General features: G+C 45.3%; 4 protein-coding genes and 1 pseudogene across 5 annotated transcripts in view; 2 read left to right on the top strand and 3 right to left on the bottom strand.

The window, feature by feature from the left end:
• LOC121434738 (prestin) overlaps positions 1 to 3,950 on the top strand; it is a 55,631-nt gene extending 51,681 nt beyond the window's left edge. Inside the window, exons 16-19 of the mRNA XM_041633672.1 lie at positions 575 to 682; positions 1,733 to 1,933; positions 2,494 to 2,548; positions 3,600 to 3,950. Of these exons, the coding sequence (XP_041489606.1) occupies positions 575 to 682; positions 1,733 to 1,933; positions 2,494 to 2,548; positions 3,600 to 3,793 (558 nt within the window). The 3' untranslated portion in view covers positions 3,794 to 3,950. The remainder of the gene's footprint in view (positions 1 to 574; positions 683 to 1,732; positions 1,934 to 2,493; positions 2,549 to 3,599) is intronic.
• Positions 3,951 to 4,300: 350 nt separating this feature from the next.
• LOC121434712 lies at positions 4,301 to 4,833 on the bottom strand (annotated as a pseudogene).
• A 5,036-nt stretch (positions 4,834 to 9,869) lies between these two features.
• Positions 9,870 to 25,107, bottom strand: LOC121434726 (26S proteasome regulatory subunit 7). Its single transcript, XM_041633647.1, has 12 exons — positions 24,957 to 25,107; positions 21,590 to 21,627; positions 20,931 to 21,012; positions 20,168 to 20,267; positions 17,491 to 17,622; positions 17,010 to 17,082; positions 16,241 to 16,336; positions 15,655 to 15,819; positions 14,097 to 14,184; positions 10,381 to 10,583; positions 10,189 to 10,285; positions 9,870 to 10,106 (listed from the first exon to the last, which is right to left on the bottom strand). The coding sequence occupies exons 1-12, from the start codon at positions 25,024 to 25,026 to the stop codon at positions 9,949 to 9,951; spliced, it is 1,302 nt and encodes a 433-aa protein (XP_041489581.1). The 5' UTR covers positions 25,027 to 25,107; the 3' UTR covers positions 9,870 to 9,948.
• A 1,399-nt stretch (positions 25,108 to 26,506) lies between these two features.
• Positions 26,507 to 47,363, top strand: LOC121434720 (dnaJ homolog subfamily C member 2). 2 transcript variants are annotated; one of them, XM_041633632.1, is made up of 16 exons: positions 26,507 to 26,671; positions 28,372 to 28,562; positions 30,331 to 30,406; positions 32,870 to 32,968; positions 34,435 to 34,576; positions 35,956 to 36,036; positions 37,277 to 37,342; positions 38,804 to 39,017; positions 39,669 to 39,818; positions 42,254 to 42,342; positions 42,518 to 42,587; positions 44,206 to 44,390; positions 45,177 to 45,277; positions 45,403 to 45,510; positions 46,697 to 46,851; positions 47,184 to 47,363. In XM_041633632.1, exons 1-16 carry the CDS (start codon positions 26,542 to 26,544, stop codon positions 47,256 to 47,258), a joined length of 1,932 nt encoding a protein of 643 aa, XP_041489566.1. In that variant the 5' UTR covers positions 26,507 to 26,541; the 3' UTR covers positions 47,259 to 47,363. The 2 variants fall into 2 exon arrangements, with proteins under 2 accessions (XP_041489566.1, XP_041489567.1); XM_041633633.1 differs by having other exon boundaries at positions 26,542 to 26,671; positions 28,461 to 28,562; positions 47,184 to 47,362.
• Positions 47,364 to 47,443: 80 nt separating this feature from the next.
• LOC121434721 (mitochondrial-processing peptidase subunit beta) lies at positions 47,444 to 61,872 on the bottom strand. The gene is made up of 13 exons (XM_041633634.1): positions 61,734 to 61,872; positions 59,428 to 59,568; positions 57,773 to 57,859; positions 57,317 to 57,446; positions 55,681 to 55,879; positions 54,772 to 54,851; positions 52,092 to 52,204; positions 50,430 to 50,573; positions 49,085 to 49,245; positions 48,217 to 48,302; positions 48,043 to 48,131; positions 47,694 to 47,769; positions 47,444 to 47,614 (listed from the first exon to the last, which is right to left on the bottom strand). Exons 1-13 carry the CDS (start codon positions 61,830 to 61,832, stop codon positions 47,550 to 47,552), a joined length of 1,470 nt encoding a protein of 489 aa, XP_041489568.1. The 5' UTR covers positions 61,833 to 61,872; the 3' UTR covers positions 47,444 to 47,549.
• Positions 61,873 to 69,985: the final 8,113 nt, after the last annotated feature.

Here is a 69,985-nt window from a genome sequence, read left to right as displayed (position 1 = left end):
TCAGCTCATTCCTTTGTCATGTGTATTCTTTAAACAAATGGGAAGGCAGTCTCACTCTGAGGTCCCTGTGGGCTGTGGTCCCAGCTCAGCGTTCATTACCCACAAGGACTAGCGCACGAATCTCACAAGTCCACATTTAGTAAATACCACTTGTTTTTCCAAGTTCTTTAGTGTCTGCTAGTCTTGACTAAAGAGTCAGACCAAGGGGCTGGAGAGATGGCTCAGTGGTTAAGAGCATTGCCTGCTCTTCCAAAGGTCCTGAGTTCAATTCCCAGCAACCACATCGTGGCTCACAACCATCTGTAAAGAGGTCTGGCGCCCTCTTCTGGCCTTCAGGCATACAGACAGAATATTGTATACATAATAAATAAATAAATATTTAAAAAAAAAAAGAGTCAGACCAAGAAAATAACTAAGGGCTGTCACTCAGTTGAGGGCATCTGAGGGAAAGGTTGGGAAGATAACGTGGCCCAGCATGCAGTTGGCCAGGGTGAAAGAACTGGGGATTTAGTGGTGTTCGCGTGGGTTCTTGGGACTAATGAAGTGTAACTCTGCCTACCTTGTCTTCGCAAAGACTGGCGTGAACCCGGCACTCATAATGGGAGCGAGAAGAAAGGCCATGAGGAAGTACGCAAAGGAAGTTGGGAATGCCAACCTGGCCAATGCGACCGTTGTCAAAGTGGTAAAAGATCTTGTAATTTCTCTTTTTCTCTTGATCTGCATGTCTTCCCTCTTTAACCATGTTAAAATCTAAACATGGCATGAACTTGCAAACATGGGGAAGGCTCTAGGCTTCCTCTATATAAATACATCGCAAGGCTGGGTGAGCTGGTGCCCATCAGGGGGCAGAGGCCAGCCTGGGATGTATGAGGTCCTGTCTCAAAAGCAAAATAAACAAGACCGTGATACAGTCAGTTATGAGGATGCTGATGAAATAAGCCATGAGAGCATTGTTTGAAAAGTTAAAATAACACAGGACCTTAATAAATTTGACACTATACTTTGTTCAGCTGATGATTCAAAACCCAAAGACTAGGGTTTTTTGTTTGTTTGTTTGTTTGTTTGTTTATTATGTATACAATGTTCTGTCTGCATGTATGCCTGCGGGCCAGAAGGGGGCACCAGACCTCATTCCAGATGGTTGTGAACCACCATGTGGTTGCGGGGAATTGAACTCAGGACCTTTGGAAGAGCAGGCAATGCTCTTAACTGCTGAGCCATCTCTCCAGCCCCAAAGACTAGTTTTTTGCAGTTAGACTTCTGGTAATGTGGCCCATCAGGCTGACATCAATAGGGACTATTTTCTAAGTTGGAGGGAAAGTGGGAACAATGACTGAGAAGAATAGTGTGTACAGACTAGAATCTGAGGAAACTTAGCTAAATCTGAATAAATACACATACTGAGTTTTGAGAACACGTGAATTTATTTTCCATTATAAAATTTTCTTATAGAAAAAAAAAGTCATAGATTAGAAAATCCATGACTTACGGTGCTGGGGAGGTGGCTCAGCAGTTAAGAGCGTTAGCTGCTCCTCCAGAGATTTTGGGTTCGACTCAGCACCCACATGATGGCTTGCAACTCCAGTCCCAGGGGTATGATGGCCCCTTCTGGCCCTTGTGGGTACTGCACGCACATGGTGCACAGACATACACGCAGACATGTCACTCATATGCATAAATAGTTAACTTTAAAACATAAAGGAGAAGATGTATGGCCTCAATTTTGACACAGGATGCAGAGGTGGATGGAGAAGATGCCACGAAGCCCGAAGAAGAGGATGATGCAGTAAAATACCCCCCAATAGTCATCAAAACAACATTTCCTGAAGAGATGCAGCGATTTATGCCCCAGGGGGAAACTGTTCACACTATCATCCTTGACTTTACCCAAGTCAATTTTATCGATTCCGTCGGAGTGAAAACTCTGGCCGGGGTAAGTACCACCTGGAACAAGTCATCCAGTGTCTGTCCACCCAGCTTTCCGCCCGTCACCTCAGGGGCAGGGACCAGAGCCCCTTGTCTGTCAGTTCTTACTTTGTGGATGCTTTTGAAACTTCTGGTTATGGACATTTTTTAATGTAGAGTAAAATCTAATGATCTTCATGTACGGCCCTCACTCAGCTGCAGCAATTAACAGTTTATGGCCAGTCTGCCTTCATGAATTCCCAACACTACATCCTAAATGTCCCATTATCTGTTCATAACTTAGTATCTATCTCCATAATATTTATTTAAAAACCATTATCATACTACCTTTATTACACCAAAATAAACTTTAATAATGCTTTGATACTCTTAGTTGCTGTTGGCATGGAAACCAAATAGGTACAAAATTACTTTAGCTTATTAGCCTAAAGGTGCGTAATTGCTGAAGCTAAGAAGCCTGAGTAAATGAACCTGAGCATCTCGTATCTTTAACCCATATCAGTGGAAAATGACTTGCACGTGAAGCAGGGCCAAGAAAAGTTAAACTTGGTTTCGATATCGTTACAGATCGTGAAGGAATACGGAGATGTCGGGATTTATGTGTACTTAGCCGGATGCAGCCGTGAGTACACCTTAGGATGGGAAAGCCTTTTTATTTTAGATTTATTTTATGTGTATTGGTGCTTTGCCTGCATGTATGGACATGTACCATGGCCGCAGGGGTCAGAGGAGGGATCAGAACCTCCAGAACTGTAGTTATGAATTGTTGTGAATCATTGTACTGATGCTGGGATCCGAACCTGGGTCCTCTGCAAAGGCAGTGCCTGTGGCTCATGAGCCATTTCTCCAGCCACCAGATGGAGAAAGTTTTAATATTCTCATTTTTGGTGGTTGGGTGGCTGGTTGGTTTTTGTTTTATTTTGTTTTGTTTTTAGAATTAACTACACTTGTCATTTTTCCCTATAATTTAAACTTTTCTATAGACTGAAACAAAAAACACTCCTCTGAAAAATCACCATAAAGTCAGTTTTGAAATCAGTTAGCTGCAGGTGTTGAGACGGCCTTCTGGCCTAGAGCTACTACACACAAGTCATGATTCTGTCGGTCTTTCTGCTGGTTAGGACTTCCATCCAGTGGAATAGCTTTCCTGCTGCTTTTGTTTTATATTGTATCTTGGTTGAGAAGGTGCTTAAAATCCACACAAAGACATCGTCATTATTATTAATCTGTGAAGTCGGCAAGAACACGAACCCAAGTAGCACATGTCAAAGGCGCCTGGCAGAGAACAGATTCTCACAGAGGAAGCAGTGACGTTTAAAATGGAGCAGCCCCCATCGAGGGCAAACAGACAACAGCTTATGAGTTACAAATTCAGCCGATGCGCATCTTCCTGTAGACACCCAAATGGCACATGCCATTTGTCCATTACCTCATCATCTATATAAACAAAAGTCTAGAAAAATCTTCAGTGTCAAAAGGAACCCAGTGGGGGCAAGTGTGAAGGGTCTTTAACACCAGCCTTCAGGAGGCAGAGGCAGAGAACTCTGAGTTTGAGGCCAGCCTGGTCTACAAGAGCTACTACACACACACACACACACACACACACACACACACACACACCAAAGACAAAAACAAACCGTGGAATGTGAAATATGTTTCTTTTCTTTGTATAGCACAAGTGGTGAATGACCTCACTCGCAACCGGTTTTTTGAAAATCCCGCCTTAAAAGAGCTTCTGTTCCACAGTATCCATGATGCAGTCTTAGGCAGCCAAGTCCGAGAGGCAATGGCCGAGCGAGAAACCTCAGCTCCCACTCCCCAGGACGACATGGAGCCCAATGCCACACCCACCACACCCGAGGCATAAAGGACCTGCATAGGGTTTGCGCCTCTCCTGAACTCTGGACCTACACACTTTCTCCTCTCCACCTCAGGAAACTGTAGTAGTTAAGGCTTGATTTGGAGGGTGAATGATAAGATGTATCTAATACTTGTGTTGTTTTAATCGAATGTTTCACAGATTAACTGGCCTTTTACACGTACGCAGTGACACTTCTATTATACCTTAGTGTTATCTTTGTTCTGTTTTTTATTTTTATTCTCACTTTTGATTTATTATCTATTAACCTTTAGAAAGGTTACAGATCACGTGAAACGACAAAATTAGCATGCCTTAAAATCTGTATATAAAATATAAATTACTTCTAATTTCAAACTCATATTTTTGTACTACTCAATCTAAAAGAAGGAAATAAAGGAAGGGTGGAAGGGAAGGAGGGAGGGAGGAAAAGAAGGAAGGGAGAGAGGGAGAGAAAGAGAGAGGGGGAAGAGAGAAAGAAAAAGAGAGAGAAAAAGGAATGGCTCACACCATTCTTTACACACCCATCTCAAAACACTTGTCTTGGTCATGTAGAGTTCTAAGATGAGATTTTATATCCTGCCCCCACCCCACACAGCTTCTGGGTATGGGAAAAGCCATACTTTCCTCTATGAAAGGCGTTGGGTCCAGCTGATGTTGGTGGCTCCCTCCAGTACTCTTCGTCTGCATCTCTGCTTCTGGAGGCACTTCTTCTGGTTCATGATCTTCACCTTCACTGAAAGCTGCTGCCACTCAAAGGGTTTTTGGAGCAAGACTTGGGACCATTTTCTTAGGCTTATTTGATCCAAGTTGGATGGAGATGACCACTTGTGGCCAATGCGAACTTGGAGATCTTTGTGGGCTTTGTTGGGGGGAATCGGCACCAGCAGCTTCTTCAGCTCTTACTTTTCAGAGCTGCTGAAACTGGAACTCTCCTCTCCATTACTGGAAGAAACTGTTTTCAAAGGTTTTTCCAACTCTTCAGGTCATCCAGTGGTTCTGGCTGGCTGGGGCTTGTCAGGCTTCTCTCCCGCCTTCCTGTCCAGCATCTTCCCCATTCCCTCCCTTAGTGTTATCTTTGTAAGCTGAGCACTTGAACACTTTTACATATTTCTTAGAACATGCTATCACCAGATGGTTAGTGGTTCCTTAGTTTTGTGCTTGTTTGGGAACAGACTGTCTACAATCAGTTTCCTAAGAGAAGAAGAAAGCTAAAATGTTCTAGAAGTACTGGTTTTATATGATTTATTATTACAGAATTGATCTAAGTGCATTGTAGGTAAGTTGAGAAATAGACAAGGGAGAATAAGAAAACAAAACATATCCTCCCTGCTCAGAGATGACCACTATTAGTATTTAGTGAGAATCCCTACTGATCTTTTCCAGTGTATATATATTTTCCAGCAAAAATAAGGCTCGTCTGCAGTGTTTTATGGTCCATCCTTTTAGCTGGCATTCTCCAGTCTTATTCCAGAGCATCTCCTCACACAGTATTCAGGCTTCCTATTGCCCTCCAATTTGCAGTTGGTTTATCTACAGTTTTAATTCTACCACTTTACATTGTAATTGGTCGTGTATCTTATTTCAATGTATACAGTTTTTTTTTTGTCTTTTGGCAAAAAAAATGACAGTTCATTAAGAATCCCATTTTGTGACTGTCTAGTTGCTTCTCCCAGCGCTGTTGGGCTTGCTCTGCTATTCCCCACATGACCTGCCACCAGGAAGTCATCTGTGAAGACACATGGATAGGAAGGAGTTAAGGATTTTACACCAGTACAGACCCTACATCAAATAATGCTTCATTTGTACCACTCAGAAAACCCGGAATGTCTGTCCAGCCTGCCTACCATTTACAGTGTGCAGATAAGGTCTATCCGAACGGCAGTCTGATCCTTTAAACTGGTTTTCTGCTTTGTATATTATCCATGTCATTTCTCATTAGACACTGAACCAGAAAATTGTTAACACTGGGTGACAGTCCTTGCCGAAATGAGTGGTTTCACTAAAGCTTGTCCACTCCGTCTAGCTCACTCAATTCTCCTGCATTTATTAGCTGGTCGATCTATGGACATTATGGTTTTCCCTCCTTAAACAGATCTTACTGACAAGGCAGTAGTGTTCCATGTCCACTTGTCAACTTCAAAGCAGACTTGATAATTTTTATAATTTTAATGTGCTTCATAACATTGGTTTCTTTTTGATGCTCAAAGTGTCACAGCTGTGGCCAGAGAGCTGCACTATGAATTTTGCTTTTATTGATAGTGAGGTAGCCTAAAAAACCTTTAAGGTCTTTGAAAGCCAATCTCCTAGGTGCAGTTGGCTGTCTTCCTCAGGAGCCTGTATGTTAACGATTCATCAAACAGCCCGAATACAAAACTTCTCTCACATTTATAGTTGATGTTTGCAGGTTGAGAGGACTTTTAAGCTGATTCCATTTTGGTTGTTGTTAGAACCTCAAGCTCACTGTATAGCCAAGGTTGGTTTTAAACTCCTAACCTCCTTCTTCAGGTCCATGAGCGCTGGGGCTCTAGGTGTTTGCCATCATTCCTGGCTTTTCTTATACTTCTAACATTATTTTATTCTCAGTAAATCAAAGCACAGGCCAACCTTATCTGAAGTTCTTTCTGCTTAAGAGTTGTTGGGATTTTGTTTGTTGTGTACATGTGTGTGCGTGTTGTTTGTAGATGGGTCTCTAGAATTCACTGAGTAGCTGAGGATGACCTTGTACTCTGCTAGATTTAGGCGCCTGGGCCACCACACCCAGCTAACAGTTGCTGTTAAGAAATTGTCATTTTGACTTTGTTGTTTGCCACGCCTTCTTATTGTCGCTTTATGTTGGTTTTCATTAAGCTACTGCCAGAAAGTGGTCAGGTCCCAGTAGAAGTGTATTAACATAGTAAGTTCGGTTTTTCACTAACAATTCCCTATAGACCACTTCCTTCTAGTCCTTTACGCTGGCCTGCACGGCAGATTTACAGCCAGGTACTTCTGTGTAGGCATCACACACAAGGTCTGATCCCTCTGCGTCCCGCCAGTCTGCCTTCTGAAAGAGCCCACAGTTACAGGACTTAAGCTTACAGTAGGGATTTCTGTAAAAGGGCCTACATTTTGACCATATAAGTAGACTCTGAAGCTTTAAACATTACCAAACAGCTGTGAATTCCTTAGCACCAGGCTGAAGTCCTAGTGGCCGATAAAAGTAATGTTCAAAGAACATTTTATCTACATTTCACCTTCTGTTTTCTTCCAGTTTTCCCATTTGTAACCTTTTAAAAGAATCCTATCATGTACACATAGAACTTTTTCTCAGGGTTGGAAAATAGTTTATTATGCATTTGAAACCGTGAAATGTTTAACATCCCGTCTATATGTAAATACATCTAAGTATTTTACTCAGAATTGTTTCACACGGAAATTTTGACTTTGTTCTTTTTTAGCCTTAATTCTTCTGTCTATTGCAGGAAGTCCATGCATCAGCTTGCATGTTCTCTGTGGAACTTAGTAACCAGTACTGAATATCTTTCTATGCTTTTCCGCCGACTCAAATCATCCACATTATAAACCTGGCAGTGACTCAGCAGGTAAAGGTATAAGCCAAACCTGATAACCAAAGTTCAATCCCCAGGACCAACTTCCCCCATGAGGTCCTCTGGCCCCCATGTGTTGTGGCACGCATGCGCACCTGCGCGCGCACGCGCGCACACACACACACACACACAGAATTTTCTAAATAGTAAACATTGGCGCTGGAGCAATGGTTCAGTGGCTAAGAGCATTGGCTGCTCTTCTAGGGGAACTGGCTCAATTCCTAGGACCCACATGACAGCTCCCAGGTGTCTGCAGCCCCAGTTCCAGGACACCTGCCGTCCTCACACAGACATACTTGCAGGCAATACACCAACACACATAAAATTTTTTTAACTGTAAAAATAAGTGGGCATTAGAGGCAATGACAGATATAGAACTTAAAGACTTAAAGCAGCCTTGTTTTGTGGCGGTACAGAAGGCTGTTTTCAGGAGGGTGTCTGTCAGAGAAACTGTTGCACTCAAATCCTGTATAGTACACTTCACGAATGGATGGAATGTATTTTTAGAACCAAAGATGAGGGCCAGGACTCCAATAGATGGCCATACACACTGACTCGGAGTAGGCTGTAGCAGCTCAGGATAAGATCACAACTGCCCATGTCATCTGTTGCAGACCAGGAAGAGTTGGTGGGATTGGTGGGTATGGATCCTCTCAAGGTCTGGGACACGCCCATTTTGTAGTTTCCAGTGTGTAAAATGTATATTCCATGTGATCCCATTGTGTATGCTTACCTGTTGAGTAGAGAAAGGAGGCACTCGCCTCCAAGTGAGTACTTTGAGAAAGAAGTGAGTCTGACCTCTTGTGTACGTGAAGAGCAGCAGCAAACCCAGAGAGTCTTCCCTGGAATGACAGAGGTGTGCTTTCTGTGTGACGGTGGTGGGGAGCCCAGAGGGAGGGTCTCTGGTAGGGGGAGAAGTCCTTTACTATTGCCTACCTCTTTAAAGACAGTATATCAATTTAAACTCTCAAACGAAACTACTTCCTGAGCCTGTAAGCTTCCAAGAGTACAAAATGCTGCCGTCTTTTTTAGTGTTTCGGGAATACTTTTCTAGGATTCAGTATATTGAGATTCTTGACAATGTTTTGAATGCTGCTAAAAATTTGAGAAATGCTAATGTATTATCTAATTCTCCAAATATATAACTACAAGAAACACCTCAAACCCCGCCAGGAAAACTGTCAAACTAGCACTGCACCATGGCTGCGCACTGCCTCGGCCTGACACACACCTCTCTAACCACCAACCTCAGTTACCTTTCCTGTGGTTTGCTCTCGTCAGAATCAAGGAGGACAGAGCACACAGCAGTACCTTATGACCGAGAGGCTTTCTACTTGAAAACTTCCATACGCTTCACACTTGAGTGTGACACAGCTTCTGTGCTCAACTTCTTCTGACTTAAAACGCACACAGCTCTGCTGGTTTGCAGCTTACTTGTGAATATTATTACTCTCCAATAAAAATACTGTGTATTGTGCTTCTGCTTCAGTATTTTGGAGTAAGATTTGGGGGTTGGGGAAATAGCTCATTCTATAAAGAATTTGTTGTGTAAGCATGAGGACCCCAATATGATCCATAGACTCCATTTAGAACTATGTCCTGCTGACAAAGTCAAAGAAACAGGGCATACTCCGGGGGCCGACTTCTGGCCTCCGCACACCTAAAAATGACTTGCTGGTACTATACAAGAAATCACTTTGAAGAGGCCTGTTGAGGATTCAAACATACCTTTGTTTAAAAAAAATAACTGAGAGTTGGGCCTGACCTTTAATCTCAGCTGTCAGGAGGCAGACAGTGAGGGAGGCAGAGCTCAGTTCAGGACCAGCCTCATCTACACAGTGAGTTCCAAGACAGCCAGAGTTCATAGTTACCCTGTCTCAAAATAAATAAATAAACCACATAAATGAATAGAAATAACTCACCACAGAGTTAATTTTAATCAGAGTTTTACCAACTCTCAACCACTGAAAAGGTATTTTCTCTATAAACTGACCCCAGTTGTACTCCTAATCCTCAGCCTTTACCTTCTTCATTGCGACCATCTCACTGCTCACTAAACCACCGTCTCCTCACTGACTGCAAACTGGTCAGATGTAGTGAAAACCCATTAAATGCTTCTTTCATTTTAAAAAGCGTTTGGTGCTAGCTGGGGGTATGTAGGTCATTGGTAGAGTGTTTGCCTGGCATTCAAAACCCAGCACTCAGTACCCACCAACAGAACAAAACAAAATCAGTTTGGCCAAAACCTTACTACACAAAACCCCCCTAAGGGTGAAATGCTCATTTCAATGACGGCTGAAGAGTTGAAGAGCTCGCCACACCGGACTTCCTGTGCTGATGAAGCCTACGATGACAGAGACAATGGAGCGATCCACGCACAGCACTGGCCAGCACGAGCCTGGCGGGCTAGGGGGCGCTGGCGCGTCAGCCCTTCAGATGACAGGGACCAACTGTCACAGGGCCCTGAAACACTGCTCTAATACAGCATGACAGGGAACTTAGGAATTTTGAAATATTTTATTTTTGTGAGGTGGCAACACGTTACCCAAGCCCAGGAAGCTCTCAAGCCTGTGAGGCTCAGTTGTATGTCATGTAGCGGGGAGTGGCGCTGAACTTGGCGTAGGACTTGATGACCTTATTTACAGCTTCCAAGAAGTCCTTCTCTGTGGCAATTTTTCTCCGTGCTCGGATTGCAAACATACCAGCTTCTGTACACACGCTCCTAATCTCTGCTCCTGTACAACACAGAGAAAACAAAGAGGTTTAATGACAGTGGTCCAAAAGACTGGCTGGCTAACGGACTAGACCAGCACTTACCAGTGCTGTTCGGGCACAGTCGGGCCAGCAGCTCAAACCTAATGTCTCGTTCAACACTCATTGAGCGAGCGTGAATCTTAAAGATGTGAGTCCGACCCTAAAAATGAAGGAATTCACATATATTAAAGTGAAAATAGGTATCAAAAAGACAAAATTTCAAGAACATTTTTTCTAAAATGATTTTTTTTTTACCTCTAAATCAGGTAAGCTAAACTCAATTTTTCTGTCCAATCTCCCCGGCCTCATCAGCGCTGGATCCAAAGTATCAGGCCTGTTGGTAGCCATCAGGACTTTGATGTTGCCTCGAGGATCAAAACCATCCAGCTGGTTGATCAGCTCCAACATTGTTCTCTGCACCTCATTGTCTCCCCCAGCGCCATCATCAAACCGAGCCCCTGGGAAGACAGCAGCTCCACTTAGGACTAAAGACACAGGCCTTGTCGCACAGCCTCCCCTGCAGCTAATGCACACCTACTCTCAAGTCATAAAACTAAAGAGCAAAATATACCAAAACAACACAAAATGAAACAAAAACCACACAAAAAACACCGAGTCAGTTTTGTGCTGGCCAACTACTTAAGGCCGGGCCTGCCCTGCAGTGTGGTCGGTATCCAGAAATAATCTACTGGAGAATACTCATCTTTCCTTCCCAGCAGACAGCTGCAAACAGCTTCTTGGTTAGGGGTGAGATCTTGCACCCATTTCCCCTTCTCAGTGCTGGATTTTGCCTGGACTGAACCTAGGCAAATCTCTGTTTTAGAAAGAATTTACCACAGCTTTACTTAACAGCTTTCTTTAGAGATCTTTGAAGTTACTCCTTAAGGACATTTTGTTTTCAAATTAATCAAGGACTCTTGTGTAGGGAGCAAAGGGACTGCCCTGGCAGGCCTGGCCCTTCCATCCCTTCAGCCTTGCTAAGAACCCCTAGATTACATCCCTAGAGTTAGCCATCAAGGTCTACTGCCCCATTTGGCCACCTCCTTCTCCCAAGGCTGACCACCAAGTTTCCAAATACTGAAGTCCGGCAGTCAGAAGCCCCGCACACCTCATCCTAACGCAGGGTTTCCTCTGTTACCTTGATACACCGCTGTTTGCCTATGGGCCTCATTCTTCTCCTCTATCCAGAGGTGGTCCTTTGTCCCTGCTTTCCCTGTCTCTTTCTTCTCGATCTCCTCCACCACTGCATCCCAGTCCATGCTAACACAGACCTCCCCTTCTGCTCTCAAAATTGCACCTGCAAGGTCATTTGCTGCTGCTTTTCTGTGTGAGTCAGAAAGCAGCTACTTTTGTTTTCCCTGCTGTGAAAAATGGTGCTTGGGTATGGTTTGTGCCTAATCCAGGGTCCAGAAAGAAGCTCCCACTGGGCGGGGGTCCCCTTCAGGAAGACTTTCAAGATGTCAGCTGTTATTACCTCGGCTGGACTCTCCAGGTAATAATAATTTGGGGATGGTTGGAGATCAGTTATTCAAAGAGTACTAGGAGAATGTAGAGATGGCTCAGCAGTTAAGAAAGAACACTTGCTGTTCTTACAGAGGACCCCAGATCCAGTCCCCAAATCTTACAGACTGCTCACAACTGCCTCAACTCCAGCTCCAAAGCATGTGACAAACTTTTCTGACCTCTGCAGGCATTCTCTCTCTCTCTCTCTCTCTCTCTCTCTCTCTCTCTGACACACACACGCATGGAACACATTTTCTGAATAAATGAAAGTGGCTAGAAAGATGACTCGGGGTTAAGAGCACACCCTTCTCTTGCAGAAGCCCTCTGAGTCAGCTTCCTGGCACCCATGTCTCAGTCACGACGGCCTGTAGCCTGCTCCCGGGCAGTGTGATGCCCTCCTCTGGTACTGCACTCATGCACACACCCACACACTGTCAGACATTCTAAGTGAGCAGAAAAGGCCAAACCCAGGGCAGCTTCTTCTGCACTGGGTGTTCGGCACAGACAACTGACAAAACAAGACACCACTTGGAAAAGACTTCTGCTATGCTGGTGGCTTGGCAGCTCAGCAACCCTATGAGTTTCCCTTGTGAGAAACTCAGCAAGTGTTGACCATATGCTGGCACCTGGCCAAAGAAATACTGCTAGCCTGTCGACAGTAACCTTTGAGTCAGATCTGTGTCTGAACACCTACATACGGGGGAATGTACACAGTCTAGGCAGCACCCGGAGCACTGGGGATGGCACAGGATGGCGCTGGCATTTGTACTGAGGATCCCTGAAGGAATGCACAGATGTTCTGGGCATCTGAGACTCCATCTGCTGAAGCACTACCTAAAGACTGGAACAGCATCTGTAACCTAATATCTAAAAAGAGAAGCCTAGAACGGCCATCACAGAGGAGCTCCCACGGTTACGGCAGGCACAGAGACACAGACCTGAACGGTGAGCACGACTGTGTCTGCAGTCTCCAGCTCCTCTATGTCCTCTCCATGCGTTCCTCCCTTGTCGGTCCCCAATGTCAACTAAGTCGGCTTGACTCTTTTCTCGCCTATATATTTCTTACCCAGTCACTCTCTTCTTTTGCATTTTTTTCATCTTCTATCGCCAATACATAGCTTGCCCTGGTCTGAAGAGTCTCTGGGGCAGAGAGCAGCCATTTCTGCTTATCTGTTAAAACAGCTTGACCTCAATAACAACTGAAAGGCACTCCTGATGATGATCAGAAACTACAAGGGAACCTTCCATGATGAAAGCAGTCTTAAAGATTATGACCACTTAGTTCCACGGAAGATACTGAAAGCTTCTGAAGTAAAAAGAACAAGTACATCTAAGAAGCTACAGGAAAAACCCCTACACTGAGTGAGATCTACCTTATCCCAGGCACAATGAATTCATTAGGAAAACAAACAACGGGCCAGCAAGAGGCTCAGTGGGTAAAGGTGACCTGTGTGATACCCAGAACCCACACAGAAAAAGAGCAAACAGATCCTGGAGAGCTGCACTCGGACCTCCACGTGTGCTATGGCATACACACAGTCACAGGCACACACTCCTGGGTATTACGCAGAGGACGGCAGACATCACAGACACAGCTGCACATCAGTGCTCATTGCAGCATTAGTCACAACGGCTATACTGAGGGCCCAACTTAGCTATCCAACACCAGAGACGTTACTGCAGACAGTGGCAGACGAACCTGCAGCTACTAAGGGTTAGTATTCTGTCACAGCCAACACCTCAGGACAGCTCACGGTTTTCATAGTCATTCTGTTGCTTAAACCTGTGACCTGGAGTTAAAGTCTTGTAGAATAACATCAGAACTCTACTATGTATCACTTGAAGCTTTTACGGAACTCAATCCTACACCAATTCTTTAAAATATCAACCGGGGACGGTCAGACGGCTGGGGGGGGGGGGGGCTGGGACCCACACGGTAGGAGGAGGGAACCGGCCCCCATAGGACGTCCTTTAACCACACGCGTACTGTATGTGGTGGCTGAAAGAGAATGACCCCATAGGCTCATAGGAATGCCACTATGGGGAATTATGGCCCTGCTGGAGTGAGTGTGGCGTTGTTGGAGGAAGCATGCCACTAGGAACAGGCTTTGAAATCTTGGATGCTCAAGCCTGGCCAGTGTCTCTCTCTTTCTGCTGCCTGTCAATCCAGATGTAGAACTCTCAGCTCCTCCTCCAGCACGGTGTCTACCTGTGTGATGCCATGCTTCCCACCATGACAATAATGGACGAAAGCTCTGAACTGTAAGCCAGCCCCAATGAAGAGTTCTCTTTATAAGACTTGCTGTGGTCATGGAGTCTGCACAGCAACAGAAACCGACTAAGACATGACAGCCCTGCACATGTGTGTGTGTGCGTGCACACGCACGCACGCGCACACACACGCGCACGCGCGCGCACACACACACACACACAGTAAAGACAACTAAATCTATAAAAGTCATCCATACCTCCAATGGCATCAATTTCATCAAAGAAAATAAGGCAGGCTTTTTTCGTTCTGGCCATTTCAAAAAGCTCACGAACCATCCGGGCCCCCTAGTGAGAAAATTTGATTCATTACTAGAGTTGACTTTAAAATCTTTTCAAGTACAATAAATAAACTATACTGCACAGTTTTAAACACTTTTTCTAACAGCATTCTCAACCATTATCACCTAAGCTTTTTTTTTTAAAGATTGATGCTTGAGCCACGCGGTGGTGGCGCACGCCTTTAATCCCAGCACCTGGGAGTCAGAGGCAGGCAGATTTCTGAGTTTGAGGCCAGCCTAGTCTACAGAATTCCAGGATGCCAGGGGTACACAAAGAAACTCTATCTCAAAAATAAATAAATAAATAAAATAAAACAAGAAGACTAAAGCCTGCTAGCTACACTATCAAACAAACCTTGCTGGCCTCAACACAGTGTCTCACAGTCTTCCTGACCCTCCAGCTATTCAACAGCACTAAGGTTACGATGACACGTGAGCACATCTCATCATTAATGCTTTTTTTTATTTTGCATGTTAGCATTCTTAAGTGAAGTACGATAAGCAAAACTTGAGGAAATCAAAGTACTGGTATTATTGATCACTGAATCTGATTAAGCTTTGATCTAAACATTAAAATTAAAATACTAAGTCATGTAGTCCTTTTGGCAATTCTTAAGTATACTAAACAGAATGTTTTAGATATCATATATGCAACCCTAGCCTTTAACCTAAATGTATGTTCTTAGCTAACACTTTTGTGCTTGTGTGTGTGTAGACACCCATGCCCCCACACACAGACAATCCATGTTCTCTATTGTGTGCAGACACCCATGCCCACAGACAATCCATGTTCTCTATTGTGTGTGTGTAGACACCCATGCCCCCACACACAGACAATCCATGTTCTCTATTATGTGCAGACACCCATGCCCACAGACAATCCATGTTCTCTATTGTGTGTGTGTAGACACCCATGCCCCCACACACAGACAATCCATGTTCTCTATTGTGTGCAGACACCCATGCCCACACACACAGACAATCCATGTTCTCTATTGTGTGCAGACACCCATGCCCACACACACAGACAATCCATGTTCTCTATTGTGTGTGTGTAGATACCCATGCCCACACACAGACAATCCATGTTCTCTATTGTGTGTGTGTAGACACCCATGCCCACACAGACAATCCATGTTCTCTATTGTGTGTGTGTAGACACCCATGCCCACACACAGACAATCCATGTTCTCTATTGTGTGTGTGCAGACACCCATGCCCACACACAGAAAATCCATGTTTTCTATTTCTCACTAAACCTTTTGCTACTGTCCCTGAGAGAACATTTCATTTCCCCAGCACCCCTGGGGATTTTACCTCACACACCCAAACCGCACTAAATGCTGTTCTTCTGGGAGGAAACATGTTGATCAGAATTTCAAATGACAGCTTATTTGGAATTATTTTTTAATCTTATGCATATGTCACAAATCTTCCACAGAACAATGAATGCTTTAATTTTGACAAGTTCACTTACCTCCCCGACATATTTCTGCACGAGCTCAGACCCGATAACTCGAATGAAGCAGGCGTCGGTCCTGTTGGCGACGGCCCTAGCACAGAGCGTCTTGCCCGTGCCCGGGGGACCAAACAGCAGCACACCTTTTGGAGGCTCAATCCCAAGGTTAACAAATCTCTCTGGCTGTGACAGAGACACAAATTTTACACTTACCTCTTCTCATAATAAAAATATAAAATGACACAAAAATAGTATTTTCACTTTAAAAAATTACAGTGCTTCAAAATTCCATTATCTGATACTGTGTGTTCCATTATCCTCCAAGATCTACATGTTTCTTCTACAATAACAGTAATTATCTATAACATAACAGGCTACCCCCTAATTTCCTTTATCAATCTAAATAGCAGATCTGTCTTTTAAATACGCTGGCCACTCAATTCCTGTTTGCTCTCTCCTGAAATTTAACTATTTTCCACACCTCGACCCTATCAAAAGTTTCATTAATGAAACACTCGAAAAGCTATTACTACACAAGCAACGTTGGTGCTCACTGCCCAGCAGCTCACTATGTCTTCGCACGCAGGAGTTTACGTGAACTTACGTGGAGCAGAGGGGTTTCAACCACTTCTCGCAGCTTCTCAATCTGCTCCTTACAGCCACCAACATCACTGTATGTGACGTCAGGCTTCTCCTCCACCTGAAGAAGAGGACACAGCCCATCAGAGCAGACCCGGTCCTCCACAGGAGACCTCATACCACAGGAACCAGGTGTAACAAGCATGCGCACAGAAAGGCAGTTAGAGCTGTTCTAGGCTAGGACAGTGACTGATCCCAGTGTCCCAGAACTGTCTGTTTTTTTTTTTTAATATTTATTTATTTATTATGGATACAATATTCTGTTTGCATATATGCCTGCAGGTTAGAAGAGGGCACCAGATCTCATTACAGATGGTTGTGAGCCACTATGTAGTTGCTGGGAATTGAACTCGGGTCCTTTGGAAGAGCACGCAATGCTCTTAACCACTAAGCCATCTCTCCAGCCCCCCCAGAACTGTCTGTTGAGACATAGCAAATGACAAATACTGTAAAGATTTCCAAATATTTTTTAATCTCTGGTAACTTTTTGGCGCATTAGTTGCTTAAAAGCTGCAAACTATTTTGGAACAGATGCAGTTGCTGTTGTTTTGTTTGGGGTTTTGTTTATTTTATGAGATAAGCTTCTGCCTTATAGCCCCGGCTAGCTTCAAAGGCTTTAATTCACGGCAATCCTTCTGTCTAAGCGTCCCAAATGACGGGTTACGAATATGAGTCACTATGCCTGGCTCGCAATTATATTAAAGAATGTGAGTCACTTTCCCCAAGTTTCTTACCTGCATCATGGTAACTGTTGGGTCAATCTTAGGAGGTAGTGGAATGTGAATTTGGTATTTATTTCTGTCCACACTAAGGAAATAAAAATAAAAACAAAAACAAAACAGATGCTCTTTAAGTTTTCAGAGGACTTGTTCTGGCTAGTACTTATCTTGAAAACCACATGACAGGTAAGCAAAAGAGATATAATCCCAGAAGTTAAGAAGAGAAAACAGTTATGAAGACTAAGTTATTATGTGTTCTAGTTGATCCTCATTTACTGTTCTGAAGCATGCACTACTGCCTCTACCTTAGCTACAGGTTTTCAATTAGAACACATAAAGTCATGCATAAGAAGCAACGTGGAAACAGGAAGGCTACGCTGGTGTGAAGTCAGGGAGCTCGCAGAGAAGAGAGGATCATGAGGTGTGCTAATCAATCCCCCTTCACACTCCACAGCATTCTGCACTCACTCACAACAAAGCCACAGTGAGAACTTACCCAACTCTCATCCCTTCTTCAATGTCAGTAGGCGCCACCTGATCACTGAGATCCACCACAAACTTGGCAAACTGCTTCACATTGATAATGTATTTGGGGTCCTCTGAATCAGCATTGATTATCTTCGTACACCTAACACAGCAAAAGGCTTCATGAGAGGAAGAAATCCAAACCACTAACAGTGAGCCCAGGGCACGCGGTGTAGCGCACAGCAAGTGTAGACCACAGCTGCAGAAACTGCACCACTGCTCAAGATCCTTCTGGGCTCAGCCCTAACGGGACACTCAACCTTAGCTGAGCCATAGAACTTCAGATGATACCCTTCCCCAGGAAGACTAAACCCAAAAGTTTCCTTAGTGGGTTCCAAGCTTGACTTTGCTTTTCACGTCCCTTTATTATCAGGAACACTTTTCATCTTGGGTGACTATCTTCTTTATTAAGAATATGGCCATGTGTCTTATATCAAATTCAGTAATTTATGTTTTCATTTTTTCTTGGGCTCACATTTTAAATCCATTTTTGTTATTTTTAATTTGAAAGGATTCACGCTCTGAGAGCTCTGGTAAAAGTTAATATATAATACCATGTGTGTCAAAGTATCTAATAAGACAGAAACAGAATATATAATTCATACTAAGTAGCTATCGCATAAGCCGCAGCAACAAACACAGAGAATACAGAAGAGCCCCCGAGTGTGCATAGGGCTGTGGGTGGGAGCATTTGTGTGTGCAGCGTATGTAACAGGGCCGTTTTCTGTTGCCAGCACAGGTCTTCTAAGGGAGAAGCTGACAACATGCTGCTCCAGACAGGGGTAGATGTTGGTATTTGGTCTAACATGCAGCGGAGGGGGACAGCAAACGTGCAGTCCACCCTGACGTGGCCTCCTGGTGCCAGGACTATAGGTGTGGGTCACCATGTGCTACCACCACGTCTGGCTACGTCACGATTTAAAAAGTAGGCTGAAGGGGGCTGGAGAGATGGCTCAGAGGTTAAGAGCATTGCCTGCTCTTCCAAAGGTCCTGAGTTCAATTCCCAGCAACCACATGGTGGCTCACAACCATCTGTAATGAGATCTGGTGCCCTCTTCTGGCCTGCAGACATACACACAGACAGAATATTGTAAACATAATAAATAAATAAAATATTAAAAAAAAAAAAGTAGACTGAAGCCGGGCGGTGGTGGCACACGCCTTTAATCCCAGCACTCGGGAGGCAGAGGCAGGTGGATCTCTGTGAGTTCGAGACCAGCCTGGTCTACAAGAGCTAGTTCCAGGACAGGCTCCAAAACTACAGAGAAACCCTGTCTCGAAAAACCAAAAAAAAAAAAAACAAACAAACAAACAAACAAACAAAAAAAAAAACAGTAGGCTGAAGGGCTGGAGAGATGGCTCAGAGGTTAAGAGCATTGCCTGCTCTTCCAAAGGTCCTGAGTTCAATTCCCAGCAACCACATGGTGGCTCACAACCATCTGTAATGAGGTCTGGTGCCCTCTTCTGGCCTGCAGGCACACATAGACAGAATATTGTATACATAATAAATAAATAAAAATTTAAAAAAAAAAGTAGGCTGAAGTTTTCCCACACTGTAATCCCACACTTGGGAGGCAGAGGCAGGAGGATCACTGCAAGTCTGAGACCAACCTAGACTACAGAGTGAGATCCTATCTTTAAAAAAAGAAAGAAGTATATCTACAGAAACGTTAACTTCCGGAAGGGCTGAATAAGGCCCTTCAACAACTTACAACTTAAAATGAACAAATTTTCTTTAAAAATTAAAGGGAAGTAAAGAGGTATACCTATGTAAAAGCAAACAAAATTTCCAAAGAAGGTAGTTATGCAATGTGGGAGGTCCTTCTGTATATGTGTTGCTTTTATTGGTTAATGAACAAAGAAACTGCTTTGGGACTACAGCAGGGCAGAATAGAGCTAGGTGGGGAAAACTAAACTGAATGCTGGGAGAAAGAAGGCGGAGTCAGAGAGACACCACATAGTTGCCAGAAGGGAAAGATGCAAGGTGCTAGCTGGAACCTTGCAGGTAGGCCATGAACCTTGTGGTAAAATATAAAATAATGGAAAATGGATTGATTCTTGACATAAGAGCTACCTAATATGCTTAATACTGGCCAAACAGTATTGCAAATAACATAGTTTCTGTGTGATTACTTCGGGTCTGGGCAGCCGGGAACGAACAAGCAACCTCCTTCCTACTACAGTTATGTCTTAATAGAAACCTCAAGGAGGTGGTAAGATGGCTAAGCACATAAATGGGCTTGCCATCAAATCTGAGTTTGCTCCCTGGACTCCACATGGCAAAGGAAAGGACTCACAAAAGTTGTCTTCTGACCCCTCACCCATGCTGTGCACATGGGAGTGCTCACACACAATACATAAATGTAATAAAGATTTTAAGGACTCCACATTTATTTCTATGCATGCAGACATACAGGAGGTTGTACGTAAATGGGTAAGAGGAATCACTGCAGCACGAGAACTGGGGTTTTCACACTGTGCGCGGTACTTTCTGGGGATTCTTAGTAATTACTGAAGGCACACAATGTTAACCCACATATCTGCAGAAAGTTTTATTTATGAAATAACAAACAAATGGATTTAAACCACTACATTAGCCCCAAACTCTAAATGAGCTTGGCCATAAGCACCACTGAGCGCTGACATACCTGGCTACCTGCAGCGGCTGCTCACTCTGAAGTGTCTGTTTATCTGCCGCCAGATCCCAGAGGGCTGGTGGAGCCAGGCCAGTGTCGGACTCTTTAATACCTGCAAAGAGAAAGATATAGTACGTCACCCCAAACTAACTTTCTCTACCCTGGCACTACTGGCATTCCAGGTTGACTACCTCCTTTTCCAGGTTCTGTCCTTATATTCTAGAAGATGCTTAGCAGCATCCTGGCTTCTAGACATATACCACCAATACCTGCTTTCTGCACATCACGGGGATCAAGTTGCCTCCAAGCACTGCGGAATGCCTTCAGACTGAATCATTACCCTATAGCCTCTACCCAGACAGAATCATTACCCTATAGACTCTACCCAAACCACTGTCCTAAAGCAATCAAACCCAAAAATGTATACTTGACTTTTTTTTTTATTGTTTTGGTATTACTTCACTATTTAAATTTTCAAGTGCCAACAACCAGGCAATAGCCATACTGAATAACATCATGTTTTTACTCAATTTAAGATTTTGATATATTAGAGTTTACTGAACTAGGCTTTGACCAGCAGAAATATTACTTGTGTAAAGGATGCTACCTAACTGCATGGGATTAAACACAGCTGTAAAAGTACACAGTAGAAGAGAGTGTTAAAGGAGGTCATTTAACATTTCTGTAACTTATGATTTTACTTCAAATTTGTATTTAAAATCTTACAGCACAAGCAATGATTCATTTAAAGAAAGGAGGTAGGATGGATACGTACCAGTGAGCTCATTGATTTTTTTGAGAAGCTGTTGAATGTCATCCTCCACCTGCTTGATCTGCCTGGAGTACGTGCTCTGGCCCTGGGTGGCAAAGACCAGTTTAGTTAGAGCATCTGAACATCAATACTTAGGAAACCCAGACACAACTCTCTATGCCAACAGTCTACTAGCCTTGCTGTGTTAGGGCTGGGCAGTGAAAGGAGGGGACCTTTCTAGACATTTTCCTACGGCAGTTCTGCACTTTCTGACCCATACGTGACCTAAAACCAAGCTAGCCTCACACTTGTGATAATGCTGAGTGCTGGGCAAAAGGTGTGAGCCACCATACCCAGCTGAAGTAGCATATGTCTATGCACTTAAATTTTCCACTCAAATCTAATTTTGCCACATATATTTTAAATACACTACATTTGCACAATCCACTCCAAACATCTTCAACACACCACCACCCGCTCTCAGAGGCTGTGTACAGATCAGGAGCAGTTAAGATGCTGCAGACCCAACCCATTGTGGTCACCTAGACAGAACTGGGGCAGTAACCTCCTCTTAGTGTGAACTCTCTGACATGCCCTTCTAATCAGTTTAGAAAAACAAAATAAAAACAATTCTTGTTTAAACACAAAACATCTACTTTTTGTAGTCATGTAAGAAGACTTACGTAAGTTTTCAGTAAGGCAATATCCCCCTCGTCCAGAGCTAGAACAAAACAGAAATAATACATGACGTGAGGTTCAACAGGAGAGGGCAGCTGGTCAACTTCCCTGTTCAAATCCAAGTGTTCTGTCTGAGTTCCAAAAACAGTAAGAATGGGGATGAGGAATCAATTACACTGTATTACACACTCGATCACTATTTTATACACTTTATGTACTGCACATATAAAACACACCCATTATGGCGCTTAGTTAAATAACCATGCTATATTCATACAAAGAAATACAACAAGGCAGCCAGTGGTAGTGGACACTTTTAATCCCAGCACTTGGGAGGCAGAAGCAGGCGGATCTCAGTAAGTCTAAGACTAACCTGGTCTACAAAGCGAGTTCCAGGACAAACAGGACTGTTACCCAGAGGACTCTTAACTAGTCATTAGCAAATGTTATCAGTGGTTATCAGGCATAATTGATTATTAGTCTCTCTATAAATGATACATAGTCTACACTTCTTTAGTGGATCAGTGTGCATTGTAACTAACATCTAATTATGATTCTCAAGTCAACAGTCGCGTGCCTCTGTGGGCATTCAAGAGCACGAACAGGCAGCCCTCCTGCCCCGAGCCTCTCACACAGGTGACACGGCTGTAGGAGACAGCATAGAACAGCCTAAGGAGCTCAGCTACCAGCCTGACAGACCTGAATTCCAGCCTCAAGCCGGTAACGTCACTTCTGACATACAGTGGTTCGCTGTGCAGAGTATTTGCACAGATAACAGTCCATGCAGAACACCAACTTCCTTCTGAGAGCCTGGAATCGTGTTAAGTGCTAGGCAAAGCCTGCCATCTATCCAACCCCCAGGAAGAACAAACTAGGCACTGGCACCAAATCCCAACAGTCTTCCCTGACTGGCAATTGTTTTAATCATGCTGTCATATCTTGTTGTCGAGACAACCAAAAGAATCTGCAATTCTTCTTCCTGTTCCCCTGGATGTCACATCACGTCCTCTGTCCCTTTTGTCTTTGCAGATTTTGCTTTGTATCTTTTACCACAATAGAGTCACAGTCATGACTGTAACATCTAAGTCCCACAATACGTCCCATAAACTTTAGAATCTAATGGTAGCCCTAAGAATCCTTAACACACCAGCACATCCCAATGTGGCAACCCAGAAGGCAGAGAAATCAGACAGAGTTTCAGCACCAACATGAAGTCAAAACAATCAATTGTCTTTCCAGTCTTGGCTGCCATCTCAACAAAGGCCACAGGTGTCTACTGCCTCACTAAACATACCAAGTTCTCTGAAAATATGGTCCAGGACGTGTGTGCCTTTACAATGCTGCTTCTCAAGGTCTCCAAGAACAAATGGAGCTCAAGTTCATCAAGAAGGAGGAGATGGACCAAGAGGAAGCAGCAAGGCGCTGAGCAACCAAAATTAGAAAAGCGGCTGCCAAGAAGGACTGATACTACCCTGCTGGCCACCACCCACAGCAAACCTTCATAAACTGGAGAAGAAAAAGAAAGGTTAGCTGAGAATTACATCTGAGAAGAGACAGCTCAAGATGCAAACAGATGAAATCACCAGAAAGGAAATTTCAGAGAAACTATTGCAGGACACAGTGAAGGAAAAAGAAACAGCAAAAGGGACAATGACAATCAGCTAGAAAAGGTCAGTAAGGCCCAGGGTCACCTAGTAAGGCAGTGGACAGTCAAGACAGCAGACCAATGAGTCACTGTATGAGAGACAGAGATTAAATATAAATGTACTGTGTACTACGGATATGCTATTCCATCCCACAAATACCATTATTTCCAAACTACACTGGAGCCAATCAGTAAAAACTAATGCCAAGAGTTAATCTAGCTCCTTCTATTACCAAGCTTATCCTTTCAGCCAGCTAGGCAACAAAAGGAGAAAAAAAAGAAAAAGAAAGTGGGGGAGGGAAGAAAGGAGAAGGGAATGAAAAAAGAAAGGAAGGGGGAAGAAAGAGGGAGGGATGAAAAAAGAGACAATGAAACAGAAAACTGGTTAAAGATTGAAAACGAAAAATACTGTCTCAACTTTTTTGTTTGGTTTTGGTTTTTTGAGACAGAGTTTCCCTATATAGTCCCGGTTGTCCTGGAACTTGCTCTGTAGACCAGGCTGGCCTTGAACTCAGAGATCTACTTGCCTCTGCCTCCTGAGTGTTGGGACTAAAGGCTCTTTCTCTGGGGAAGAGGCTTAAATGGTAAAGGGGAGGCCGAGGTTGTTATGAAAGGGAAGACTGAGACACAACATTGAAAAATAGTTGTCTTTAGGGTAAAGAAGTAAAAACAAAGTATCAAGATTAGACTAGAGCTGGGCGATGGTGGCGCACGCCTTTAATCCCAGCACTCAGGAGGCAGAGGTGGGCGGATCTCTGTGAGTTCGAGACCAGCCTGGTCTAGAGAGCTAGTTCCAGGACAGGCTCCAAAGCCACAGAGAAACCCTGAAACCCTGTCTCGAAAAACCAAAAAAAAAAAAAAAAAAAAAAAAGATTAGACTAGAAAAAAATAGAAGAAACTATATCTAAAAACGGTGACCACATCTCATGCACTGAATTAAAAAAATGTCAACAAGTCTAGTCTCTGTGGGGAGTAATTTTGGCAACCCTGCTTCTAGAACTTAGTTTGTAACTTCCATGTGCCAAGTTTTAGGACACGATCATTGGTAGATGGGAACATCCGAATTCTCCATCGATCTGTGCAGCCATTATATGGAACATTTTGCTCAGACACAAACACTTGCTATTATCATGAAATCGCTAAATGCAAGATGCTGATACATAGCAGGATACATTATGATAGATACCCACACACACCTGTATGCATACACACACACACACACACAGAGTCTTGCTTCTATATGTATTAAAATGTCTAGGAAAAAAAAACATAATATGACTGGAACCGGCACGAGCTGGAATCTGGGGACAAGGATGTGAGACTTGACCTCTTCGGACTCGAGTTCTGAACCGTCGCCTTTCAGGACTACCACCACGCAGTGGCAGCACCCAAACCGCCACACTAGGGGAGGGGAGGAGGGGCTGGGAGGAAGAACTCGAACCCCACCAGGCTGAGCACCTTTTGCAGGCCTGCAAGGCCACGCTGGGTATGGAGCGTCAACGCCTGGCAAACTATTGGATTAAAAAAATTAAAACACCGTTTAAAGAAAAAATCGGTGATCAAAAGAAGAATTCAGAGCCTGGAGTGAGCAAGGAAGAACGGGAGGCGGGCGGTAGCGGCGGCCCGGGCCTGTCACCACTCGGGTCCGATGGGGGCGGGAATCCCGCGCCTCTGCGGGGCGAGCGTCGATCCCTCTCGGCTGGGAGCTCCAGCCCATGGGCGCTCACCTCGGATGGGCTTGTCGTCCTTCTCATCCTCCTTGGTTTTCCGCTGGTCCGCACCTAGGTAGTCAGGCATCTTGGGGGCCGCAAGAGCCTCAGCGTCTGGGGGATTACGCAGCACCTTCGCGCTTCCGGCGGTGCTTTTCCTCTCTCTTCCCCACCGGAAGTAGAACGGCGCTCCAGCGCTTATTTACACTGCGCTCGGGTCTGGAGCGCCTATGTGTGCGCAGGCTAAGACGTCCCCCGTCCCTCCCCGAGATTGGTCTTATTGGTACCGGAACGCGAACTTTCAGGACCAACCCCGGTTCAGCTCATGAGTTTAAATTTGATTCAGTCATTAATAAGTAATACACGCAGTCAGGGGTGGCTTGTTAAACCTCTAAGTTTTAATTTCCCCTTTACCTCACAAGATTGGGAAGGCACTAAATAACAGTGTTTGCAAAATGCTTGGCATTTTAGATGCTGCTAATTGGTGATTGATCTACAGAGTGAAGGCAACACATTTCTGTGAGATGTGTATCCTGGATATACAAAGAGCTACAACTCAACAAGAAAACGATCTGCTTTTTTATGATGGGGGAGGAAAAGAATGTGTAAAAGACGGGGGAAAGAAAGATGGGTACAGAATTTGGACAATCGCTTCTCTAAAGGAGAGACACAAATACTAATTAACACATGAGAGAGAATGCTCAACCCTGCACTTTATTCTCCTTAGGCCTCAAATTTAAAGAGATCTGCTTTCCCGAGTGCTGGGACGAAAAGTGTGCGCCACCGTGGATGGCTTTCTTCCTTCCTTCCTTTCTTTCTTTTTTTCTTCTTTGATGACTTTTTTTTTTTTTAAGGAAATACAGTTTGAGAGGATGTAGGGAAAAAGAACAGAACTACCGTGTGCTATTGGTGGGTAACACGGTGCAATGGTTGTTGAAAATTGAAAACAACTACAATATAATTTATATAAGCTAGCAATTCCACATCTGGATATATAACGCCAAATAGTTGGAAGTGGAATTTCAAAGAGATACTTGTACAGCCATGTTCATAGCTACATTAACAATAGGCCAAAAGAACAACAGCCCAGGTATCCATGTACAGATAAATGGATAAACAAAAATGTGGTGTGTGAATATAACATTATTCAGCCTTAAAAATAAATTCTGTGGCCATTTACTAATAAATAAACGACTCACATAGAGACAATGCTTAATAATAAGATATAAACGTTATGTAATTCCACTTGTAAGAGGTACCTAAAAAGCCGGGGTGGTTTCTGACAAACCTGAGCACTTGAGAGAGTGAGACAGGAGCGTCACGAGTCAGAGCGGCCTGGCTGACATCGTGCCTGAAGTTCTTTTTCAAAATTATCCCCCAAGTCTTGCCCTGGCGCGAGGAAAACAACCCTCCCCGAGGCGGGAACTGAACAGCCTAGGAACCGTTCCTTCCCGCTCCGCGTCTCCAGCCGGGATCGCGTCCGTGGAGGAAGTGGGCGGCCCGCGCGCCGACGCGCGCAGGCGTGGGTGGGCCGGGCGTCCGCCCCGCGAAAGCGCCATCCCGGAAGTGCTTGCTGGTCGTCCCCACGCGCCGGTGCCCGGGCATGCAGCCTGGGCGCGAGGCGAGGCGAGGCTCGGACCGGGAGGCCGAGCGGACGGCGAGGGCCACCATGCTGCTGCTGCCGAGCGCCGCGGACAGCCAGGGCACCGCCATCACCCGCTCTCTGTCCTCCGGTAGGTGCCCACCCGGCCCCGGGCGCCCCGTCCTCGGCAGCCCCGTGCCCGGCAGGGCAGCCCCGGTGTGGGTGCGCCGGAGTCCGGCCACCTGCTCCGGGACGAGCCCTTGTGTCCGTGCTGTGATTTGAGGAGTCCCCGGTTTATTAACGGGAGGGTGGGGGCGTCCTCTCTCTGCACCTGTGGTTCCTCCTTCCTCTCGGGGCCGCTGACTCATGAGCGGGCTTGAGCGATTGAGGACCGAGCCCCCCGACTCGCTGAAAGGTCCCCTAAAGCACCCCGCGGCCCGCGGCGGAGAGACCCCGCTGCACGCATCCACGTGCCGGGGTGTACAAAGCCGAGTGGACGCTTTCACCTCTGCCCTTGCCCCCGGCTCTGCGTTTTATGTGTTCGGACTCAAGACAGCTTCTTTATCCCAATGGAAGCCCCTTGCGGGAGCTCCTGGAAAGCTTGGAGTGTTCGGAGGAGAGATTGAAAGAGCGGTTGACCTCCTGCAGTGGGTGTTTTGGTTTATACCCGGCACGCTGGGAGGTATTGCAAGCGTTGCCGCTCCGATTTTAGTGATCTACGCTCATTTCCGTAGCCACTTTACCCTGGGCACTTGTTGAACGGGAGAGTTTTAAATGTTTCCCACGGCACGTGTTGCGTCTGTGTCCTGGTGTAATCCTATACTAGGGGGGGAGGGGGCTCCAAAGGCTCAAAGCCACGCCCCTGTCACGCAGCTGGTTCATTTTAGTGTTTGGAACCTCTTTATTAGGTGGAGGAAATCGTAATATCATAAGCCAATTAAAATGCGAGAAGCGTTCTTAGAAAATGTTGCCCCAAAAAAGCACTTTGATTTCTTATGAAATTAAAATTATGATCTCACCTTTTTCCTGACCCAGATTACCATATACTTTTGTTTCTGCCGTACAGATACGCAGTGATTTGTTCCGTAATGCCTTCTCTACAACAGTTTGAAGTTTCCAAACTGCATTAAAATATTTTAGGAACTGAATGAGAGAAGTATTATTTCAATCTTACATTTCAAGAAACTCGTGGTCCTAGTCTAAAACCCAGGGATTTCAGGTTCACATCTAGCCAGCATCACTCAGCCATAGATGCAGTAAGTCCCCAGCATTGGCTTGGAAAATTGTCTATTTGAGCAGATGGTCCTAGAGAACTCTTAGAATCATTAGCCATTTTAATAATTAAACCATTAGTAAGTAAGATCACTTGAGTATCTGTTTTTGTTTTTGTTTTCTTTTGAGGCTAGTTCCTGGTGGCATTTTATCATTTGTTGTTTTATTACTATTATTAGTTCCTCACCTTCCTTTCCCACATCCTCAGGAAAATATTGATTAGTGGCTGAATTTTTCTTTTGCTTTAAAAAAAAATGGGGGTTTTTGTGAGTGCCGTAGCATGCATGCAGAAGTCAAAGGAACACTTACAGAGCCTGTCCTCGTCCACCTTGATGAGACCTGGGCATCGAACTCAGGTCATTACCCTTAATGGAATGTTAACTGGAAGAGGTTGCTGGAATAATTAATGTTACCAAGTATAACTTGCTACCCATAATGCAACTGGATTCTGCGATTATTTTTATAGTTGATGGCTTGAAAATTACATCCTGGCGTCATTTTTTTTGCTCGTCCTAGGAAGTCGCTACCTTGAAATAGAGGCGTTCCTTGCAATGGTTGACGTCTGCTTTTCCCTCACAGCCTCTGCACTCTGTCAAGTTGAGCCCGTGGGAAGGTGGTTTGAAGCTTTTGTCAAGAGGAGAAACAGAAATGCCTCTACCTCCTTTCAGGAACTGGAGGATAAGAAGGAGCTGTCAGAGGAGTCAGAAGATGAGGAGTTGCACTTGGAGGAGTTCCCCATGCTGAAGACACTGGACCCCAAAGATTGGAAGGTATTGGCTGTGCAGAGCTTTCGAGAGTGAAGCATCTAGACATGGACCACGTTCCCCGTTTTCCCGTTACTGCGCTGTGGTTTCTAAGGCAGTTCAACACGATAGGCTTACGTAAGCACTGTATTCCCAGAGTTGGAATAGCACTGACCATAGTCAGTGAAGCGCTTGCAAGCCAACCTTGGTTCAGTCCCCAGAACCCACTCTTAAAAGAAGCTTAGGGATTGGGTAGGAGAGGAAAGGGGATGAGAAGGAATGGGGCGTGAGGGTTTGATCAGCGTGCATTGTGTAATCCCAGGACTGGGGTGGTGTTTACGGCCGGCCAGCCTAGAGACTTGTGAGCTCCAGGCCGATAGAAACTGTCTGGGAGGGAAAGAAAGGTGGACCTTACGGGAGAAATAGCCTGAGGTTGTCCTTTGGCCTCCGCGCGCGTGCAGCACACACACAAGCACACATTTCTGATAGAAGTGTAGAGGACAGTGCTGTTGGCAGCATGGAAAACGTCTGAAGTGCGGGCAAGCCTAGAGGGAGTAAATAACTTTCTGCTACAAGGCTCGCTCACAAGCTAGGCCTGTTGGTAACGATTGAAACACGTGTAGTTAGGTTTTGAGGAAGAGGGGACACACTGACGCAGGAGGGAGTTTGGTAGAGTACACTAAACAGGAACCAGTGTTGGGGTGCAGGCTGAAGTACTTTGTAGGCACTTTTGTGCCCAAATTTTAGGAAAGTTGTCTTGCTCAGCCTGCTTTTTGTTTGTTTTTTCGAGACAAGTTTTTTTTCTGTGGAACAGTCCTGGAACTTGCTTTGTAGACCAGGCTGACCTCGAACTCACTGAGATCTGCCTCCCAAGTGCTGGGGTTAAAGGTGTGCGCCCAACTGCCCAGCTCAGCCTTTTTCTATCCTCTAGGACCATAGGCTGGGGTAGCGCCATCCCCAGTGGGCTGTTTGACTCTTTGAGTCCAGGTTCTGTGCCCTCACCTTCTCTTCTTGTGAGAGCCAGCTCATTCTCCAAGACAAAGTGGACAGTTTGGATTAGTGTGGCCTTACTACTGTTGCTTCTTGACTTGTAAATTCACCAGGATATTAACTGAAGAACACATCCCTCAAGTCTCAGAATTTCCACCCAGCATACTCCTCCTGTTTCCCGGTTCTGTGCAGTCACTGTTCACTGGCTCAGCTGCCAGGTCTGTTGTCATTCTGTCCTGTATATTCTAGCTGAACTAGATTTAAGGAGGGAAGGGTAGAAAATACAGGTTTTAGTAGAGAAAGGGGATTCTTTAGAAGTATATTTAGAGGATGCTAGGTGTTACCGGTCTGCTTGCTTGTTCTTGTTTGGTTTGTTGTTGTTACTGTTTCAAGATGGGGTTTCCTGGAACTCACTCTGTAGGCCAGGCTGGCCTCAAGCTCAACAGAGATCTGCCTGCCTCTGCCTCCCAAGTGCTGGGATTAAGGCTTGTTTTACCATTACCTGGGTTTTTGTTTTGTTTTGTTTTGTTTTTTCAATCTCCAGTAATCTCTAGCGTCCAGTTCGCTAGTCTTCTGTATAAAACATCAGGAAGGCTGTACAGTCGTCCACCTCTCCCTGTGTACACGGGTGCAGAGCCTGTTTTATACAGAGCCTCACCGGCCTCTGCTCGGGAAGTTCTGCTAAGCAGGTGCCGTGTGGTTCCAGCCCAGACATCTCACTTTGGAAAATAGTTTCTATGGTAACAGAACACAAAGGGTTAAATGTCCTCCGCTCAGCTTTAACCCCGTTTTGTGTGTTCATCAGAATCAAGATCATTATGCAGTTCTTGGACTGGGCCACCTCAGACACAAAGCCACACAGAGGCAGATCAAAGCAGCTCGTAAGTACCGGTTTTGAAACAGTCGAATGTTTAATACAGGAAATGTGACCCCAAACTCAGAAGCAGAGCAGCCATGTACATGAGACACTGCCTTAGAAAAGGAAGGTGGTGGGGACCCTGAGTGTTCTCAGGTGAGGTTCCTGAAGGAAGGGCTCAGAATCACTGTAACACAAAAATTATGCGTCGGGGACCATTTTGTTTTCTTATTTGTTTGGAGTTTTGGTGGTGGTTGGGGATCAAACCTGAGGTCTTAAGTCACAGGCCAGCTCTCTGCCACTGAGTTTCATGTCTAGTCCTGTTCTGCTTTGAGGTTTTTTTAGGTGAGAGAGGGACAGGGTGTTGCTACCTCAATACCTTATATCCTGCATCTGCCTTCCGAGTGCTGGGATTTCAGAAGTTGCGGCTAAAGTCACCATTCTTGGGTCTAGTTAAAAAAAAAAATGCCTATCTTAGTTTTCTTTCTGTATTAGGGAGCTGGGCAGGAATGCAGCCTGCCGCTCCCTGCTGCAGATTAATTCGTGTGTTTTTTTTCCGGAGCTAAGCTAGCTGTGCGTGAGTCGGGCGGGATGAAAAGCAGGCCTGCCCACTCGGGCCATCTCTTTCTAAAAAGATTTTAATTTTAAAACTTAGATGCGTATCTGTATGCGGGTATGTACACGTGAGGCAGGCATCCTCAGAGGATAGAAGAGATGACCAGGTCTCCTGGAGATGGAGTTACAGGAAGCTGTAAGCTACCCATTGTGGTTGTTAAAAGTCAAACTCAAGTCATTTGCAAGAGTAGTCGTACTTTTAACTGCTAAGCCATCTCTTCAACCCTGTAATACAATATTTCATGCTCACACTAGCCTCAAGTCTGTGCTCCTCCTGCCCAGTGCTGGGATTACAGGTGTGCGTCATCACACACCTGACAGTGTTTATGTCTGCAGACTGGCTGGTGCAGCCTGTGACATAGATTACTAATACACACGTGTGTCGGAGAACAGCCTGACGTAAGCTACATAGACTCTCATGCTGGCCAGGACAGAGGAGAGGAGAAGAGAGGCGTTTGCTGTGTGAACGGCAGCGGTCACAGCTCTGCTCTGCAGTGAGACCAGGCCTTGTCAGGAACAGTGTTCAGCTTCATGACCTGCAGAATTATCCCGTGTTTCTGACTCTTGGCCTCCAAGATAGCTTAGTTCATAGGTTTTTAGAGTTTCTGTGACCCACATAATAGTCTTTACTACTTTCTACTTGAACTAGGTACAGTAAAACACCTCTTTGCCAACATAGTTTGGGAAATGGCTACTATATCCAAGCTGAATGGTCATCAGAAAGCAAATAATTCCCAATGCTGAACCCTGTACACTCAGAATACATAGGAACAGCCAGGTTGGGTGTGCCCATGAGTTGGTTTCTAGAGAAATGTTTGTAATGTTATCAGATTGTTCACAAATGGGAAACAACTTAAACGTTCACTAACAGGAAAATAATACACAAACCAGTGTATTTTAATACAGCCAAATGCTATTCAGCAACACAAAATAAGAACAAACTACCAGGACATCCATATTTCCTGAGATATGGATGAATCTCAAACCACAACAATGAGGAAAGAAGCCGGACTTGGAGACCTGCATACCTGTGTCTGTATAAGGTTCCAAAGCACAGAAGAGCGGCCTGTGGGGCGTAGGTCTACAGCTGCTGCCCAGGAAAGGCGGCCTCGGTCTCTTCGGCTGTTTGCTCTGGCTGCACACCTAACCCTTAGACTTTATCTCGGTGGAATGACATAGATGAGATTCCAACACCCTAAAGAAACAGTCACACTGGAAATGTGAAAGATGTATTAATGGATTCCTTTTTTCCCCCCTTGCCAAATTTGAAGCAAACTTTAATACTGGCCAGATTGATTCTTCAGGCAAGTCCGTCTCTGGGTTCCCAGAAAATGACTAGATTCCTTTTTTAAAGTCGAATCATTGCTATAAAGCTTAAAAGGTAGAGAACTAGAACTAAGCAGGTTCATTGCCTGAACATAGGATATTGTTTTAAAAAATACTAGAAGAGAGATATTTCATTTCTTTCTTTGAGAGGGTATCACTAAATAAAGTGGAGGAAAGAAATAAACAAGATGATATCCTTACAATGAGATTTAGAGGAGTAAAATAGTAAAGGATAAAGATTATAAGCTGAGCTGGGAGGTGGTGGCGCACGCCTTTAATTCCAGTACTGAGGAGGCAGAGGCCAGTGGATCTCTGTGAGTTCGAGGCCAGCCTAGTCTACAAGAGCTAGTTCCAGGACAGCCAGGACTACACAGAGAAACTGTCTCGAAAAGACAAAAAGGTCATAGACGGTTATTTTAGTTGAGATTATGATGTACAGTGAATTTGAAAATGTCAAAAAAATTGAAGGTTAAAATTAGAGAGGAAAAAAATGTCAAATTACTAAAGAATTACCCCTAAAATCAGTGATATCTGATTGGTTCTGCAGATAAAGCAATGGTCCTAAAACATCACCCAGACAAACGGAAAGCAGCTGGGGAGCCAATCAAAGAGGGAGACAATGACTACTTCACTTGTATAACTAAAGGTAAGGATGGTTCACCACAGGGCTCTCTTAGAATCGTCAGTGTCCCCCGCTGCGGGGACAGAGTGTGTCTGTGCCCACCACCTTCTGACATCGCAGCCTTGCAGTCCAGCCTGTGACTGCTGCTCTTTCCCCAGAGCTTCCACACAGGGAGAGCCGAGGGCCTTGACTCCAATCCCAGCACTAGCAGCCCAGGAATGCAGATGCTCAGGCCCTGCCCCGGGCCTCCTGGTCCAGTCAGCATCTTAGCAGGGTCCCGGGGACAGGTTTTGCTTTGTTTTAAGGTAGGCCTTCCTCTAGCCCTGGCTGGCCTTAAATTTTCCATCTTCCTCCCTCGGCCTCTCATTGCTGGGATTGCAAGCATGTATTGCTGAGCCCAGCTCTGAGGTGATTATCACACTCGTGCTCCTCTAAGTATGTTTGTACATATACAGAGTTATACATGGATGATCACATCTTGGTATGTTCGTGTAGTGCTCGGCATCAAACCAGGCTACCACTGAACTACAGCCCCGTGCTGACCCCCCCCACACACACACTTTTTTTTTTTTTTTTTAGAAGACTGGATTTTACTAAATTGCCCAGCTGGCCTTGAAGTCGCTGAAGTCGGGCAGGGCTTGAGTTTCTGGTGTTTCTGGTCCTACCTCTCCCTTCCTGGTCGCTGGGATCTGCAGGCCGGAACCGTGGGGTCTGGCATGGGTGCTCGGTGGTGGTACAGACCTAAGCCCTTTCACCATTTTAGGTTGTTGTGAGACTAACCTGTTATTTGGAGGTTTTACTAATTTTAGATTATGCAATAGATCACAGTTATTTATGGCTGTTTACATAGCCGTGACCCATTGTGCAAACCAGGACGGATGGTTAGCATTTCCAACTCCATGTTTCCTCATGTGTAATTTTACAGCTTGTAGTGCTTTTGTTTTCAGGTGCTCTTCCCGTCCCTCCGTCCACTTGCCTTCTACAACAGACTGTTTGGAGGCAGGGGCTCACTCACTTTAACTCAGGCTTGGTTGGAGCTCATTGTGTCCTGGCTGGCCTTAAATGCAAGGCAGTATCCTACCTCAGGCCCCTCAAGTGGTAGGATTCTAGACCAGCCAGCCTGCCCAGCCGAAAGCCTTGTTCTCAGTTGTTCTGTGATGCCCTGACCCGGGTGTTCGCCCGGCTTGTACCAGGCTCTCGGTTAGAGTCCCCAAGGGGGGGATAGTGTCTTGTCAGTTGTCTACTTAGAGGAATTACATCATTTATGTCATAATGCTAGGACCAGGCCTAAATAAAACCTTCTCCCATCTAAAATTCAAAAATTTGAAATATGGCAATAACTTTTAGCAGAAAAATATTTTATTTTCTTTCTTCCACCTTGTTTTGTTGTCTTTAGTGGTCAGACCCAGGCCCCTCCCTCCACAGAGCCACATCCCTAGGGCGATATTTTCTGTCGGCCTCACGGTGCTGTCGTGTTACTCTGTTCTCAGCTTACGAAATGCTGTCTGATCCAGCGAAGAGACGTGCGTTTAACAGCGTAGATCCTACTTTCGACAACTCGGTTCCTTCTAAGAGTGAAGCAAAGGACAATTTCTTCCAAGTGTTTTCTCCGGTGTTTGAAAGGAATTCCAGGTGAGTTAAAGCACCGATCTCCTTGGTCACAGTGCTCCCCAGGTTCAACTGTCTTCTCGAGTGTGTCCGCCCCTGGTCACAGTGCTCACATACCCGGCATTCACACTCCTCCAGGTTCCCGCTGTCTTCTCGAGTGTGTCCACCCCTGGTCACAGTGCTCCCCAGGTTCAACTGTCTTCTCGAGTGTGTCCGCCCCTTGGTCACAGTGCTCCCCAGGTTCAACTGTCTTCTCGAGTGTGTCCGCCCCTTGGTCACAGTGCTCCCCAGGTTCAACTGTCTTCTCGAGTGTGTCCGCCCCTGGTCACAGTGCTCACATACCCGGCATTCACACTCCTCCAGGTTCCCGCTGTCTTCTCGAGTGTGTCCACCCCTGGTCACAGTGCTCCCCAGGTTCAACTGTCTTCTCGAGTGTGTCCGCCCCTTGGTCACAGTGCTCCCCAGGTTCAACTGTCTTCTGAAGTGTGTCCACCCCTGGTCACAGTGCTCACATACCCAGCATTCACACTCCCCCAGGTTCCCGCTGTCTTCTCAAGTGTGTCCGCAGACTCTCTGCCTTTCTTCTCTGCTACCCTGAGCCCTCCTAAGTAGCATGTGACGCTGGTGTTTAGGTAACAGCACACCCTCCTCTGCTCCCACACTGCACCGATGTTGGTGTTAGTCTTGGAGGAAAACTGTTAATCCTTACCCTGGGCGTGGTTGCTGCATACGCGCTCCACACCGAGCTGCGTCTGCAGCCCCAGGTCCTTTCATTGTGCATCTTATTTTCACAGGGCTTCTCTGGCAAAGGGTAAATTATTAGATCCTTAAGGTTAATACATACTTTATTGCATTAATATGAGTCTTAAAATAGTATGTGGTGTCAGTAGTGTCCTGCGTTCTTGGTTCTGTCTGAACTGGCACATTTTCTGGCCATCTTCACTGCACACGGAGCCACCCGGAGGGCATGGGCAGAGCCTGAGGTGCCAGTTCTGGAGCCTCGGCTTCCGCCATGTGTTGTTTAGTACAATGGACTAGTGTCGCCTCCTCATCTCCTGGGCTGGAAATCCGTCTACACTGCTGTCTCATACTGGCTTACCATTTCCCTCTGTGCTGCGTTTTTAAGGGGCAGCAGTGAGTGTGGGGAGAGACCAGTTGCCCCGCTTGGGTCAGCGAGCCTGGCAGCTCCTACATCACTGTAGTACATGGAACTTGAGATAGCTGGGCTGCGTCTCCTGCACTGCTTACCACTTCTGAGGGTCGCACCTCTTAGTTGTAGAGGTTAAAGGGCAGAGTGTTGGGTGGGATTAATTAGTAAAAGCTGTTGCTTTTAAAGAACTGGATGTAGGTTGATCTCTTACTCAAAATCTTGAAAGAGTGAGATTTTTGTTTTAATATTTCAGATGGTCAAATAAAAAAAATGTTCCCAAACTTGGTGACATGAACTCCTCATTTGAAGACGTAGATACATTTTATTCTTTCTGGTAAGTTAATAAACGTACTGTTTGTGGGATAGTATCATTTTTAAGGCCATTCTTTAAGTACTTGATTGTTCATCCATTCACTTTGAGTAGCTGAACCTTTACTGAACTAATGAAGTTAATAAAGATACATAGCATTACATGAAAATATTTTGTGATTTTTTTTTTGTCTGTTTTCCATTAATGTATTGAAATCTAGATGTCAAGTACTTGGCTGCCGTAAAAAAATGTAAATTGAGCTGGGCAGTGGTGGCGCACGCCTTTAATCCCACCTCTTGGGAGGCAGAGGCAGGTGAATCTCCATGAATTTGAGGCCAGCCAGGGCTATGTAGTGAGACCTGTCTCAGTGAGGGAAAAGTTGAGTTCTTTAAGTAGGTAGTGCTTTTTACCTATAATTCACTAATTTTCAGTAAACATAATATTTAGTGCATTTTATTTGTTTTATGTTTTTCAAAAATATGTGTGTGGGTGTTTTGGCTACATGTGTGTCTGCACCTGGTGCCTATGGAGGCCAGAAGAGGGCCATCCTTGTGAGCCGCTGGGTGGGTGCCAGGAACTGAGCTGGGTTCTTTGGGAGCGTTCCTAACCACTGAGCCGTGACTCCAGGGTGCTAGGAACTGAGTTAGGTCCTTTGGGAGTGCTCTTAGCCACTGAGCCACCACTCCAGGGTGCTAGGAACTGAGCTGGGTCCTTTGGGAGTGCTCTTAACCACTGAGCCACCACTCCAGGGTGCTAGGAACTGAGCTGGGTCCTTTGGGAGTGCTCTTAACCACTGAGCCCTGACTGCAGGATGCCAGGAACTGAGCTGGGTCCTTTGGGAGCGCTCTTAGCCACTGAGCCGTGACTCCAGCCTCATACTGTGTCCTTTCACTAACCGGCGTGTTTATTATTTACAGAAATAAAGACTCTTGAGAAAACAAGATTCACTTTGGTCAGTTAGAGTAGCTTTTCCATTAAGATAACAAACCAGAAATAAAATACCCTTAGCTGGAGTCATCGTAAGACTTGACAGTGGTTAACACGAAGGCAGGAGAAATCACAGACAACCTTCTAGGGAAGTGAGAAAAAAGACAGGAGAGCAGGGAGCTGTTGACATTGAGTGCGTGGGCATAGTTTTTAGTTTAATAGCAAAAAGGAGGGACAACTGATCTGTTTACCACTGGTTTTAAAAGTAGTGTGTGTCTAGTATGATTTTAAAAGGATTTGTTTTTTCCAATTCTATCTTGATTTCTGTCTATATTAGGTATAATTTTGATTCTTGGAGAGAATTTTCTTATTTAGATGAAGAAGAAAAAGAAAAAGCAGAGTGGTATGTATGTCAGTGTATGTCTGTGTATGGTGAAGGGTCAAGCTCACGGTTTCATGAATTAGGGCCATGGGTCATACATTCAGCTTTTTTTTTTCAAAGGGAAACACGTGTTTTGCTAGAGATTAGTTTTGGGATGCCATATTAGTAGGCAGGTGTTTCACATGCGCTGCATCCCGGCTGCTTTCTATTTTATGTGTTTGTTGTGGGGACACAGATTTGTCATAGTCTGGGGTGGAGGTCAGAGGACAACTCTCTGGACCTGGCTCTCTGCGACCCTGGTCCCAGGGGTCATAGCCTGGGGTGGAGGTCAGAGGACAACTCTCTGGACCTGGCTCTTTGTGACCCTGGTCCCAGGGGTCAAATTTATACCAGTCTTTTTCTTTCGGTTCACCACCAGCTCCCAAGTCATGACATGGAGACTTCTTAGTAATGGCTGCTCGGCCTCGCTTAGGCCCATCTCTGGCTAGCTCTTTTTACCTGGTTCTCTTTATCTGCCCGTTGACTGGGGCTTTTCACTCTTCTCTTGTTCTTTATGTATTACTCTCACCGCTTCGTGTCTCTTGCTGCCTGACTTCTTGCCCCATGTGTGCCCCTCTCCTCTCTCTCTCGCGTTCTTTTCCCAAGCCTAGGTTTCTCCTGTTTATTTTCTCTGCCTGCCAGCCCCACCTGTCCTCTCTCCTGCCTGTCTAATGGCCAGTCAGCTGCTTATTAGACCATCAGGTGTCTTAGAAGCAGGGTGAAACAAGGGCAACACATCTTTACATCGTTAAACAAATATAACACACCTTACAGGGTTAAAGTAATATGCAACATAACATCTTTACATAAATATTCATTAAAATAATAGCTAAAAATGACATAGTTTACATATTAAATAGTTACGTATGTAAATATTGAAGGCAAGCACTATAGTCATCTTGCCAGTCTCCAACTTTTAAAAAAATGTTTATTCTTGCAAGCCGGGTGGTAGTGGCACTCAACTTTAATTCCAGCACTCGGGAGGCAGAGGCAGGAGGATCTCTGTGAGTTCAAGGCCAGCCTGGTCTACAAGAGCCAGTTCCAGGACAGGCTCAAAAATTTTGCTGGGCACCAAAGTCGGGTCTTCCGGAAGAACAGCAAGGGCTGTCAACCTGAGCCTTCTCTCCAGCCCGATCCATAATTTTAAAAGTTCCCTTCTCACGAGCTAGGTGGCGCCAAATCAGTAATAGGTTAGGATACATGTAGGAAATTGTCAATGAAAAATAATATCCAAGTAGCTCAGCTCCAAAAACTTGGCTACTGAAGCTATTTATGTGTTGGAAATTCTTTTGACATAAGTATCAAGGAGAAAAAAATCAAAATGAATAGGAATGAGGTGTCTTGTCTTCATCTCCTAAGACATCATCTCCATATGAACTATAAAACGCTGTGTTTCTAGTCATCTGAAGTATTCGTTTGATCCTAGTGCTTCGTGTCTTGCAGTCGTGATGAGAGGAGGTGGATCGAGAAGCAGAACAGAGCAACAAGGGCCCAACGGAAAAAGGAGGAGATGAACAGAATAAGAACACTAGTGGATAATGCTTACAGTTGTGACCCAAGGATAAAAAAGTTTAAGGAAGAAGAAAGGGCCAAGAAAGAAGCAGAAAAGAAAGCAAAGGCAGAAGCCAGACGGAAGGAGCAGGAAGCCAAAGAGAAGGTAAGGTGGTAGGGCTTCCAGGCCACCTGAGGCGGAATAATCTAGAAACAGAATCGGGTGCCACTCTGAGTGACTCACTTTAAGGCTTGGTTTCGTTTGGTTCGGTTTTTATTTGTTTGTTTTGAGATAGGGAAGGGTGTACACCACCTCTTTCAGACTTTCTGAGACAGGGTCTCACTGTGCAGGTCTCTTTCAGCAATTCAAGTTGTTGTGTTTGGTGCAGCCTTGGCTGGTCTCGAACTCTGCCTCTGCCAAAGAGTGCTGGGATTAAAGTTGTACCCCACTACACCTAGCCTTGAGATTTATTTTTATTTTTCCTTGTGTATGTGTGAGTGTCTGTGTTAGTATAGTATATACCACCGTGTCCTTCTGCCTGATGATGGAGAACGGGCACTGGGTGCCGTAAAGATAGAATTAAGACAGTTGGGTACTGCGGACCAAACCTGGGTTCTCGGGTAGGCCACTGCTGAGCCGCCTCTCCGGCTCCTGGTTTATTTTTTAAATGTTTTATATTTTCTAATGAGTAGAATTTTGTAATTTGTAGACTTTGCCAGGTGTCCTTAACTTTAATTCATCACTAACTTGATGTCATCTTATTTCTTTCATCAGCCCCAGTTTCTTTATTAAATGATTTTGTTCACCTTTTTAAAGCAAAGACAAGCAGAATTAGAAGCTGCTCGGTTGGCTAAAGAGAAGGAAGAGGAGGAAGTTAGACAGCAAGCTTTACTGGCAAAGAAGGAAAAGGATATCCAGAAAAAGGCCATTAAAAAGGAAAGGCAGAAACTTCGGAACTCCTGCAAGGTAGGCCAGGCTGCTGGGGGCACTGCCACGTGAGTGCCCGGGCCCTAACGAGCCGTGAAGTATTCCCTTGTCCACCACGTGCAGACACGTGTACACATTTTATCTTGAAGTGCTGTTTTAATTTGGTTACTGTTTTTTGAGGCAGGGTCTTGTTTTTTATTACATTTATTTTCTATGTGTGTGGGGGGTGCACATAGCAAAGGAGATAAGTCAGTCCTCTCCTGGACCCTTCTGGTCCTAGGGATTGAACTTGGTTGTCACACATGGGCGCAAGTGCTTTAACTGGAGAACTGTTTCACCAGCCTGACTGAGAGGCTCGTGTAGCCTTGCCTGGCCTTGAGCTGTGCAGCTCTGGGGCCCTAGGGAGGTTTCCTGTATACCGTGGTCCTCATGGTCCTCATGTACCTGTAGCTGATAAGAACCTAGTTCTGGAGCTAAGGTAGTTAATGAGAAAATTCACTTGACTGACAAACTCAGCAAGTTTTTGCTCAGATTCCTTGCTGGGGGAGATGTAATTCCGTCTGCCCCATCTCCTAAGGTCCAGCAATAAACTGAGATAGGATTCTGCCAAGGTTCATTCTGGGGATGAGTTTGTCTGGCTTCCTTTTACAGAGCACAGGTGAGAAGTTACTGGTGTGTTAAGTGCTCCTCTCCCCATAGACTGCTCCTGGAAAGCCCTTACCCATCCGGGAGGAGGGCTTTGCCACAGCCGCATAGACGGACAGATTGTCCCAGCTCCTCCCTGAGGCTACACGCAGTTAAGGAAGAATTACATATAGCATGTGGTAGGGCGTGGATGGATACCCAGGTGAGATCCTGTGACAGCCTTCCATGAAGAGATGTGAACAGTCAGCAAGCCCAGCTGAGAGAATCCTCTTACAATAAGGATAGCTGAACTCCCCAAGATGGCGGTTAGATGGTATGGGAGATGGTGCGCAAGAGTGTGATGAGAATTTGATAGAGACTTTAGAAGGCCACTCAGGATCTGAGTGTCTGAGTTATAGCAGAACTTCTGGTACCAACAAGTCATTCCAACACGAGTTGGTTTACTCAGTCATCAAATGACCAGATTGCATTCATTGTAGACCACACAGTTAGAATGAACGGTTCCTGCCCTGAGGAACCCACTGGTAAGTGAGCAGGCAGTCCTGCTCTAAGATGAGTGTCAGGACTGTGAGACACCAGGAAAGCGTCCTAGAGGTAAGAGAACGCTGACAGGTGAGGCTGGGAGAGCGGGGCCCCTGAAGAGGAGGTCGCACCGGAGGCTGCAGTCGGACCCGGACTCAGTTTTGTGAGAGGTGGGCAGAGGAATCGGGACTCCTTTGTCACAGTCCAGCTTAGAATGTGTGCTGGCCTGGACTCTAGCGTATGGAGAGGGTAGGTGAGAAGGGGAGAGATTTCTGAAGCCGATTCTGCCTCCAGAGTGCTGAGATTTAAGGTGTGCGCCACCACTGCCCAGCGACTCATCAACATCTTGATAGCACTAGAAACCATGCAGGTAGATGAGATCACTCTGTGTTAGAGTTTCTATGCTGTGAAGAGACACTGTGGCTACATGGCAACTTCTATTAAATAAATAAATAAACAAACAAGCAAACAAAAACATTTAACTGGGGTGGCTTGCTGACAGTTCAGGCATTCAGTCCATTATCATCATGCTGAGGCATGATGGCATTCAGGCAGACGTGGTGCTGGAGATGGGGCTGAGAGCCGTGCATCATGGCCCACAGGCAACAGGAAGTGTACTGAGACATAGCATGGCTTGAGCAAAGGAGACCTTAGAACCCACCCCACAGAGACACACTTCCTCCAACAAGGCCACACCTCCTAATAGTGTCACTGATCACATTCAAACTCCTGCGACCAGGGAGAGCCTGGGATGGGGGTGGGGCACCCTAGAAAGCAGCAGGACTTAGGTGCTGGACTGCTCAAGAAGCCTGAGAACCATTGGTGCTTGTCCAGGCCTGGGCGCCCACAGTAAGAGGAGCAGCATTGGGACTTCAATGAGAAAAACAGCCCATGGGCTAAAAGAAACAAGCAGTGAGAAATGGAAGACATGACTGTTAGCAGCAACAGCCTGGGAAGGGTTTCCAGCTAATGTGCTGCACTTTCACTTATGTTAATTTGTTCCATTATGAGTATGATCTTCAGTCAGTCAGATTTTTGCTAGTGCCTTCTGTATTAGCATACTGTATTGGAACCTCTTTTTAAAATTTCATGTTTAGTTTTCCAGAAGATTTTCCCATTCAGCGCATTAGATAGCCAGGCAGCAGCACACTGGTAGTGGGGAGGGCTGTCAGTCTCCTTGTCCTGAAAGCTCACAGCATCCATGGTGTTCTGCTGGCCTGATGACAGCACAGACCCTGCGTCCATCCACACCCACAGCCTCTGAGCGCACGCTGTGCGCTTGACTGACAATTCATTTGTGCTTCCAGAGCTGGAATCACTTCTCAGACAGTGAGGCGGAGCGTGTGAAGATGATGGAGGAAGTGGAGAAGCTTTGTGATCGGCTCGAGCTAGCGAGGTATGTCTGAGGGACTGCTACTGACGGATGCCTGTCATCCACCCCTTACCCCGTCCCGTTTTTACTGTGTGTGTGTGTGTGTCTGACTTGAACTTGGAGCCCAAGGCTTTGTGCATGCTGCTGGGTAGAGGCTGGGCCATGGAGCTACACTCCCAGCACCCTCTCTCTTCTGTAGCTTACAGGGCTTGAATGAGATACTGACGTCATCTACAAGAGAAGTAGGGAAAGCTGCACTTGAAAAACAGGTAAAAGGATAAATCACTCTGTTTATAGTTTCCACTTAATTGTTTCACCTGTTTCTTGACCTGCTATATACAAAAGGCAAAGAGTGTGGGTTTTCCACTATATTTTATTAATATTGTTTATGTTAAGTACTTTGATGATTTAAATCAAATTTAATAGCTTTTGGGGGGAGGCTCGAGACAGGGTTTCTCTTGTAGCCCTTGCTGTCCTGGAACTCGCTCTGTAGACCAGACTGTCCTCACAAATCCACCTACCTCTGCCTCTGCTGGGATTAAAGGTGTGTGTGTGCCACCACCACCCGGGTGATAGGAATTTTTCAATCATGTAGTGTTTAATTTGGAGTCTTTAGCACATTAGTCATATTTTTTTTGTTTGTTTGTTTGTTTGTTTGCTTGGTTTTCGAGACAGGGTTTCTTTGTGTAGCTTTGGAACTCACTCTGTAGTCCAGCCTGGCCTCGAACTCACAGATATATCTACCTGCCTCTACTTCCCAAGTGTTGGGATTAAAGGACCAGCCAATCAATTTTTTTTAAAGTATTGATTAAAAATTATTTTGATTAATCCCAGAATATTTCATAGGATAACATTTATAAGCAAAAAAAGGCTTTGTTCTATCTAATGTATACCTTTTATTTTATAGATAAACAATTAGGCAGTCTCAGGAACTGAATTCAGTTCAACAAGTATTGGTACTTACTATACTAAATATAAAATCAGATAGCCCTGTAGTATCCTACAGTCGGTTAGGTGCTTTTTAAGAACAGCTAATGCTATCATTGTCACAAAGGAGTTCATAGCGTAGTTACATCAGAAGAGAAGGCCTGAGCGCAGAGGATGGAGGACATCCAGCAAACACTGAAACACTGACGTCTGCATCTGGATGGTGAGGGAAGGCTCAGTGAAGGACATGGTTGAAAACCATGAATGATGGGTAGAGGTAGGAGGAAAGTACGGAAAGGAAGGCAGGGAAGTGGAGTTGATGGGGAAGAATAGAGCAAAGCTGAATTTTACATACTGGCGCTACCAGTCAGCCAGTGCAAGGTTCAGTGCTGCACTGATTATCTGGTATAGTGGACTGAACAGGGTGCATAAGACAGATAAACAATGAATTCTTCTGTAAGAAACTCAGGAATCAGAAAAATGTCTCAGAGTTAGAATTATAGGGACTTGATGACTGCTTCTAAGAGATTGAAGAGGAGGAGTGAGTGACAGCCGCCTCCGGGCGCTCAAGTCAGGTACATCACGTGTGTGCGTATTTAAAGGTGCACTAGGAAGAACAGCACACAGGATAGAGCTCCAAGCTAAGACAGACCACTTGCCCGTGTGCTAAATGAGCTTTCGAGATTTGAGGTGGCCTTGTATGTGAGTAACACAGGCCAGTCACCTTGCCAGTGAATCTGAGTGGTTCAAGCTGTGGCGGCTTCTCGGTCCTTGACCTGTGACCTGTGCAGTTGTGAGGGAAGCCAGGGGGAAAGCGCATGCTTGCCTTGGGGTTTCACCTGTGGAGTGTAGGGTTGGGGTGAGATGAGATTGGCATGAGGTTGAGGACCACGCACCTCGGTCACAAAGGGTTGGAGGTCCCCAAATGCTCTGAAGACTGACTGACCTGTATTTCTGTAGATAGAAGAAGTAAATGAGCAAATGAGGAAAGAGAAGGAGGAAGCTGACGCCCGGATGCGGCAAGCATCCAAGAATGCAGAGAAGTCGACGGGTGGAGGTGGGAGTGGCAGTAAGAACTGGTCAGAAGACGACCTGCAGTTGTTAATCAAAGCCGTCAACCTCTTCCCCGCGGGGACAAACTCGAGGTACTTGCTCTTGTGAACATTTTTGGTATATGGTGGGGCCTGGAGATACAGAGAGCCATCCACGTAGCAGCTTCAGCAGAATGGGTAGAGATGAGTTGAGTGTACAAACCCTGCCTTTCAGGGACTGGAGAGATGGCTGCTAGTCCAAAGGTCCTGGGTTCAATTCCCAGCACCCACATGGCAGCTCACACCTGTCTGTAACTCAAGTTCAGTGGGTCCGACATCCTCCCAAAGACATGCAGGTCAAACACCAATCAATGCGTGTAAAAGTAAAAGAATAAATAAATAAGCCTGCCTTCCAGTCAGTTCTGTCTCCGTGGCCAGTGTGAACTCCCTGTGCTGGTCCACTGCACCACCTCTCCACGCATGCAGCAGGCGCGTCACCGTTCCTTAGAAGAGTGGAGGCTGTGCAGCACAGGCCTCAGCTGCTGCCACGGCCTCCTCATGGCTATGTCTCTAGTCTCCATGTGGCGTCTGACTCCGCCTCTACCTCTGGGATTCTAATTCTAGCCCTAGAGATCTGGACTCCCAATGAGCACACTGCGGCACTTGTTTCAGAGTTTGCTAAACCAGAAGTGCGAATCTGTTGTTTCCATTGGGCTTTATTAAAAACAAGATTACAGATGGTTGATTTGAACCTCTTAAGGGAATCTAAACAGTGGTAAATAATAGCATCATTAAACTAACTTAGAGCTCTTTCTGTAGATTTTAACTAACGTCTACAGTAAGAATGTAATAGTTCTTGCTTTGTTTCTCCTTATTAAACTTTTATACTGATTTCTCTAGATGGGAAGTTATTGCTAATTACATGAATATACATTCTTCTTCTGGTATCAAAAGAACTGCCAAAGATGTTATTGGCAAGGCTAAAAGTCTCCAAAAACTTGGTAAGTTAATTTGAGAAATCAGTTTGTTACCTTGGATACATTTTTTAAAGTAATAATCAAAGACAAGATTGATCTGTTAATGTAGTTTTGGTTTTTGTTTGTTTTTTTTTTCTCCCATTTCTTAGACCCTCATCAGAAAGACGACATTAACAAAAAGGCTTTTGATAAATTTAAGAAAGAACATGGAGTGGCCCCTCAGGCTGACAGTGCAGCCCCTTCAGAACGATTTGAAGGTGAAGTATGTTCCTCTGAGTAGAGAAGGCTGATCGTGATTCCAGGCCACCGCCAAAGTATGAGGCCTGGGATCTGTGTCCACAATGACTGGAAAGTGACCTTTGGTGGTCTGAAAGGGATAAAAACAAAGGCTTCTAATCTGGTAGCAGGTTTATTTAACTGCTAGTTAATTGGAACTAGCAGTTTTTGGGATTCCACTAGAGGAAGAACTGATCATTTCAGGGATATTGTTAACCACTCACAGGAAATTATCAGGACATATGAGCAAAACGTGTGTGTGTGTGTGTGTGTAGAATATTTTAAGATGTGTTGCTTTTGTTTCATTTGTTTAGCTCTGTGAAGCTGTGATTCTTTGCCTGTCTAGAGCACCTGATGGTCTAATAAAGAGCTGAATGGCCAATAGTGAGGCAGGAGCAAGGACAGGTGGGGCTGCCAGGCAAAGAATATAAATAGGAGGAGAACTCTGGAAAGAGAGAACAAGAGAGGACTCTAGGGGTCAGCCACCCAGTAACAGCAAGCCTTGGAGTCAGAGTAAAAGTAAGATACACAAAAGAAAAGGAAAAGGCCCAGAGACAAACGGTAGCTGGGATGGGATAAGAAAAGCTGGCTAGAAACAAGCCAAACTAAGGCCAGGCATTCATAAGTGATAAACCTCCATGTGTGTTTCCTTGGGAGCTGGGGGGTGGGCCTCCAAAGAGCAAAGAGCCAAAGAGTAAAACTCCAAAACAAATCAAGGCCTGTTTCCTGGCTTTGAAAGCTGTGTGGTAGGGCAAGTGGATGGCTCACTTGGATAGCAAACCTGAACCTGTGTTCATGCCTGAAGGCCATATGGTTTGTTTTGCGGAGACGGGAGAGGTGCGCACACTTATGCTTGTATTCTTTCTCTCTCAAAGCAAGAAATTTTTTTTTTGAGACAGGGTTTCTCTGTGGTTTTGGAGCCTGTCCTGGAACTAGCTCTTGTAGACCAGGCTGGTCTCGAACTCACAGAGATCCGCCTGCCTCTGCCTCCCAAGTGCTGGGATTAAAAGGCATGCGCCACCACCACCCGGCTAAAGCAAGAAATTTTTATGTGTATTTAGAGATTTGTTCAAATCACACATCCTCTATCGGGGCACTGAGAAGATGCTCCAAGATCATTTTCTACTGTTAAGACTATGAATTTCTAAACAATTTTTTTTCAAACAGGTCCCTGCACAGATTTCACCCCTTGGACCACAGAAGAGCAGAAGCTACTAGAACAAGCTTTGAAAACGTACCCAGTAAATACTCCAGAAAGGTGGGAAAAGATAGCTGAAGCAGTTCCTGGCAGGACGAAGAAGGACTGCATGAGGCGATACAAGGTGTGTCGTTTAAATTACCATTCGCTTAGCGTTCTTACTTGTCTGGTAACTGAGTGACACAGTGCTGACTTTAGTATTATAATAGTCGGGGGGACCAAAATTATTAGAGAAAGAAGACCAACCTTAGAAATTTATCCCTGGCAGTTGGTGACCTCAGCAGCTACAGGGCTATCCTTCTGTTGGTCTGGGGACAAGGTCTCACTGTGTAGCCTAGGGCGGCCCCAGCCTTGCTGTCTGAGCGCTGTGGTGCTAGGCCTGTGCCTCCACACCACTCAGTGCAGCGCTGTGTTTGATGACAGAGTCCTGACTGCAACAACCTTATTTCCTCCTAGGAACTCGTTGAGATGGTAAAAGCAAAGAAAGCTGCTCAGGAGCAAGTGCTGAATGCAAGCAGAGCCAAGAAGTGACCCCAGCAATGTTGGTTATGTGTGCACTTTTCTAATAAAACTGAAAATACTGTACAAATGTTCACGTGGAATTCGAGTCATTTAAATGTGCTGCTCCCAACAGCAAGTTCAACCGTTACACTAAACAGTTGTCAGGGCTGTAGCCTCAGCCTCTGAAAGTGCATGCATAACAGAGCAAAGCAAAAGTCCACATACGTTTTTATTTTTCCATTTGGAGACTGGCAGCTCGATAAATCTCAAGATCTCTAGTTTTATAAATATATATGTGCGCAGAATATTTGATCACAAAAATTAATCACGAATCCAGCGCATGTTACTACAAATCTGCTTAAAATCTGGTAACCGCTCAATAGGACCTACGGATTCAAAAGAAGACAGTGAGAACAGAACCCAAGTCCTTAGCAACTGTGTACACAAGGGGAGAGCCAGACTTACCGAGGGCAGCAATGGCTGGACTTTTGTCATAAATGTACTTGGTACAGACTTCTCGAACCATCTCTGCATTCACAGCCTAAAACGGACGATATCATCAGGACTTTCTGTAGTGAAGATGGATTCTACATGCATGACCTTTCTTCCTTTCTTTCTTTTTTTATTATGTATATAGTGCTCTGGGCACCAGATCTCATTACAGATGGATGTGAGCCATCATGTGGTTGTTGGGAATTGAACTCAGGACCTCCGAAACAGCAGTCAGTTCTCTTAACCTCTGAGCCATCTCTCCAGCCCCATGCGTGACCTTTCTAAACCAAACCATGAGTTAGGGAACCTAAGGATTACTTACATCAATTCTTGCTTCAAGCTCGGGGATGGGAATTCTCCTGTTATAGCATAGCATCTGCCTGCCGATGTCTTCACAAATTGGAGTCGAGCCTGTTAGAGAAGGGAATCTAAGTATCCAGAGAGACGTGGGCCATGAGGACAGCCCATGCACCTCCCACCCGCCCTCAAGGCTCACCGTCAAGCTGCAGCAGCATGTTTGTTTTCAGGAGGTTCTTTGCTCGTGCTACTTCACCCTCGGTCACACTGGTACAGAGTCGCGTCCTAGAACACAGTCGGAATGTTACTAAATGTAACTATACTATAACACAACATACAGATGATTATATTTCAATTCAGTAAAAACCTGAAATTACTAATCCTAAAACTAAAGGTAAAGTACGAATTATTTTTATGGAGTCGCCATGTGAGCTCAGAGAGGGGAGGATCAGTGGTCACCTCTTAGCTTCTCAAGACAGTCAGCTGAGTCTAATAGCCCAGTATTTAAATCAAGAAGCAAGAATATCCCAGTTAGCTAAATTTAGAGACTTAAGACTCGTAATAATGAAAGAAATTTCTAGGAAGCACTGGGTTTTTCTGCCTTGGCCTACTGACTAATCCTTTTGGTCAGTAGTGTTCAACCTATAGACTGTCTATCAGATATTTACATTACAGTTATGAAGTCATTTTATGGTTGGGGCCAGCAGACCAGGAGGAACTGTCCTAAAGGGTCACACCATGAGGAAGTGTGAGAACCACTGCTTTCTTATGCTAAGATCACATTCGCCTGTCTAACCTGCCTTTCCTTTTTCCATTGGGAAATTCCAGGGGTTCAGACCAGGGTTCTAGGTGTGCTAAGGAAGTCACGTGCTCTACCACTGCCCTATGTCTCCACTCCTCGTGCTTTTAGAGGTATTTTCTGAACGTCCGGTTGACTTATAAATATTTTAGAGTATAATTAGCTTCACATGAGGTTTAAAAGAAATATCTGTCCTTTGAAGCTGGAGTTACCGCCGTTAGGACACAGCCTACGATAATAAACTCCAGGTTTCACGTCGTCCCCTCACCATTCCTTCTGCACAGCGTTCAGCATGTCAGCCACCGTCGCTTGTTCACAGACCATGTAGAGTCCCCACAGTCCGGTGTCTGTGTAGGACGTGTTGAAGGACTGGAAGCTGTGGCACAGACTGCCGTGACAAGCCAGCTGGGCCAGCTTGCTGGATAAATTCTGGGAAAAAAAAATCAAGCTTGGTTTGTACACTGGACACATGGATCCAAGTCCACACACACAGTGAGCTCTGGCTGTCAGTGAGTGCCAACCCTACATGGTTAGCCGTTGTGGACACGGTCATCACATAGCCCTGGCTGGCTTAGAACACACTATGTAGACCAGGTTAGAGATTGACCTGTGTTTTCCTCCTGAGTACTGGGATTAAAGACGTACCAAGTTCTGCTTAGGCTCCCAGTTCTACCCAGCAACACCTCAATAGTAACTTTACAATCCAAGGAAGAATTACACTTACCTGCCTCAACAGAGAATATAAAAGCAATGAGTTTTTGTTTTTTTTTGTTTTTTTTGGTTTTTGAGACAGGGTTTCTCTGTAGCTTTGGTGCCCATCCCGGAATTAGCTCTTGTAGACCAGGCTGGCCTCGAACTCCCAGAGATCCACCTGCCTCTGCCTCCCGAGTGCTTGGATTAAAGGCATGCGCCACCACTGCCCGGCAAAGCAATGAGTTCTTGCAACTGGTTTAGTAGGTGCACCCATTTATAGCCTATAGTGCTGTTCCCAGGACACGGAAGGCTCTGATTATGCACCCTGAGGTGATGCTGTACCGAAAGCTAAGATAGTCACAGGAAATGTACTTTGGATCTTTCGGACAAATTTACTGGATTTTGAAATGTAAACATTTTAGAAAAGTTGTAAAAGTAGTACAAAGAGGCCCATGCCTTCTGTCTGCTTTCTTCAGACATACTCCTTCCTTTGTCGGTGGATGAGCCGAGGGCTCGGGCGGGTGAGGCAAGGCACCACTGCACCACAAGTCAAGCCTTATACATTCCCAGAAGTTCAGAGTTAGCTGTGGATTTCCTTGCCTCTGGGGTCGTCAATGTGTACCAATGAAGACAGAGTGCCCAGAAGGTCAGAACATTAACACTGACCACAGTACCTACTGCTACTATTAGAACAGTAAAAACGGATTCTTCTGCCCTTATTTTGTCAACCGTCCCACCAACAAACAGTATGACAAGGTGTTTTTTTTCCTCGCTTAGGTACAATCCAAGAGTCAAGAATCATGGTACAAGTAACCTATTTTTGCCATTTCAAAAATGGGAAGAGCCTTACAAGGAATTCATGTTTTAAAAAAACATGACAGTCTTCCATTTATCATGAAGTTACTTCAAAAACCACTTACCATTCCTCCTCCAAAAGAGCGATCCCAGTTGCCAATCAGTGTGTTTGCAACCATGAGACAGATTGTGTCTGGATGTGCCCAGCCAACCGCTTCAACAGCTATTGCAAGGTGTGCCAAAGGCATCTTGTCGTCCCTCACTCGGATCTGGGTTACAACAAACAAGGTAACTGTCGTGGACCGGTACTTTAACTACGTAAAGCTGTGTTACGTTGACGTTACATTTCCTTAACGAGGTAAAGATGTGTTGCTCTGTCTGCACAAGGCCCTTTTTTGGTCAGGCAGGGCTGGTGAGCAGCGAGAATATGCAGGAGGAGGACTCTACACTCAAGAGAGGAGAGAAAAGGGGGAAAGAGGGAGATGCCCAGGGCCGTCCAGCCAGGCATCCGCCAACCACAGAGAGGAAGCAGTGACAGCAGGACACAGAAGGAAAGGTGAAAAGCCCCAGGCAAATGGGGATGAAGAGAAACAGGTTAAGTTGTAAGACCTAGTGGAGCAAACATAAGGGTGAGCATTCATAACTAATAAGTCTCCATTTATTGGGTTCTACAGATAACTAGTTAAGTAACACTAGTCCTAGAGTTACAGAATAGTTTATTTCACCAGAACACCACATTGGAAATACCACCTGATCAACAGGAGTTGCCTTATTCCGCTAATATTTTATGTTTACTGTGATGTTTTTAACCCACATGTAAGCAGTAAAATGGTACAGCTCTGTGTAGCTGCCAGCATCACACTGCTGTGAACATCACAATGTGGCCAACTAGACCTGATGCCCAGCGCTGCAGCTGATAAGCAGATCCTCCGCAATCCCAACCGTGCCTGTGGGGCAGAAATGAAACCAACACACCCGGTACAAAGGTCAAAATTCAGTCTTTTTACTATAAGATTGTGTTTATACCCTAGCACATGTAAGCATGCACTGTGCAAGAGAAAAACCACAATGAGCAACTGTGAACACTGCTCTCACACCCTGCTTCCTCGGGAAAGAAAAGCAAGGCACTCACGTGAAACAGGAAGAAATGTACGCAAATGCGCCCATCCTTTTCCCTTCCTGTGTTTCAGTTTACACATTTCCCTGCTAGAAATACACACACTGAAAAAGTTTACATCTTGTTTGATGTGTGTGTGTGTGGGCATGGGCAGGATGCTGAGTCCCAAGATGACCAGCTTGGCGACCAGCACCTGTATTTACCCTTGGAGCCAACTCTCCAGCCTGAAACACAGATTTTATACACTCCTCTCTACTTTAACATTTTTAATCCCCTATCCCGTGTGTGTGTGGGGGGGGGGGGGGGGAGCCCAGAGAGGTCAAGAGGGTGTCAGCTTCCCGGGAACTGGAGTCACAGGTGGCTGTGTCCTCTGCTAGTGCAGCAAGCACGGCAAACCACTGAGACATGTCCTCGGGCTCTTTTTTTTTATATATATATATATTTATTATGTATACAATATTCTGCCTGTGTGTATGCCTGCAGGCCAGAAGAGGGCACCAGATCTCATTACAGATGGTTGTGAGCCACCATGTGGTTGCTGGGAATTGAACTCAGGACCCTTGGAAGAGCAGACAATGCTCTTAACTTCTGAGCCATCTCTCCAGCCCCCTCAGGCTCCTTTTTAAGTAGGAGACTTGCAGAGGCTGGACCTAAGGAAGAGCTTGCCTACCTCGCTTCCGGTGAACTCACAAGGAGGCAGAACTGGCACTTCACCTCTGTGTGTGCACAAAGAGTTACCAAAGTGAATCTTGGCCAACTCAAGCAGCTCGTCGTGACAAACACCTAAATTGAAGGAAAATATATTCTTACGTATCAAAAGCCACAAAATCAACTCAAGATAGCCACCTGCCAGCAGTATGCTTTACAGGAAGTATGGCGTGGATCATGTGATGTATCTTACACATGGAGGACTTGCATTCGCTGAGCCTTGGGCTCAAAGCTTTCCCTGAGCAGCTGGTGTTCACCAACAGACAAATGCATTCGACTTTCTTCGTTTTAATTCTACTAGACTTTTTGATAGGTCTCTAAAACTTTTCTGGGCATTATAACTTCATATGCTTCATATAACTTCTAGGAGTACAAATCTCTGCACAGTGAACACCAAGCCAGTTCAAGAGAGTGAGAAATTGTCATTCATCACTTTAAAAAAAAAATATTTGACCCTCAAAAAACCCAGTTTCTATAGACAATCGTGTTAAATTATAAACGTCCAGTGTACACCCTAGTCAAAAGTCAATTTCATAAGTTACCTTTTAAGTAGGGAGGAAGAGAAACATGGTTGAGTCTTCAGAGTTGTACACAAAGAAGTGCTTCGCTCTCGGCTCCAGAACCAAAATCAATTCTAACTTTCAAAAACATGCCTATTTTCCCATGTGCTGCTCAGGACTTGACACCCAAACCTCAGAGGAATCACTTAGATCCTTATTATCCAGGCATGGGACCCACACAAGGTCAGTCAGGAAAGTCACAGAACACAGGTACCAGCTCAAAAGTCTAGACATGTGTTTATGCATTTGAGACAGGCCTGGTCATGCAGTCCAGCCTGGGCTTGGTCTCTGAATCCTCTTGCCTCAGTTTCCAGAATGCTTCAATTCTAAGTACATGCTAGGCTTGTGCAAAGGCTTTAAAAGTATTACCATTAAGATTTATTTAAAGGTGGGCAGTGGTGGCACAGGGCTTTAATCCCAGCACTTGAGAGGAAGAGGCAGGCAGATCTCTTTAAGTTTGAGGCCAACCTGGTCTACAGAGTGAGTTCCAAGACAGCTAGAGCTGTTTCACAGAGAAACCCTGTCTCAAACAAACAAAAAAGATTTATTTAAATGAGGGCTGGAGAGATGGTCACTGCTGCTCTTACAGAGGACCCAGGTTCGGCTCCCAGTACCTACATGATGGCTTACCAAGCATCTATATCTCCAGGCCCAGGCGACCCTACGCCTCCTCCTGACCTCTGCCATCACTAGGCACTACATCTGGTGGACATGCACACAGGCAAGCAACACACACACATGAAAACAAATTTTAAAAAAGGGTTTCTCTAAATGAAAACCAACTAAAAGCAGAGTTTACCCATAGTTCCCAAATAAATCTGTGATGTAACCAAGCAGTGGTGGCTCACGCCTTTTAATCCTAGCACTCTGGAGGCAGTGGCAGGTGGATCTCTGAGTTCGAGGTCAAGCTGGTCTACTGAGCAAGTTCCAAAACAATCAGGGCTACACAGAGAAACCCTGTCTCAAAAACAAAACCAAGCCAAACCAAAACAAAAAGCTGTGATGTAAAAAGCACGACAGCGAGGCAGCACAGTTCTTGAACTGCCATGGAGGAGTCGCCTTGACCATCAGCCCAGAATCATGGCGGGACAAAGATGCCAGAGAGCAGAGAATCCATCACACAGCCCTCGCCCCTGTCCGTCACTGTTTTGCCTTCAGAACCAGTAACTGTCGTGGTTAAATAAGCCAGAAGCACGCTCTTCTCTGACAGCCCAATCTAGAAGGATGTGGGGATGAAATTGTGTATTGGTACAATACAGCTATACTTCCTAGTAACTAAGGACTACATGGGAGCTGAGACATCTAAAACACCAACACTTATAAACTATGGCATTTGTAAGTCATCAGGAATTGTGGCTTCAGCTGTGACTGAGGCAGGAGGATGGCTTTAAGTGCAAGGCCAGCCTGGGCTATATATAGCAAGTCTGTTTCAAAACAACAAAAAATGTGTAGCTCAGTAAGACAAAATGCTAACAATCTAGGCCATACCATTAACTTTAATGGACTTCAGGACCTACACAGAACAACTCCAAAGTTCATTACATCAACTTGTTTTAGTTTGTAGTAACTCCTAAAAAACACACAAAACTAATATACTCTAATATTGAAAGAGAAAATGGGCAAGTCAATTAAAATTCAGGCTGCCAAGAAATCAAGTGAGAACTCACAGGAAATCTGCTGCACCTACATGTTCTGACTGACATTACACATTCTCACGGCTCCCAGTGTACTTTCCTTATAGGACCAGTTGCTTTACTGAGTAACTGAGCACATGAATAGCTATACCCATCCCAGGTTCAGCCAAGGAGAAAGCTATTTCTCAACTAAAATCTCAAGACTATAATTACACAACAGTCTCCCAAGTTACCTGCTTCCGCGCGTTCATTCATCTGCCTTTGTCTTCTAAGAAACTTACACTGTTAGGCACGCTTGTGTGTTGAATGGGTTGTTAAGGTTTCTGTAAATGAAACCTACTAAAAACACAACAGGGAGTCTGGTCCAGTGCTCACACTTAAACACTTTCAGGATGCGCCCCAAGAGGACCCAACAACCTTGTCTAGCGCAGACAGAGGAACAACCAACCTCCAGCAGCAGCGAGCACAATCCTTGGTCCTTTGTAGTGCGTGGTTATGTAATCCACTAAGTCCTTCCGGTTTATAGACCTGTAAATAAAGGAGTAAGATTACTTTATTTCATTTCATTTTATAGACAGGGTCTCAGTTCTTGGAAAATATTATCTTAAGGTGTGTTTACACTGTGTTTTTTTAACTCTGAAACTGTGATTCTCTGTCTTTAAAACACCTCTTGGTCTAATAAAGAGAACAGCCAACAGCAAAGCAGGAGCAAGGGTGGGTGGACTGTCAGGTAGAGAGGATAAACGGGAGGAGGAGCAAGAGAACAAGGAGAGGAGGACACCAGGGGCAGCCACCCAGCCACCCATATACACAGAGAAAGAAGAAAGAAAGGTACATAGAGACAGAGAAAGATAAAAGCCCAGAGATAAAAGGTAGACGGGATGATTTAAGTGAAGAAAAGCTGGCTAGAAACAAGCCAAGCTAAGGCTGGGCATCCATGACTAAGGAGAAGCCTCCGTATGTGGTTTATCTGGAGCTGGGTGGTGGGCCCCTCAAAAGCCAGAGTAAAGTGATCCATGACACTCATTCTATAGCCAGGCTGACCCAGAACTCAGCAATCTCCCTGGTCATAGGCCACCACACCTACAGGAAGTACAAAGCACAGCCCCTCACACAGTACATCTGAAATGAATAGAACTCGAAGGCTTTCTAAGTGCTGAAAGTAGCAAAAAGTGCTGCCTTTTCTATCGAGACATAATCAACATTTCTTGTTTAGCTCCCAGTTTTCTATGAGTATCATTACAGCACAATCAGTCACAAGTTTAGATTATCCGAGTGAACACGACTTTCTGAAACACAGAAAGTTTGTATATGTCATAATTTTTGTGCAAAATTTTCAAGTGAGAAATACACGAACTTGATATTTTCAGTTGGTCCCAGGATGGTCCGCCCAAGCGCAGTGTTCTGATAAGCTGTGGCGTGAAGGTAATCAAACACAACTTCCTGCAAGTTGGTCTCAACTTCCTGCATCTCTCTGAGGATCACTCCACGTTCACGCTCAATCTCTGCTTCCCCCAGCGTGCTGTTCTGAATTATGTCAGCAAGAATTTCCACAGCTAAATGAAATTAAAGCACCAGAAACACAAACATTACAATCCCTTAAGCCAACATCAGAAACCTTGACACTAACCATCATTCAATATTATTAATTAGAACATTTAATCCAATTATCACATTAAAATGAATGCAAAATAGAAACTCTATGGTATAGAAGACCTTGGGAAAATCCTAAATGTTACCACTTCTTATTAATTCTGGGTCAGACATCCTAAGAAATCTTGCTGCTAATACAGATGGTTCTAAATAAAAAGTATGAACTAGCCTGGCAGTGGTGGTGCACACCTTTAATCCCAGCAATAAGGCAGGCAGAGGCGGGCGGATCTCCGTGAGTTGGAGGCCAGCCTGGTCTACAGAGTGAGTTCCAGGACAGCCAGGACTACACAGAGAAATCCTGATTAAAACACTCCCCCCCCCCCCCCACACACACAAGAGTATGAAACAGAAGATGATGTGTTAAGAGAGAGAACAGGTACATGCGCAGATACACGGGTAGAAACACTGCTACCCACATTTGCATAGCAATGAGGCTGCAATGTAAGAAAGGAAAAAAAAAACACTATAACCCAAAATATGTCCTCAGGAGCCGCTTACAGAACTCTGTCTGCTGATGTCCTAGCTTGGTAGGAAGTCAGAGGTGGAGCAAATTTTATGGAAAAAAATTACATCCCCCAAAAAAGATACCCTCGTTGCTATAGCAATATAAATTTTATTAAGGGTAAAATAAACTTACAACCCTAAGTTTCATTGCTTTGTTCCAGTATAAATTTCTCTCTTGTTTCAGTTCATTTTTTGAGGCCTTGTCTGAGCCAATTAACTTCAAATGTGAACAGGATAAAGCAGGTGGTTGGAGAAAGTTCATACTGAGATGGTCATGAAATAGTGGAAATTACCATGAAACTAGTTAATTTTTTTATAATTATCACTAACACCCAGATGAGTTGGGTGGTGATGCAGATGCTCACAGCGACCTGGCTGCCACCCAGGCATCTGGACCTGAGTTCCACCACCAGACGGGAGCACCTCTCTTCCAGCGCAGAGACAGGACGAAGCATAACGCTTGCTCTCCGGCAGTCTAGACAAACCTGGGCCAGCCAGGCTCTAAGTAAGGCCTGGCTCAGAAAATAGTGTGGAGAGCTTGATGTCAATCACAAACAACAAACAGAGCACTGCAGAGAGTACCACTCAAGTGATACTGACGAAATCCTACCGTAACTAAAACTTTAGAGCAATAAAACAGATTACAACTGTTTAATCACAAAAGTTAATAATTTCATTTTAATTTGGTTTTAATTCTTCCCTAAGAGCATACACCCTCTAGGTCTGTTTTTTATTTATTTATTTATTTTTAAATAATAGACATACAAAAACCACAGTGTTAAATTATGTCTGAACCCTCATGGAAACTACATTTTCCGCAGTATAGGTAACAATACCTCTTGGCAAATCTTTAGAGAAAGCTTTGGCATAGTACACGGTCTGTTCTCTGGAGGTGTAGGCGTTAAGATGAGCACCCATATTTTCAATCTCAAGTTCAAGGTCTAACTGGGACCTCTTTTTAGTGCCCTTGAAATAAAGGAAAAAAACACCATTATGACATTTTCCTTCTATCCTTCATCTAAACACTTTAGACAGTAAGTGTACAACAAAAGCCAACGCCAGTCAGGCAAGGTCAAGTTTGTAGAGTGTACTAGGTTTCAAAAAATACCCACTGAGGATGGCATTTGTGTATTCCTGTATCCCAAAAGAGCACCCTTCTTTCAAAGTCAGAAAGCAACTATCAGTAATTATTTCACAAATACTGGAAAAATAGAAACATGGCATCCACTGAGATCATCTTGTCCTTACAGTGCAGTATTTTTACACTATTTCAGCAAAGCCTCACAACTTGCCTTGAAGGCCATGTGCTCCAGGAAGTGAGCTGTTCCGTTATTCTTCTCGTTTTCATATCGGCTCCCAGCGTCAATCCACAGCCCAACCTGAATGGAACCACAGAACGATTAGGCAAATCCCTGGCAGCTGGCGAGAAGATGCAGCCGCTAGTAACACTCATAGCTCTGAGGACCCGACTGCGCTTCCCAGCACCAATTTAGGCAGTTCCTCTTCTGACCTCCGTCGGCACCTGAACTCACATGTCCCCCACACAGACACGTTATTAAAAATCATACAGTAAAATTCAGTTTGTGGAGACAGAAGGTAATTTCAGTCCTTTTTCTGGCAAGTGTTTTCCAACCTTAAGTTTTCACTTAAGTTCTCTTGGACCACACTGAACTGACAGTTCATTCATAGGACTTGGGACTTGAAATTTTCAGCATCAGGCTACTGGTAGCTATTATAAATATGGGACTCAGCCACACAGTGGGGGAGCACGGCTTTAATCCCAGCACCCAGAAGGCAGAGACGGTGAATCACTGAGTTCAAGGCCAGCCTGGCCCTGGGATACACAAAGAAACCTGTCTGGAAAAACCAAACAAATATCAGACTCAAATTCTTAACATAGCTCATTAGTACATCCAATTAATAACTGTGGTATAAACACCATCAGAACTGTCAGAAAGTCAGGTTCAAATTCACATGTAAGGGGGGCTGGAGAGATGGCTCAGTGGTTAAGAGCACTGACTGCTCTTCCAGAGGACCCGGGTTCAATTCCCAGCACCCACATGGCAGCTCACAACTGTCTGAAGATCAGTTCCAGGGGATCTGACACTTTACACCAATGCACATAAAATAAAGTTAAATAAACCATAAAAATATTTTTAAAAAAAAGTTCACATGTAAGTTTTATAACCTCAGACACAACCATTTAAGGTCTCTGAAATATCAGTAAAACGGATGAGAGGAGTTTTAATACTGCGCTGTGGAATCTTATTTGAACTAGACAAAGATGTATCACATCTGTTCATGCTGAAGACTAGTACTTCAACTGTGAAAAGGTGTGCTGCTTTTATCTATGCTGCACAGAGAAAAGTCTAATTTTTTGGTTAAACAAGATTGTTTAATTCTGTAAGGATGTATTCCATCTGTTTCCCTAAGGCACCTGACTGGTCTAACAGAGAGCTCCATGGCCATTAGCTAGTCGAGAAAGTAGAGGAGGGGCAGGCAGAGAGAATAAAGAGGAGAAATCTGGGCTGAGGAAGAAGAACAAAAGAATGAGAAGAGGGAAGAGGGGGACACGCCTGGGGCAAGAAGCCAGGCAGACTCAGAAAAGCAGTGAAGGTCGGAGATACAGAAGAAAGGAAATAAGCCCCAAGGGAAAAGGTAGGTAAAGAGAAACAGGCTAAATTAGGAGCTGGCCAGAAATGCACCTAAACGAGGCGGATCATTCCAAACTAATTGTCTGTGTCTTGATGTGGGAGCTGGCTGGGGCCCAGTGCTGTGTACAGGAGGGCGGGAGAGCCCCACAACCACGCTTCTGTCAACAAAGACAGACGGAAAGCAAAGCGAGAGAGGTTCACACTCCCAGAGAATCAAGGCCAATCAACTTGCCGCGAGTCTGCTCCCTCCCAAACGAGGCGCCCTTAGGTGAAAGGCTATTGCAGTCGCTTACTGTACACGTTGAGAGCCCAGAGTTTTCAGAGGCGACTCGGAGTCCATTTTCCAAACATGTAACACGTGTCTCGGGAACATTCAGAACAACCTGAGCAGCAGCCTGTGTGCTTCTTAGTCGGCTCCCTCCACAACACCACGGCTAACAGACACAGGAGGAAAAGGGAGCAAACACTACTTACTACTCTGTTATGCAATGTCAATCAGAAAGAAAGACCTCAAGCTCATTCCATAAAACACTCTCCTAGACTGGAAACAAAAATATAAAAATGACTTCACAAAAATGTAACAGGAAGCTAAGGTTGCAAAGGAAATGTGGGTAGAACCCTATCAGACTGTAGACTGTCACCCATCACACGGTAGACTGTCACCCATCACACCGTAGACCGTCACCTATCACACCTTAGACTGTCACCTATCAGACTGCAGACTGTCACCCATCACACCGTAGACTGTCACCCATCACACTGTAGACTGTCATCTATCACACTGTAGACTGTCACCCATCATACCGATACACTGTCACCTATCACAGCGTAGACTGTCACCCATCACACCGTAGACTGTCACCCATCACACTGTAGACTGTCACCCATCACACTGTAGACTGTCACCCATCACACTGTAGACTGTCACCCATCACACCGTAGACTGTCACTCATCACAGCGTAGACTGTCACCCATCACACCGTAGACTGTCACCCATCACACCGTAGACTGTCACCCATCACACCGTAGACTGTCACTCATCAGACCGTAGACTGTCACCCATCACACCGTAGACTGTCACCCATCACACCGTAGACTGTCACCTATCACACCGTAGACTGTCACCTATCACACCGTAGACTGTCACCCATCACACCGTAGACTGTCACCCATCACACCGTAGACTGTCACCTATCACACCGTAGACTGTCACCCATCACACCGTAGACTGTCACCCATCACACCGTAGACTGTCACCCATCACACCATAGACTGTCACCCATCACACCGTAGACTGTCACCTATCACACTGTAGACTCACCACCTAGTAGTTCTTTCTTTTCATAGTGAAATAAGAAAAACGTATTTGCTACATCCTGACCCAAAAACCTGAGGTCAGCTTAACCGTCAGGCATGCAGGGTAGTGCAGTGGTTTGCAGAGGAATGGCCCCCAAAGACTCACAGATCTGAAAGTTTGGTCACCGGGGTGAGGAACTATTAGGAGGTGTGGTCTTGCAGAGGAAGGTTTCCAATGCTTCAGGCAAGCCCGGAGTCTCTCTCTTCCTGCTCCCTGCCAATCCAGCTGTAGCTCCTCCTCCAGTACCACATCTGTCTGCACAGCCCCATACTTCCCTCAGTGACGATAATGCACCAAGTTTCTGAACTGTAAACCAGCCCCAACTAATATGTTCTCCTTTACAAGAGTTGCTGTGGAGACCCCAGATAAGACAGGTACTTAAGGAATTTTTGTTAACCTGAACTACTGTTTCTGTAACCACGAGGCTTTCTGCTGCCAGATCAAACAGAAGTACCATAGTCACTCGTGTGCCCTATTATTATTAAAAGTTCATACCCTGGGCCAGTTGGTGGCACACGCCTTTAATCCCAGCACTTGGGGCAGGCTGACTTCTGTGAGTTCAGCGCCAGCCTGGTCTACAGAGTGAGTTCCAGGTCAGCTAGGACTACACAGAGAAAAATAAACAAGAGAAAAAAAGTTCATCTTCGGTCACGCTTGCTAACAGACATCACGGCTACCAACGAGATGTCCCAAACTTGTGTTTTACCTGTATAAAACCCCTGCTCACCCTGCTCAGGCCACCTCTTTAGACTTGTGATAAAAAAAAGAGTGCATGCCCCAGGCCCGGTCTGTGTGGCTCAAATAAAAACTTCAAATTCATAAAGGGCTCGCCCTGGTCTCCTTCTCTCGGGTGAGAAGGGCTCGAATACAACATTGGTGAATACAACATTGGTAATAACACACGCACGCACACACATTCCCAGATATCTTTGGAGCAATGAAACTTTCAAATAAACTGAGGATTAACTTGTCTTAAGCAGAAAAAAAGAGGCAGCATTCCTCACTGCTCTCCCCCAGTCTGCAAACACTAGCACTTTAGTGGTCAGCCCCTACTCCTTCCTAGACCCGGGCAGCCGCCCCCGCCCGCGGCCCCGCCCCCGCCCCCGCCCTGTGGCCCCGCCCCCTCTTGCAGCCCCGCCCCGTCCCGTCCCGCGGCCCTGGGTAGGGGTGGAGGGACCCGGAGGTCCCGGAGTTCCCGGAGCGCAGCGGCTTCGTCCCCGGCGCGGCGGAGCGAGGCTCACCTGAGCAGAGGCGCCGCCATGTGGGAGCCTTCGGCTGAACCCCCACAGCCGCCGCTGGGCGGCAGAGAGCAGCGTCCGGGAGACCGCGGCGGCCGCCATATCAGCTACGGGGGGAACTGGAGAGGTACTTCCGGGTCGTGACTCCAGGCCCCAGAGCAGGAGGCTGACTGGCTGGCGCCCCCGTGTGGCCGCCGTGGGAACTACAGCCTCCCGTTCCGGTTCTCACCGACTGGGGCCGTCAGTTGTGCAAGGCACACGCGTGACAACATGAATGTAACCTGTGTCCCCGAGGCGGGTGGAAGTCATCGGAAAGAAGCACACGGGAGGGAAGGGTGCGATCATGTTGGTCCTCCTGACTGTTCTATTGTTTACAGCCTTGCTTATTCCGTTCCGCAGAAATAATACCTCTGCCGAAGTCGCTACTGAAAGCGGACATTTGCAAAACCTACTCTTCCATTCTGTTAGCGAGACGTAGTGTTGTTTGCCTCCAAGGGCTTAGTGTGTCTTAGCACTCTACCTAGGCAATCTGGGCTTTCTCACATCCCGGGCACCTCTTTATCCATGAACATGTTAATGAAAGTAAAATCAGCAAGCATTTTTTTTTTCATGAATTTAAAAAAAAATATTTATTTATTTATTATGTATTCAGTGTTCTGCCTGCAGGCCAGAAGAGGGCAGCAGATCTCATCATGGATGGTTATGAGCCACCATATGGTTAATGGGAATTGAACTCAGGACCTCTGGAAGAGCAGCCGCTGCTCTTAACCGCAGAGCTCTCTCTCCAGCCCCAACAAGCACTTTTTAAATTAAAAAAAATTAATTTAATTTATTATTATGGGGAGGGGGTGAGTGCATGCCACCACATACGTGCTGAGGTCGGAAGGCGACTTTATGCAATCAGTTCTCTCCATGTAGAAACCATTACATGAATTCGGGGGGTGGGACTCCGATGGTCAGGCTTGCCCTGCAAGTGACTTTACCTGCAGAGCCACCTGGCAGCCCCCTGGCAAGCTCTTTTTTGTGAGGCAGAGACATGATCGTGTTAATTTTACAGATGTAGGATCTGGGGTATTGACTGCCTAGCAAGTTGTTTAGTACACACACTAAAGAATGTGTCCTGTACTCTAGGAGATGGTGTCCTATCCAGCTTGTCCCCTCCTTGCCTAATGCCGACTGTACATTATCTTCCAGGTGCCCCTCCCCACCTGAGGACCCGTCTTCCCCACCCACACTCCTAACTACTGAACAACAGACTTGAAAGTCCCGTTGGCACATCTGTGTTAATTTGTACAAAACAGAAATCCTGACTTTCCCCTAAATCTCGCCCCGTAGCTCTAACCAACCACAGGTCCCTCCATCCTGATATGGAAACCCGAAGATCCAAGTCATCTTCAGCCCCGCGGTCCTCTGACCCCCACAGCGCTCTGTTGCTATCTTATGGATAGTAACCATTCTCACTGATGTTTAAACACCTGCGCACCAGCTGGCCTTGCTGTATGAGAAGGTGATGAAACCTTAGGCAGGAGAGCTCCAGGTAGAAGTTCTTCCCTGGGGCAGCCCCTGGAGGTCTGTAGCCTGGTCTACTTCCTCATCTCCCCGTCTTGAGTTGTGATGCCGTGTGATGCCCCACTCCTGCTGCCATGCCTTCCCATCACGATGGATGCATGCCCTCTCAAAATGCCGGGTGTTTTACCACAGTGACGGCAGGGAAGCCAGAACAGATGGAATCTCAGCACACTTTGCGTTTGCATCTCTAAGTGTGGTGAGAATTTTTATTTCAAATATTTAGTGCTCATTTGTACTTTCTTATTTTTTTTCCTTTGGTTTTTTTGAGACAGGGTTTCTCTGTAGCTTTGGAGCCTGTCCTGGAACTAGCTCTTGTAGACCAGGCTGGTCTCAAACTCACAGAGATCCGCCTGCCTCTGCCTCCCAAGTGCTGGGATTAAAGGCGTGCGCCACCACCGCCCGGCTCATTTGTACTTTCATTTTAAATTCTTTTCCAATTTTTATTTATTTATTTATTTATTTTGGTTTTTCGAGATAGGGTTTCTCTGTGGCTTTGGAGCCTGTCCTGGAACTAGCTCTATAGACCAGGCTGGTCTCGAACTCACAGAGATCCGCCTACCTCTGCCTCCCGAGTGCTGGGATTAAAGGCGTGCACCACCATCACCCGGCCTTTTCCAATTTTTGTATGTATGCGGTACACATATTTTTGGTGGGACGATGTATGTGTCCGTGTGTGTGTGTGTGACATGCTTATGTGTGGAAGCTCAAAGGTGACATTAATAATAGGTTTTCTGTATCATGATAATAGGTTTCTTTGCCAATGCACTAAGCCAGACCAAGCCAAACTGAAAGAGTAAAAGAACGGGTTTGAGCAAAGAAACTCCAGGGTGAGTTCTCCAGTTCCAGAGGTTGAAGCAGAAGTCAAGCACCCGAACTAAAGCTGGGAGGTTATATAGCCTGCAGGCGAGGGGTGATTGTGTATCCCAAGCTGGGTTTGCGCCCAAGTATACTCAGAAACTGAATGCTTTAGGTGGGGCAACTTCAGGGGAGCTGCTGCCACAGCGGTCAAGAATGCAGAACTGGGCTTTCTGGAGATTTTCTGAGAGGGTGGGGTTGAGAGAGAGATGGGGGGCTTCTTAGACCCTGCAGGAGTGACCTGGGAGTCGTCAGTGACCCCTTCCACCTTGTTCAGATAGTTTCTCTAAACCATGAGCTCACTGATAGGACTGGTCTCTCTGGTCAGCTTGCCCGGGGGACTCCCTGTCTCTGCCTTCCAAGGCCGGAACAACAGGCAGACCACCAAGCTCAACAAGTTACCTGGGTTCTAGGCATCTGAACTCTGGTCCTAACACTTGTGTAGCAAATACGGTAACCATTGAGCCATCTCCCTGCTCCGCATTTCCGATCTTTAAGGAAAAGTTTTCGGTTTCTCTTCATTTAGTATATAGTTTTTTTTTTTATATTTATTTATTTATTATGTATACAGCATTCCTTCCATGTATGCCTGCAGGCCAGAAGAGGGCACCAGATCTCATTACAGATGGTTGTGAGCCACCATGTGGTTGCTGGGAATTGAACTCAGGACCTCTGGAAGAGCAGGCAATGCTCTTACCCTCTGAGCCATCTCTCCAGCCCTAGTATATAGTTTTTATAGGTTTATCATGTATAGTTTTCTGTAGGTTTATCACATATAGTTAGCTACAGGCTTATTATATATGGTTGGCTATAGGTTTATTGTATATAGTTAGCAATAGGTTTATTTGTATAGTTAGCTATAGGTTTATTTGTATAATTATCTATAGGTTTATTGTATATAATTGGCTATAGGTTTATTTCTATAGCTAGCTACAGGTTTATTGTATATAGTTGGCTATAGGTTTATTGTATATAGCTAGCTACAGGTTTATTGTATTTAACCTCTATTATTTTGAGATATGTTCCTTCTATTCCTAGTTTCTCCAAAGATTTCATCATGAAAGGACTTCATCTACTGTCATGGCTGTGTGATTCCCATCTTTGTAGGGTATTACATTTGTAGATTTGCAACATCCTTGCAAATTGCTGGCTGCACAATCCCAGGCTGTGTTTACATCCCTGATGCCCTGTAAAAGCTGTGTGTGGTGGCATTGGGCTACAGAGATAGGTGGATACCCTGTGGGGGACTCACTAGCCAGCCAGTCTAGCCCAGCAATAAGTTCCAGGTTGTTTAAGAGACCACATCTCAAAGCACAAGGAGGAGGGCAATAGAAGATACCTGGTGTTAACCTCTGACCTCCACAGGCTCATGAGCCCACGTGTGTGCACACACATACACACAAAACCTGAAGGGGAAGAACCTATGTATTATTAAATACATGAAACAAGTTCATAGAAAGCTAGTGAAACATAGATATAAATGGATCGTGTTATGGTCAACTTTTTTATTGTGATACTGTATTATACTGTTACTATGGGGCAGCCTAGATTTTTAAAATATATAAAATTTGACTGGACGTGGGGATGCACGTCTTTAACCCCCACACTCAGGAGGCAGAGGCAGGCAGATCTCTGTGAGTTTGGGACCAGCTTGGTCTACAAAATGAGTTCCAGGACAGCTAGGGCCGTTACACAGAAAAACCCCGTCTCAAAAAACGAAAAAACATAAAATGTGTTAAAACTGCCGGTGAATCCGTAATTATTGTAGCACAGAACGTTTAACTAATTAAAAGGAAAAAGGGCGCCAGCAAATCACTTTTTCGTGGGAAGGGAAAGGCTACCGCTTCCTCCCTATTGGTCTTGATGTATTACAGTCGCAGGCGAAAATGCACCCCTGCACGCATGCGCACACACATTGGTCACAGAGCTTTTTAGATAAATTGGAATAGGAAGGGGATTTGTGAGTTGTTCGTCTGTCTATAACTAATAGGGTAATAAAGGGAGCAGCACACGAATCGGAGCAAACATCCTCGCCTATCTCCCAAAGCCTTCCCAATCCAGCCTGTTCTCAATGGCCCCTGGTGACAAGGAAGTGATCCGTGTGCTGTGACGTATGTAATGTGACAGGCGGAGCAGCTCCCTGCATCCTTTGTGCAGTCTGGACGCAGGGACATAACCCAGCTTTATCCCCTGTGTCTCTTGCCTCCTGATAGTGGTTGTACCGAGTGGGCAGCCGGCCATGAGTTGGATGTATAATCACCATGGGAACCGAGGCTACAATCAATCCCTGGGAATTTGTTGTCAAAGCACAGCACGTCTTTGCATAATCTCTCTGTTCTGAGTGGTTCCATTTGAGTGAGTGCCCAGTCTGTGAGTGCAGATTTGTCCTTGAGTGTAACCGTTTACACGGGCATCTCACGCTCCACGCTTCTGCCTTTGTAAACTGTTACAATTTATCACAGTTGATTCCTAGAAAACTGCAACAGAAGAAAATAGAAACAGTATCTGAAAACCCCAGCCCATCTCAATCAAGCCAGCAAGTGTCCTCCGTAGGAACCTTGGCCCAGGATCCACGTTAGTAAACTCTGATTCCTGACTTCTGCTTCATTTTCCTCTGATGTAAATGACCCCAAAGTGTAAGGCTCTTTCTGTGCCTGGTGGTCTTCTCTTTCTGGGGTACATGAATTGAGATTTCTCTCATTTTGTTGTCCAGTTGGTATTTCATGATTCTCCCTAGATCGCTTCTGCCGCTGGCTTCCAGTCACTCCAGACACTCCCCAGGAGATTCGTGAGGAACATGTGCTGTTCTAGATATCTCCTGGCAAATCATGAGCAAGAAACTCGATAAAACACAGGGCAGAGGGCGATGCTGAAGTTTAAATGTGGGTGGTGTCCCATGAAGGTCTGTATGCTGTAGGTGGAGTTTTCCTGGGTTCCAGCACTCGCTCCCAAATAACCACAAGAGACCTAATACTAACTGTAAATGCTCAGCCAATAGCTTAGGCTTGTCTCCAGCCAACTCTTACAACTTAAACTGATCCACTTCTGTTTCTCTCTGTGCTGTACTGAGGCTCCTTTATCCCATCTGTGATTGTCTCATGTTGCTCCTTCTGCATCTGACTACAGACTCCCCAGACTCTGTCCTCCTTCCCAGCATTCTCTCTGCCCCTAAAATCCTGCCTAGCCATTCTCCGATTAGTGTTTTTTATTGACAATGAGAGCAACACATTTTCAGTGTATGAAAGGATTGCTCCACAGCAATAAGTTAAATACTTGGTCCCCAGAGTGGTGCTGTTGGTTTTTCGTGTGATATTTGGGGAGTAGGATCTAGACACCGAGCTTTGGGTCATTAAGAAGGGGACCCTAGTGAAGCCCGTGGGACCCATCTTCTCTTTTCTCTCTGGCTCTACCACATGCTTCTGCCATAATACACCACCATCTCACGCACACACTCAAACCACAGGGACTCCCAATGTTGGCCTTCAATCTCTAGAGCAGTAGCCAAAATAAACCTCTTTGTTTCCTAAATAGCCAGTGTGTTTGGGTTTTTTTGTGATACCGATGCAAAGCTGACTTTGCTCACAGAGTTAAGATTTAACTTGTGAAAATGTGGAAATATCACAGTGTAAAGTTTTCAAAACTATCTAGTCACTCTGTTCGTAAGAAGCTGTTCTTACAATGTGTTTATAAGATTCTTGCAGAGGGGCTGGAAACATGCCTGGACAGCTAAAAGCGTATACTGATCCTACAGAGGACCAGCATTTGGTTCCCAGCGCCCGTGCTGGGCCGTTCACAATAGCTTATTGGGCAGCTCACAATTGCTCGAACTCCAGCCCCAGGGGAGCCACCACTTCTGGGCTCACTCAGATGCACACACTCACACACAGACACACATGCAGACACATGCTTTTAAAGATTCTTGTATAAAAGTGAGGCACAGCAGCACACACTTTTAAGCCCAGTCCTTGAGAAAAGAAGCAGGCAGATTTCTACAACTTTGAAGCCAGCCTGAGCTACATAGTAAAGGCAGAGAAGGAGAGTCTTCTAGAAAGAGCTGTTGCTCCGTTGGCAGGGGGCTTGTTGTGCTTGCCTAGCGTGATGGAAGCGCTGAACTAGATAATCTGGGCGTGCTAGAACACTCTGGAGATGGAGGTAGGAAAATCTGGGGTCGAAGGTCGGCTACGTAGGTCTTCCCAGCCTGAGATACATGAGGCCTTGCCTCAAAACAAAGAAATAAAAAAGATTCTTACAGAAGAACTCGCTGGGTTCTATCCATCACTTGGCTTTTACGCTGCAAACTCCGTTGTGACGGGTATTTTATTTAAAAAAAAAAAAAATACCGTTCAGGCAAAAGCAAATCTCTCCAAGCTCTGGGAGGAATCCCAAACTAGCTCAGAACTAAGAAATAGACAGGCATTTATTAAGGGGTAAAACTTACAAAACCAGGATTCTCTGCTTGAACGACAGATGAAGATGAGTTCCATCACAAACTGAACCAGCAAAACGGTGCGGGTGTGTGTGTGTGTGTGTGTGTGTGTGTGGAGAAGGGCCAGACACCTTCCGCTTCCGGGTAAATAGTCTATGAGGCCACGATCCTGTAGGCGGCTAGTTACTAGCTGTAAATCTTCCCGCAGCCTTAGTGTAGTTAGCTTTGTATTGGGTTTGGAACTCTCTTATTTAGACAAAAGGGGTGGGGGTGATGGGAAACCTCCTTCAGCCAATGGCCTTTAAGAGGCTGGACCAGGTTGGGGCGTGACTTTGGGTCTCTTCTTCCCTTGGGCCACACGTTTTTCCTCGGTGTAATCTGTGAGTTCCCTTTTAGTAAAGAAAAAACAGAATACTCTGCTCAGAGTTATCTTGGGATTATTTGACTCGCGTCCGTCCCCCCTCCCCCCGTTTGATGCGTTCTGCATCATCTGCATCCATATACACAGTCACTGTCTTGGAGTAAGAGCTATGGCTCTTCCTTTCACAGATATAGAAGATTCCCACTTCTGCGACACTTAGAGCCCACTGGAGAGCAAAGCTGAGCTAAGGAACAGACTATGACAGGAAGTGATGGGTGCAATGGGAAGAAGAAGGGGGATCTGGGGACGGTGACTTAGGCCTGTGATTCCATCACTTGGGAGGCCAAAGCATAGGGATTCCTATGAATTCAAGACAAGTCTGGGCTGCCTAATATAACCCCAACTCAAAAAAGCCAAACAAAACCCATGGCTCTGTGAGTAACAGTGTTTGTCCGCCAAGCCAGATGTGGTGGGGCATATCTGTAACTCCAGTGTTCCCAAAGTGAGATGGGGTGCAGAGAGACAGAAGAATCATCCAGAAGTCTGTGGGCCAGTCAGCCTGGAGCATGAAGCGGCAGCGCCAAAACAAGAAACTTCCCTTCCACATGCTGGAAGGCAAGAGCTGGCTGTTTCTTCTGCCCACAACACACACACCATGGCATGCTCATGTTCTCCCCGCAATACACACTAAACACCCCTGCTGCCCAAGCCCAGAAAGACAGCGGGAAGACGTTCCCTGTTGAGACAGCATGGAGACTCTTACCTAAGCCTCGTTTGAATTCAATGGCACAAAATTACAAGGCCAATATGTAGCAATATAATAACAATATTACAATAATAGTTCTTTTTGTGTTTCTACCGGAAGCACTTAGGAAACCGGGCGTCATTGCTTCCTGAGGCGGGGAAGAAAAGGAAAAAAATAAATGAATAAGATGAAAAAAATGGAGGGAGGTTCAGGAGCGTTAGGCTCTTGCCCAAAGTACAAAATCAAGAATCTGAACTGTAAATATTTCCAAAGGCTTTTGACTCTAAAACACATATCTT

Source organism: Microtus oregoni, unplaced genomic scaffold (assembly GCF_018167655.1).
Source record: "Microtus oregoni isolate MIOR12 unplaced genomic scaffold, Mior012 000044F_ref0000062, whole genome shotgun sequence".
Taxonomy (NCBI): Eukaryota; Metazoa; Chordata; class Mammalia; order Rodentia; family Cricetidae; genus Microtus; species Microtus oregoni.
This window is presented reverse-complemented; position numbering and strand designations above follow the sequence as displayed.

What these genes read in the sequence shown, in the direction of transcription:
- LOC121434726 (XM_041633647.1), bottom strand. Translation starts at nt 25,026, where the DNA reads ATGCCTGACTACCTAGGTGCGGACCAGCGGAAAACCAAGGAGGATGAG. An exon ending in TGAAATTGATGCCATTGGAG is followed by an intron (nt 10,584 to 14,096) that starts GTATGGATGACT and finishes CTGTCTTCCCAG; the next exon opens with GGGCTCGGTTTGATGATGGC. An exon ending in TTAGCTTACCTGATTTAGAG is followed by an intron (nt 10,286 to 10,380) that starts GTAAAAAAAAAA and finishes CTTCATTTTTAG; the next exon opens with GGTCGGACTCACATCTTTAA.
- LOC121434720 (XM_041633632.1), top strand. Translation starts at nt 26,542, where the DNA reads ATGCAGCCTGGGCGCGAGGCGAGGCGAGGCTCGGACCGGGAGGCCGAG. An exon ending in GTGTTTGAAAGGAATTCCAG is followed by an intron (nt 34,577 to 35,955) that starts GTGAGTTAAAGC and finishes TTAATATTTCAG; the next exon opens with ATGGTCAAATAAAAAAAATG. An exon ending in AACTTCGGAACTCCTGCAAG is followed by an intron (nt 39,819 to 42,253) that starts GTAGGCCAGGCT and finishes TTGTGCTTCCAG; the next exon opens with AGCTGGAATCACTTCTCAGA.
- LOC121434721 (XM_041633634.1), bottom strand. Translation starts at nt 61,832, where the DNA reads ATGGCGGCCGCCGCGGTCTCCCGGACGCTGCTCTCTGCCGCCCAGCGG. An exon ending in GGACCAACTGAAAATATCAA is followed by an intron (nt 54,852 to 55,680) that starts GTTCGTGTATTT and finishes CTTTATTTACAG; the next exon opens with GTCTATAAACCGGAAGGACT. An exon ending in AGCTTGAAGCAAGAATTGAT is followed by an intron (nt 47,770 to 48,042) that starts GTAAGTAATCCT and finishes CGTCCGTTTTAG; the next exon opens with GCTGTGAATGCAGAGATGGT.